Below are 68,597 nucleotides of genomic sequence, written 5' to 3' on the forward strand. Positions count from 1 at the left end.
CACAGATGAATAGATCAGGTATAGAGCAGTGCGTAAGTTTGTTGCCTAGATAAGGTTTGGTAATCAATATTTCTTACTTATACTCTGCCTTTCTCTCATAGGACTTTCCCTCGGGGGCCATATAAAGAAGAGGCAAAATCTTTAAGTGAAAGTTGTCATAAATTCTGCCCTTCCGCTACAATGTACCACGATTCAGAACATCTCAACATGAGCCAACATGTCCATTTCTAACACAGGTTTTCGCCTAACACCCATGACTATAAGATAAAGACACAAAAACTTATCTCTGGTTTATAGTGCCTTTGTGTCTTTGGTACACTCACATTTTTTTTTATATCCAGGGCAATGTATTATGATTTGGGATGGGTGAGAGATATGCATTTCTTTTATAAACTGAAAGAAGGGTATGTGGGAAGGAGTAGGTGGAAAAGGAGAACCTGATGGTCTTGTGATAGATGATTATTTATAATCAGTACTATCACAAAGTCAGTTGTCATGACATTCCAGCTGTTACTAACAAAATATTTAGAGCGACATTTTAAGAAACACAAATAATCATCAATTAGAAGGCTTTGATACGGTTGCTAAGGACAGCAAGTTTAGTCAAAGGTCACATCACGAAACTTCAAAATGAAATGAAATTCCAGACGCAGAGATGGAGTTTTTTCATATCTACACCTATACTTTCAGATGCTCCAGGTCCTATTCAAAGCTGGCAGCTTTCAATATTACCTGGTATGGGCCAAAGAAGGATCCTTAGACATGGAATATTCTGCTTACAGAATCTAAACAGGCCCACCAAGTGTGCTTTCTTTTAGGTAGAAGGTTCAGGACACAAAAATACAGTTTTGAGGTAAGGTCTTGACTACTGGACTTAAAACTTAGGGATGTGGCATCCCCTGACTCAGAGTTTATCTCCCACCTTCTGGAGCACCACTCCTCCAATGTGTCAGCCACATCTTGTTCATCTGGCCTAATTAACATAATGTCACCAATGTAATGGATTAATATGAAGTTCTGCAGGATGACAAAGGTGAGAATGAGTTAGCTCTGGGGCCAGACTGTATATTGTATGTTGTACATTCCATATGAATATAAATGTGTTTGTGATTCAGGTAGAAAACGCAAATCACTGGTCAAATACCTAATTTTCTCTAGTAAAGCTACCACACCTGGCATGGCAGCTTACGACTGTGGCTACTACTTAGTTGAGCTTGCAGTCATCTCCAGAATCCATCTAAGCTTCTGCAGGGACCAGGCTGCTTAACTGAATAGAGACATTATGGGGACCACTTCCATCCTTTAGATTTGTACCATCCAGTATGGTAGCCACTAGCCATATGTGGCTATTTAAATTCAAATAAAATTAAAAATTCAGCTCCTCAGTCATACTAGCCATATTTCAAGTGCTCAATAATCACATGTGGCTTGTATGTTTCCAGTACTGGATGGGATAAAAATAAAGAGGAGTGAACGCTTAAATATATAGGGACAAGTACCAGGGAGAGGGTACCCTGCCCCTGTAGGAAAATTTGAGGCCTGGACATCTATCTGGAGAAACTATGAGGTAGTGCCAGGCCTTGATCAGACCCAGCACTAAGACTTGGGAACAGGCAGATAGGTGTCAATTTGGGAGACCTCCAAGAACGTATTCCTGGCACAGTTATATGCCAGGAATAAGGGTAGACAAGTGCAAATTGTTCAATTAAATTAATTTAATCAAATCAATTAAGCAATAAAATATATATGAGGGGAAAAACACCTGTGACAAAGATTACAAGCGTAGGAAAATTGAGAGAAAGCATAAAAGGAAAGTGGGGGAGGAGGAAGCACTTCATGGTGCTTTAGCTTCAGCCCAGGTCATTAGTGCTCTGTCTATATCCATGTATCCCTCTGATCTTCTGTCCTAGGGGCCCCTTTCCCTAGAATTCTCCACCTTGTGAGGGTGGCAGAGCTCTCTCCTCTGAGTGTGTGTCACTTCCTGCTTTAATTCCCAGTTCCTCAGGCTAGAGACTTCTCTAGACAGACCTGTCCCTCTACACAGCGTCTTTGGGCATCTTTTCCTATGGGACTCATTCCCTGCAATTCTCATTTCTCTGGTCCACAAGACAAAACATTCTGTGCAATTAAGGAAACTTCTTTTATATATGACCATATCCTTTAATAAAAATGTTGGAGTTGTTGGACTTCTATTGAGATGATAATGATTGTACTTTTTTCTGAAGGTGAGGGGGAGAGGGCATTCTCATTGTCCACAGATCAGGAAAGCAGTGGGCTCAGGTGCTCTTCCATCTGCTTCAAGTCCCAAGTTCCTTGAAGGCACGTCCAGGTGGTGGGTATTAAAGGTGAGCCCTACCAAGTGGAGGCAGACCAGAAGCTAGGCAGGGATGTGTCCTTGTTTGGCAAAAAACTACATTTTTTTAAACCAAATAATCTAGAATTATGTTGCTACGTTTGTTAATACCCTTTTGGGGTTTTTCTAAGCTTTAGTAAAGTCATATTCATATATTTGTTTTATCTCAGCTGTGTTGTGGAGTAACAAGGAAACATTTTGTCTCCAAAATAGAGCCCAAGTGGGAGAGCAGTGTATCTTTTAATTTTATTATTGATTTGAGAGAGAGAGGAAGGGAGAGGGGAAAAAGTGAGAGAAACATCAAGGTAAGATCCATGGCCTCCGTACACACCCGACCCGGAGATTGAGCCCACAAGCTCTGTATGTGCCCTTACTGGGAACAGAACCATTCACCTTCCGGTGGCATAGGATGCCTCTCCAACCACCTGAGCCACACTGGCCAGAGTGAGAGCAGTGGGTTTTTTTTGTTTTTTTTGGCAAGAGAACATTTATTTGGTAAAATTACAGAGGTGGAAGAAGTAATTTCTAGAAGAAATGGGCTTAGGAAACAAGTTCTAGAGGCAAAGCAAGGGCTCTTGGGGCTTGAGAGTGAGGAAGCTAATGCTAACATGCCTGGGGCATGAAGGGGCGGAGAGAAGGGAAAGGCAAAGGCAAAGAAAAAGCGAGGGCAACTCCCGGGAGGGAGAGCCTGGATCCTCCATCCTAATGGTTTTAAGCATGGAGACCTTAGGGGAGGTCCCAGGGAAAGATCTCGTCGTAATGCAGCAGCTTTCCAGGTGCGTCCTTTCAGGGTCGTGGTCTCCGCTGACTGGTCGGCACCAGGGTGGGGGTCATTATCCACTGCAGCTGGTTCTGAAATCAGCCGAGGCTGGCTTTGCTGCTGTTCTGGGCCTGGAGCTGAAACACAACTGAGGCCTACATGCTCTCTTGAGGGAGGAAAGGTCAGGGGCTCCAAACCGCATGACCAACAATATGCTAGAGGAAGGTAGGCCGCCCTGGGGATGAGGTCCCACCCTACAATTGTCCTTTGCTAGGAATCCAGGGCTTTCCACCCTGGTGACCTTTTGTACCTGGTCCGTTGTCCTTGTTCTGCTCCTGTCTAACTGCCTATCACATCCCCCCTCCAGGATCTTGGCTCTGAATTCTTTCAGAGAAAAGGGGCACAGGGTCTCTTCCATAACTGCCTCCTGCTGAGAGGGGGTAACATATATCTTCAGAGCCAAGAGAGCAGTGTATCTTAAAGCTAGTTAGTACTCATCCAGAAAATCAGACCTGTCGAGTAAATCTGGAGATAAGAACCGGGGCTTACAAATACTTCTGACAGACTGAAAACGAGAGCTCACATCTCTGTCACTGCCCCTCCCCACCTGAAGCTTCTCCTTCGGGTCCCAAGCTTGGAGATCTGGATTTAACTTATTAGGAAAAGCGGCAGGCACCTCTGCTTTCCCATAGGGCAGGGAACAAGGACAGGCAAGGAAGAGCCCTGGTCATCTCTGCACTCAGGTTATGAGAAAGCCTCAAATGGAAAGGCAAAAACAACACCCCCATTTCTCACCGTGAGTTACCCCCTTGTCTCTGTAAGATACACGGGCGCATTCCCTGCCGGGGTATGTGTGCTAAAGGGGAAAAGCTGTGAGGCAGCCATCCTGAGGACCACAGATGCGAGCTCGCATTTTCAGTCTCTCGGAAGGATTTGTAAGCATGTTTCCTTCATTTCGGTCAATACTATTCCTGACTGTCTCCCACATATCCTCCCTCTGTTCTCTCATTCTATCTCTTGTACATATGCACACACTTACCTTTTCACCTGTCCCCAGAAATATCGCTCAAAATACCTAATAGGTTAATTAAGTTAGACTTCTAGTCTTTTTTTGGTCTTTTTTAAATATATCTTTATTGATTTCAGAGAGAGGAAAGAGAGGGAGAGAGGGAAGTAGAAACATCATCGAGCCCACAGCCTGGGCACGTGCCCTGACCGGGAATCGAACCCCGATCGCCTGGATCCTAGGTCGATGCTCAACTGCTGAGCCACGCCCGGCCGGGCAACTTCTAGTCTTTAAGGGTGGCTTTAGAGGAGGTCTCACATCATCCCTGATTATAAAGTTTCCAAGTTTATCTCCATTGAAGTCAGCTCATTTATTTGCTTTAGTTAAAAGTTAGTCTGATGCCATGGGACTCACAGTTCTACTGTCTTTCAACTTTTGGAGCTTCCTGCCCCGTTGGTCACACAGAGAGGAAGCGGTAGGGACTGTCTTGATTTATGGGCACCCACTGAGCTGCAGCTGCTGCCCCCCTCCTGGGGCTTCTGGAGTGCCCTTTCTTGCAGCTGTTCTTGTTCCTGCCATTTCGGTTCTTCTAAATGTCTATTTTCTTGAAGAAGTTACCTTCTTCCCATGACCAGAGTCCAAAGGAATTTCTAAAATCCACTTTTTATTTCTTTGCAGTTTCTTATGTATTATCACACAAAAAACAGTGTTCACCAAAAATATTATTCCCGTTGCCAGATGGAACAGAACATGAAGCCAGACAGAAGTTGATGACTGGGGGCCTGTAAAAGAAAATGACAAAGAGAAGAAATGCTATTCAGAAACCAGAGAGATCTGAGTTATGTTTGTAAGAGAAGGTTGCCTGAGACCTGCTATGCCTGTCCCCTGTGAAGACACCAGTAATGTCAGGGGACAGAAAGGAGCTGGAGGAGGCTCCAGCTGGGCTACAAGGGGTACAGACAAGGGGAAGGCTCTTCATAAGACCTTGACTGCCAGAGCCCTGTCAGCGGACTTACTCCCTAATTTCAGAGACAACCGCTATTTCTATGTAATGCTTGAAATAAATTTGGATTGAAGATAAACTTTTTTCCCCCACAGAGTTTGTGTTCTGGAGCTCACAAACCCTTCACCTCAGCCAGATATAGACATTTGGGCAGGTATTTATGTGCAGTCCACAAAGTCCCCATCTCCTCAATCCACCATGTGAGCCCCTTGAAGTAAGAACTGCAGCCTAGTGTCTTTATATCCCAATACCTATGACAATATTGTTGATTAGATTGTTGGTGAGAGAAGGGGGAGAGAGAGGAAGAAAGAGAAAAGGGAGGGAGAGAGAGAATAGAAAATACAGGAGAAAAAAGAAGGAAGGACAAAAGGAAGGAAATAGAGGAAAGGAAAATAAATGAAAAAGAAAAGAGAAAATTTAATGATGTTTATAAGGAGAATAGTAAAGTTTTGAATCAAGGGTGAAAAGGCCTGTTTATCGGTTTTTTCCTTTCCAGGCCATGAAATCCCCTGGGACAGACCTCAGTCCCACAGGAGACAAGGGAGCATCTTTTGTACCAGTCAGCTCCAATCATTCTCACTCACCAAGCACTTGAAGCTCCAACTCAGGGCTGTGCCTGGTGATGTTTCCATCTTCTGTGGCGGCCTCACACCAGTAGGGCCCGGAATCTTCTCTTTTAGCAGTCAGTATCTGGTAGTCAGAGGACGTGTTCCGGCTCAGCAGGGTCTTATTTGCCACGTAGAAGGAGAAGTAGAGCTGCACAGGAGGGCTGTGTGGGAGCACCCTTGTTTCACAGCTCAGGGTGACCGGGTTCCCCTCTAGGAGGGGGGATGAAGGGGATGCTCTCAGCACTGGAACTGGAAATAGCTCTAAAGAAAACATTGACAGTTACCTGATTCAGAGTCAAGGTTCTTTTTGCAGAAGATATACCCCCTCCTCCTCTGGGAACCTGTCCCTAGAGAGTGCATCCATAAAACGTAATTTTTCCCACTTCCAGCAGAGAGGCATTCTTGGGGTTTCCTCACAGATACAGTTACCAGCTTGCTCACACCCTACTGGGAGAGTACTTTACACAGCCCATGCTTCCCTTTGGTATGGGGAACCAGGAGTGGACACACCCACACACTAGCCAGTTCAGTGTCTCATTACTTGTGTTTCTGCCCCAAAAGATAATCTGAGACAATAATTTCTTTCCCATAGGAATTAACTTTTTCAGGCAGAAAAAAAGTGCTGGTGGTTATGAGTACTGAGATCAGAGGCCATTAAAGAGTCACAATAAAAGCCACATGCAACTGGAACAGAGGAAGCTGCTTAGTTAGCAGAGGTTCAAAAAGACGTGGATCCAGAGAGGCCACATTTTCCGAGATATAGATGGAAAGTATAAGCAAGTCCTAATGTCTTCCTGGCGTCTGTTTTTATGGAGTTTTCATGAGATTCCATGGCTTATTTTCCAATAACTCTCTCTCTACCTTGACTGAGTCTCTATTCCTTGCAACTAAAATTAAGTTGATGAAATGGATCCTCACTATGCCCTGGCCTTGACATTAGCTCCTGAGATTATTAAAGGGGTGCTGTGGTATGCTGGAAAGAGTCAAGGACTGGGACCCGGAAGACCTCAATTCTGGACCCCACCCAGCCACTGGTTATCTAGTGGCCTCCAGTAAGGCAGTTTACTTCCCTGGAGTTCAGTTTCTTCATTTGCAAATTAAAGCAATGATTTATGATGGTTTCACTGGTCCTTAAACTATAGCTCTGGGACTATTCAGATACAATACCTTTTACAGTGATAGATACTCTTGCTGACTCGAAGAGACGTTTTCCCTGGCCTGAGCAGTGATAGATGCCACTGTGATTCAGGTTGGTCTTCAGAATGGTGAATTCAGAATCCCAATAAGAAAACTTAATGCCCTTGTTATTGTGGTAGAAAGCCACATTGCGCACCAGCTTATTCTTCCATCCATGGCATCTCAAGGCCAGAGGCTTCCCTTCAGTGACGACTCTGCTAGAGACCTGGAGTAGTAGCAAATCTAGAAAATGTGAACCCAAAATGTATGCATACAGTGGCAGAGGTACAAAGAAGCCAAAGCTTGCTTTTTCTTCTTGAACATTCTAACCTAGAGCTCTGCTGAATCTGAGGCCTATCTCCCATTCCTGAAATATAGTTTAGCTTTGCTGGGAAGAAGAGTAATCTCTACCAGCAGCCCTGTACACCGCCCTTCTTATCTTCCCTTTCCAGATCTTAGACATTGGTTGGAAAAAAACAGTTTATCATACATGGTAGGCAGTATTCTAAGATGACCTCAATAAATCACACCCTTGTACAATCCCTTTGAGTGTGGGTTGGAAACTATAACTTGCTTCTAGCACCAGAATATGACAAAGATTATGGGATGTCACTCCCATGATGATGTTACATTATATAGGACTCTCTCTCAGCTGTCTGGACTGAGAGACTCTTCCAGCAGTTTTTCCAACCAAAAGGAACTGAATTCTGACAATGAATAGACTTAATTTCATGGACCTTAGAGAAAATTCACATACTTCCCAAACACACATGCCACAGTTATACAAACTGAGCACATACCAGACTACAAAGCAATTTTTAACAAATACCAGGGAACTGATATCATATTTAACACAAATTCTGACCAAAATGCCATAAAAGTAGAAATAAATAACAAAAAACCACCCTCTGAAAACACTTCTAAATAAGTCATGAGTAAAAGAAAGAGAGAAAGAAACTTATAAATGAAATTTAAAATATTTAGCCTTAAAAGATAACAAGAGTATTACATATCAAAAACTGAGGGATACAGCTTTTAGCACACATTAATTTTCTACTCAAAAACCTTTTTCCCCATGTTTATCACTTTGGAGTAGGATGGGGACACTCATTTTAAACTACATGATTATGACTCAGGTCCATGAACCAGTTGTTTTCTCTTGGAAATCCTTAGCTAAAACATATTTCCTCCAAAGGCAGTCTAGTCCACATAAATCTAATTCTGCCTTCAGCATGGATTCACTTTTTCATTATCAATTACACAAAAGTTTTAACTTAATGCTTTTGAATAACTAAATAACCCATCTGAGTGATTTGTCCTGAATAATGAAACATTTGTTCCTAGAGAGTATTGCAGTATCCATCTCTTGACAAGTAGAAACCTTACAAGTGTAAGTGGATGGTAGGGTTTTATCTGCTTCTATTCATCAAAGTTTCAAATGCTTACAGTAAAAAAATAAAATAAAATGCTTAAAGTCTAGCAGTAATTCCATGTCCAGGATATTATCTTACAGATACACTATGAAATGTTCCCCAGATGATATGTATAAAGACGTCTACTGCAGCATTGCTTGTAAAAGCAAATAATAGAAACACACTAAAAGCTTAGGGAGGAATGGTTAAATCAATTCTAGCACAGCAGTATGGCAACATTTGAAAAGATGAGGTGGATCTCTATTAATATAAACAGACCTTCACAGCATTTTAAGTGATAAAAGTAAGGTGTAGGATAGTAAATAGAGTATCCTCTATAATACTAGTATCCTTTAAAGTAAGTAATTTTAAACTTATTAAGTTTGGGTTTTTTTGTTTGTTTGTTTATTTGTTTGTTTAATATCTCCTTATTGACTTCAGAGAGAGGAAGGGAAAGGGAGAGAGAGAGAGAAACATCAATGATGAGAGTCATTGATCGGCTGCCTCCTGCACGCCCCCTGCTGGGGATCGAGCCCGCAAGCCAGGCATGTGTCCTGACCGGGAATCGAACCTCGATCTCCTGGGTCCTAGGTCGATGCTCAACCGCTGAGGCACACCCGGCCGGGCTATGTTATTAAGTTTTGTTTCTGTGGAAGCTGACTGAGAGACTAGGAGTTTGGGCTGGGAGGGAGACTTTACTGTTCATCATTGCACATTTTTCCAAATTAGTATTATCTACTATGGGCAGGTATAACTTTTTTTTAAGAAAACTAGATAATTTTGAATAATGACAAAAGCTTAGGGTCTGAGTTTTACTCTAGATACCCTACGCACACCTGTCCCAGTAGGGGTGCTTTGGGGGCACAGTTTAAGGACTCTAATGTGATCTTTTGATTATTTTGACTTTATCACACCTGCTTGGCATATAGAGCTGAGACTCATACTCAGATAAATCAACACTATCACACACACACACACATCTGACATCCAGAAAGGAGAAAACACAAAGGAAGACTTTGTGATTTCCAGCCCTCCTGCTCCATGCCATACTTACCACTGTGGACTTCCAGCTGTACTGGGTCACTTGGAATTGAGAGGCCTCTTTGACACTTGTATTCGCCAATGTCATTGGCACTGGCAGCAGTGATGTTGTAGCTCGCTGTCGAGGTCTGAATGGCTGTGCCATTGAGAAACCACTGTGTAGAGTTGTCCCAAGGCAGGTGGGGTCCCTCACACCATAAGGTTACACTTTCCATTGTGAACACACTGACCCATGGAGGCTGCAAGGTGATCACTGACTTTGCAAGGTTTGCTTGGGGGAAAACAAAAACAAGTGGAGTAAAAGGAAAGGCTCTGAACAACTGGTGAAGTTTTGTGGATAGCACAAGGAAAACACTGTACATTTTAGATTAGATTGAAAAACAGGCAAGTGAGAACCTGCAAGAGCTACCTATTAAGAATGTCCACACCCGACTGCAGAGAGCTCTGTTCATGTTATTAAATCTGGGTGTTGCAGATTTCGGGTTCTCGAGAATTAAATGACCAATTTAGTTCTCACTGTTGGTAAACAATGAAGCAGGGTTTTAAACTGGTGCCACTAGATTAAAGCCGATTTGCCATATCTCTGAGGGTTCATCTCAAGCCTTAATTAGCATCTGTATCGGAAATCAAGGTTCAAACTTCTCACTTGGAAGCCTCCATTGCCTGCTAACTTCAGCTTTCTTGTAAAAGTGACTAGTTTGAGGGATATTAGAAAACCCAGAATTACTTCTATATGTTTGCAATTCTGGCCCTTTCCTGCTATCTAGGCATTTAGTCCAGAGGTCAGAGCTCATTTAGAAAATCTTAGAGAGAGACCTTAAAAACCAGGATTTTATCAAAATCATACTCTACATATAAGAGGACTTCATATAACTTATAAATCTTTCTCCTTTCTATCTTCTCCCCCATACTCTCTTCTTTAGGAAAATGAAACCTATCTTTTGGGAACAGGGATGTGCCAGAGGAAGAGAAGTTGAGTTAGACATTACTCACATATTTGCCCATCAGCTGGAACTGCAAGAGACCAACAATAGAGACGTCATCAGTTCATCGGTGGAAAACGACAAGTAAGAAAGAATTAGGGAGACAGAATTAGGGAGACAGAGATTCTGCTGAGGGATCTGGAGCCAAGATTAGGAAAGAGGAAGGAAATTGTCTCTTCTGACCATTTTCATATGTTTGTTTTCTGGGAAATGCATCCAGAATTTTTGAAGCAGGCTCTCTCTTTTCTCCCCTAATTAGAAACTCTGGGTTTGAGGCTTATCTAAGAATAGACTCTAAGGGCCCAGCCTAGGTCTCTAGTTTTTCTTTACCTCCTTTCCCATTGGTACTGAACAGCCTACAGGGGTTACTGATGGGGCTTTATTTTGACATGATGCTTCCAGGCTTAATGTTACCTCAGAGTCACTCTTCCCATCTTTTGATATAATAAACACCAATAAACCACGAAAGCACAGATACAGTCATCTCCCTATTCATGAGTTCTAGCTAGGATACTAAAGTTAAAAAGATCCTGAGTTTCCTGAGCCAGTGCCTGCACCCTTCTAGTTACCCCCTCTAAGCCCAACTTACCCCAAAGGAGCAGAGCTGTTAAGAGCCACATGTTATCTCCAGCGCCACAGGAGCAGTGAACTCTGTAACGTGCAAGACATTGAAGAGATTCTGCTGAGGGATCTGGAGCCAAGATTAGAAAAGAGGAAGGAAATTGTCTCTTCTGACCATTTTCATATGTTTGTTTTCTGGGAAATGCATCCAGAATTTTTGAAGCAGGCTCTCTCTTTTCTCCCCTAGTTAGAAACTCTGGGTTTGGGGCTTATCTAAGAATTCAAGGGAGGGGCTAATGTTTTATTGACATTCTATTCTGATTATGTTCTCCCTCTACTAATTATGTTACTTGGGGCTAGAATATGGCAAATCCCCATTTTTAAAATTGGTTCAAAGCCTGGCTAATCCCTCCAAAACTTGATCAATTGAAAACAGATTATTCTGCATCAGCCTCTATGGGATATGTGAGGAGTTACTCATCTCTAAGAGCTCCTCTGATACAAACTAGCCTCTGTTCCTCTGGCAATGCATGCAAGATCAATTTCCCACTTTTGTTTAAAAAACAAAAAGCCATCTTCCTGAAAGACATTGTGAATTTGGGGTGTTTATCTCGGCTAAGCCCAAGGAAATTAAGTATTTAATGTAAATGCTGAAGAGAAGAAAAAATAGCTGATATATGTAAGTGGAAATATCTGTAAGAAGGGAGTTTCAGAGTATAGATGGGAAGCTCTATGGCACAAAAGTGAGTTGGTTCCTGACACAGAGTTGTTAAAACATAAAGAAATTTTTTAGGGATTTTGTTAAGAGAGAAAGAAAGTGAAACAGAAACCAGGATGAGTTCAGTGAGAGTAAAAGGGACTTAGGTAGCAATCTCACTGAGAGAATTAAAAATGACAACAAATAACGCTGTAGATTGAATTGATGGCCCCAATTTCTCACCCCACTTTGAATCTACACTATGTGCACAGCCTCACATAGGCTCAGGGTACTTCGTTTATTTCTCACATGAAAACTGCAGGACAGCCTGGGCGGCGGATGGCTCGGCCAGCTCTGCCTCACACGTAGCTGGCTAGCCAGTGTTCTTCTCATGACAACTGTGGAAGCACAAGGAGTGCAAGATAATGTGTAAGGCTTCCTAAGGTCTAGGTTGGACTCTGCAAAATGCTGTTTCCACCCATATTTTATTGGCCAATGAAAGTCACATGGATGAACCAAAGCCTAGGGTCAGGGAAGGTGTGTACCTTCCGCCTCTCAGGAGGCTGTGCACATAGCGTAGATTCAAGATAGTGTAGAGATGTTGGGGCCATCAATTCAATCTACAACATTATTTGTTGTCATTTTTAATTCTCTCAGTGAGATTGCTACCTAAGTCCCTTTTACTCTCACTGAACTCATCCTGGTTTCTGTTTCACTTTCTTTCTCTCTTAACAAAATCCCTAAAAAATTTCTTTATGTTTTAACAACTCTGTGTCAGGAACCAACTCACTTTTGTGCCATAGAGCTTCCCATCTATACTCTGAAACTCCCTTCTTACAGATATTTCCACTTACATATATCAGCTATTTTTTCTTCTCTTCAGCATTTATATTAAATACTTAATTTCCTTGGGCTTAGCCGAGATAAACACCCCAAATTCACAATGTCTTTCAGGAAGATGGCTTTTTGTTTTTTAAACAAAAGTGGGAAATTGATCTTGCATGCATTGCCAGAGGAACAGAGGCTAGTTTGTATCAGAGGAGCTCTTAGAGATGAGTAACTCCTCACATATCCCATAGAGGCTGATGCAGAATAATCTGTTTTCAATTGATCAAGTTTTGGAGGGATTAGCCAGGCTTTGAACCAATTTTAAAAATGGGGATTTGCCATATTCTAGCCCCAAGTAACATAATTAGTAGAGGGAGAACATAATCAGAATAGAATGTCAATAAAACATTAGCCCCTCCCTTGAATTCTTAGATTTTCATAAGCCTCAAACCCAGAGTTTCTAACTAGGGGAGAAAAGAGAGAGCCTGCTTCAAAAATTCTGGATGCATTTCAAAAATTCTGGATGCATTTCCCAGAAAACTAAACATGATGAAAATGGTCAGAAGAGACAATTTCCTTCCTCTTTTCTAACCTTGGCTCCAGATCCCTCAGCAGAATCTCTTCAATATCTTGCATGTTACAGAGTTCACACTGCTCCTGTGGCATTGGAGATAACATGTGACTCCTAACAGCTCTGCTCCTTTGGGGTAAGTTGGGCTTAGAGAGGGTAACTAGAAGGGTGCAGGCACTGGCTCAGGAAACTCAGGATCTTTTTAACTTTAGTATCCTAGCTAGAACTCATGAATAGGGAGATGACTGTATCTGTGCTTTCATGGTTTATTGGTGTTTTATTATATCAAAAGTCTTAAATCTATCTGTAAATAATATCAATGTGGTATGAGGCAGGTATCCAATTTCTTTTTTAACTTACATATAGCCAATTGTCCCAGCACCATTAAAAAGCGTAAATCATTCCTAACATGAACTGTCAATTCTATCATAAACTAAGTTTTCTTATATATGTGGTTCTCTTCCTAGTGTCTATGCTGTTTCACTTGCAATTTTCTTATCCTTGTGCCAATACCATACTGTCTTAATACTACAGCATGTTGACCCTAGAGAAAGAATATACCTGTCAAAAAGGACTTGTTAACTGGGCCCAAATTTATAATCAGAGGCTAGCAGCCCACTGTTTGCAGAGGTCCTCTTCAGGGAAAAGACAAAGACTGGACTGCCAAGCCTCATGCACTTTCTGCAGTCTGAGCAGAACTTTATCAAAGAGTCCCTGAAATCATAATTTAAACAAGGGGCTGAGACCTTCCCAGTCCAATCAGAGCTGCACATCTATATCCTTATTTGCACCGTTAGTGACCAATCAGAGTAGCTCCATAAGAACCACTCAGGACACCTGATTCTGACTAATCAGGACAGTGTTGTTTGAACCAATCAAATTATGGAAATTTGGATCCATTATTTGCATAAAAATGGAGCAATCTGGGACTAGGGTGGGCACTTTATATAACTGAGCCTCCTTGTTGTCTAAGGGGAGGTACTAAGTTTCCACCAGAGGCTACTGCCTCCTGGGTTTGCAAACTATTTACCTGAATAAAGTCTCTGCTTTTACTGCACCCTAAGTTGGGAAGTCCTGTTGGCATTGAGTTGGTGGCAGAGACCTTTTGTTGACAGGCTTTATAGGACATCTTAACATATGATAGTTGCATGTCTCCCTAACTTATCCTTCAATATTCTGAGGAATTGATAAATAACGGTGGCGATATTTTCTTGTAATAACCGATGACAAGAGGCATATGGAGCGCTGGTAAGGAAATGCTGCTGTAAGTAAAATGGACAGTTTGAAGAGCATTTTACAATGCAATACCAGTTCAGCTGGAAGCTTCCACTCCTGATTCAGCTAATGCTCCTGCCTACAGTTCCTCCAGCACAGTCCAGACAATAGGTAACCTTCACTCTGTGATCAAGGTTCGTGGGAATCAGACCAATTTTCCTGAACTTTGAAAAGCTCTCAGCTCACAGAACTACTAGGGGTGGGTAGCTGCGGATTGATGGACTCAGCAATACTTTGTCATGGGAGAAAGTTATTTGAATGAAAATCTTATGCTTCTGGAAATCATAAGCAGCACATAGTGGTCTTAATCCTTGAAAATGTCTGCACAACGACTTTGTTTTTTAGGGTTGTATCCAATCCACATGGGTAAGGCTGACTCTTACGAGGAGTGTACGCATTTCTTGCCACCACAACTTAGTTTCTCTTCCCCCACACTGCCTCTAGGTTAATTCTTAGCAGGAAGTGAAACAAAACTTACTGGAAAGGCAGAGCACAGGAACTTGAGTAGATTCACCCAGCTAAGCAAGGCTGGATCAAGTCAGCAGTTTACCAACAGAAGCAGCGCCCACAGCAGGAGCCCCGGGGGAGGTCCCTGCGGCCGGGGGACACCGGGAGGCGCTGAGACGAAGGCGCCTGCGCGGAAAGAGCGCCACAGAGCGGGCCGGGGGCGGAGCGGTTCCTACGGTTTCTGGGTCCGTTCGAGGCGCCTGTCGTTGGTGAAGAGCCGGAGCCCCGACCCCCGGCCCCGCAGGAAGGGCCCGCGCGGGCGGGTCCGCAGCCTGGGAGCGGCGGCGAGGGGCGCCTGGGGCTCAGACACGTTATTCGTAACCCCGCAATGACAGGCGCGGTTTAATTTGAAAAGCATAAGGAAAGTGTCCAAGAGATACTCTTCCAAACAAACGAGGATTTTTGGACTCCCGGGACCTGTTTTCGGTGATGATGGAGAGAGTTTGGGAAGAAAGAAGAACTGCAAAGGTTTGGTTTGGTTTTGGCTTTTTAAGAATAACAAAGGCGTCCCTGGGTGGGCTCGAACCACCAACCTTTCGGTTAACAGCCGAACGCGCTAACCGATTGCGCCACAGAGACTCACGGGAACCGGGCCCTCAAGGCGGCACAGAGCAGGCTCCCAGGCACCGCTAGGTGGAGCCACCCCTGTTGCTGGGCAGACGGCCCTGCAAACTCCCAAACCTCGGAAAATGTGAGCGCTGGAGGCCACGCTGCGGGTTGGTGGCCCGGCGTTGCTCCACTTCCGCCTCAGATGCCAGCGCCCCAGGGACGCCAGGGGGGCCGGAGCCCGAGCTGGAGCCGGAGCCGGAACCCGATTGGGGGGGGGGGGTTTGAAAGGCCAGTGGGCTCCCGCGACGGCTCTTTTGCCTCTGCATGAAAATGCTGAAAGTGAAGTTTAGTTTTCTGAAACAGGGACAACAGAATGGATGTGATTCCCAGTGGCCCAGAGTTGAATGCAGCTGCGCGAGACTCCCCAGCCCAGCCCTTCATTAATTAAAGGGCTTCATTAAATTAGAGTGCTTGGTTACATTAGAGTGCTTGGATAGATTATAGCTCTTGATTATCTTAAAGGGCGTGGTTAGCTTAAAGCGCTTGGTTAGATTAAAGCATTTGATTAATTAAAGTGGTTTTTTTTTAATCCAAACCCGAGGGTATTTTTTCCATTGCTTTTCAGAGAAAGTGGAAGGGGGGGAGAGACAGAGAAAAACATTGATGAGAGACACATCAATTAGTTGCCTTCCACAGGAAGGCCACAAGCGTGCAACCCAGGTGTGTGCCCTTGACCAGAATAGAACCCTTCAGTCCATAGGACTATGCTTGAACCACTGAGCCAAACCAGCTGGGGCTCCATTATTCTTTTAAAACTCATTGTAAAGAGTAAGTAAGTAAGTTTAGGATGTGGGTTCCCGGACAATCCTCAGAGAAGAATCCCACCAAGATGAGCCGTAGCAGGGCCTAAAGCAGAGGAGACCCTCCCAGAGAGACCGTGCCTCAGGTTCCTGAGCTCTCAGGGAGAGAGAGAAAAGCAGACAGCACAGACAGGGCAGGGGCAGGTCTCAGGGGGCCGGCAGGGACCAAGGGAGGACTTGGGTCGGTGAGTCACAAGTAGCCCTGAGTTGGAGTAACACCCACATCTATCATCATTTTTTATTAGTAAAACCAGACCCAACCCGTCTAACCTCCAGGAAGACTCCCCTAATTGACAGTCACCCAAGTTCCACTCAGGCTCTTCCCCATAACAGGCCGGATTGTTGGCTGTGCCCTTGCCCCCGACTCTGACTCGGCCTGCCCAAGACCCACCTCACAGTCAACCCTCCCAGCCTGGCCCTGACACCCGCCTCCCCAGCCAGTTACCAGCAGCATCTTCCCACCCTGTCCTGGCCCCTTCCCAGGCGCTCTGCCTTTGTGCACTGATTCCTTGGGGCTCTCCAGAGACAAGAGACCTTCGAAACCAGGGCTCGTGTCCAGTGTGCCTCTGCCCTCCCGTCCTGTCCCATCATGTAGGTGTAGTGAATGAGTGATGAAACATCACATGTCCGAGGGTCAGCTCCCCAAGAGAGAGGGCTCCTCTCTCGCAGAAGGCTGAGAGCAGGGGCTGTCTCTCCTCTCAGGTGCTCCTGGAGGCAGGGGCTCTGTCTCTCACCCAAAATAGATGATCCCCTATTGGGGGGATCCAAACCTCCCACCCCCAGACCCATTGCTGATGCTCTAACATGAACAGAGAGACACCAGAAGCTGCTGTGAAGTTGCTTTATTATCTTCCCTCCCAGGCGTCCTTCCTGCAGGCGTGCACATGTGTGTGCACACACATCGGGCACACACAGCCACCCGTGGCTGGTCACATGGCTCCTCGGGCAGGCCCAGTGGGCCTGTACCCCCCTAGTAGAGGCTCCGCTGGGCGCAGTAGTGGGCACACAGCTGCCGGTGGTACTGCAGGTGGTAGTCCCTCAGCAGCCGGCCCAGGATGTACAGGAACTCGTCGAAGCAGATCTGGCTGTCCTTGTCCTTGTCTGCTGCCCGGAAGAGCTCGGCAATGAAGTATGGCTCCTTCCGGCCCTGAGGAGGGGGCAGAGGGTCAGCCAGCCTCCCGCTGGGGAAGAGACGGGCAGGGAAACAGCGTGGCCCTGCCTGCCAGGGGCTCGCAGGAAACAGCTCCTCACCCACTCAGTGGCCAGGACACCGTGTGCAGCAGGATCAGGCAAAAGAGGCAGAGGGTTGCCAGGCACCTGGGCCACATGGGGCACATGATGGAGACGGCACTGCTTGCTGGCTGGCCACAGTGGGTGAGCAGCGCTGAGCGCCTGGCCCTCTGCTGGTGACTTTTTAAGTCTGTCCTCCCAGCTGAGCTATAAGTTCCCCCACAGGGACAGCCCAGACCAGGGGCTTCATCCAGGGAGTTGCCCAAGGCAGAACCCACCAGTCCCTCATGTCTGCATCTCTAGCACCATTACAGGGTTGGCACCCAGTGGTGTCATATTTCTGCATGAGGTGCCATTTGCCCAGGAACTGTTCATGACAGTTGGCCTGTGTCCTAAGGAAAGTGCAGAATGAGGGACAGGCCAATGCCATGGGCCCTGGAACTGTCCCGATGTCCAAGAGCAGGTGGCCCTGAGGGCTGAGGAGAGGAAAGGAGCATTTGAGGTGGAAGAGTCAGCAGGGAGGAAGCCAGGAGTCTGAGTGCATCCAGGAGACAGGATGGGTGAAGATGAGATGGCAGCCTGGGGCAGGGGCAGTGAAGCAGGTTTCAGCAGGATTGGGCTGGGGGTGGGGAATCCAGTGTGCAGCCCTCAGAAAGCCCCAGGGGAGGGAAGTTGTTGCATCTGTAAGCAGCTGTGGGCCTAGAAGGCAGCTCCCATCCCTGGGGGCAGATTGGCACCCTCTGTCTCCCCACCACCCACCACCAGCTACATATAATCTGTCTCCACAAAGCAGTCTGACCTGAGAATGTGAAGGCCTCTTTCTTGAGAAGGCTCTCCCAGGCTTCCCTCACTCAGCCTACCTGGCCCATGCTGCCATCTGCCTGCCCTGTGCCCAGGTGTCTGCCCCTGTGGGCCCCATACCCAGGTGAGTGGCAGGGCCTGGCAGTCCTTACACAGCCCAGTAATATGGAAGGGAAAAGGTTTCCCTAGAAACAGGGGACTAATGCCAGTCCCCCTCTGTGACCCTCGTGGCTGCCCTCCAATAAACTCAGGACAAGATTCTTGTGGATGAAAAGGAGCCACATACTAAACCTGAAAAGCTCAGGGCAGGCCTGCGTGGTGGCCTTGCAAGCTCAGAGACCTAAAATAACCGCAAAGGGTGGTCTGAAATTAAAATTTTTTAAACGTAAGTAGTTTATGGTTGGTAGCCACATCCGGAGGCAGTATTTTTCCATAACAAAGGTTAATTTTCACCCTAACTAAGCCTGTCAGTTGTCTTTTGCACCTAAGATAACATACCTGATTAACACAAGCCTTTGCAAAACAAAGTAATTTCCCCTTTTTCCTGGCCCTCAATGCACCAGGGCAGAGACCAGGAATCCTCTCGTTGTTATCTTGTTAACTGTTCCTGTACCCACCTATGTAAAAGAAGTATGTTCTATCTTTTTACTTTTTATCTAATCCCAGAGGTTCCTCCCCAACACACACACTTTGCTTTCTCCAGCCTCCCTAATTTATCACCAGTGAATTTCACATAACCCACTTGTGTCTTCTCCTTTGATTGTAATCTATAAAGCAGGGTGCAAAACTGCCATTCTCTGGAGCATTATTTCAATCCATTGAAATTTTGCTTCCCAGCAATTGTCCACAGTTTGGCTCAAATAAACTCACAAAAATTCTTCACAGGTTTGAATGTTTCTGACATTAACACCCTCTCCTCTGATGTTCCCCAAAGGTCGGCAAGGGGGGAGACATGCAGGGCCCCTAGGGGTGCTTTTCCTGGCATGCAGCAGCCTTGAGTCAGGGTAACTGTAGTCCCCTGGAGATGACTGTCCAGAGACCCCCGGGGCATGGCACGGAGGGCAGACACTCAGGTTGGCCTTGCAGTCCCCAGGGAGACTGGTAATCGCATGGCTGGGCCTGATGGCAGAGAAGATTTGCAGGCCTGAGCAGGGTGTCTGAGCAGCCTAGATTCAGGGCTGGGCCCCCAGGCTGGTCTGAGACAGCCTGGGGACAAGAGGGGAGGAGAAGCTCCATTTCTTACTTGCCCATGCCTACTCCCTCCTGGCTTCCCTTTAGCCCAACTGTCTTCCCCAAGCATGGGGGTGGGAGTAGGAGAAGGCTTGTGCCCCAGGAGAAGGGGCTGGATTCGAATTAAGGTTGGGGCAGGGGCAGTGACCAAAAGGCCTGTGGGCAGAGGGAAGGCTTAGGACCTGTTCTTGCGGGAAGCAAAACAAGCAGAGCAACAGACAGTTTGGGATTAGGATGGAGTTTCAGGGATTAGCGATGCTTGGGCTGCAGCGGGGCCAGGCAGGGAGTTTCAGGAGACAAAGCCAGCCAATGGCCTCCCTCTGGCCGCTGATCCTGCCCTCAGCACTCCCTCCCCTAAGTTCAAATGCTCCTGGGAGATGGCTCCCTGTCCCCAAATCCTCTCTTCAAACCCTACAGCCAATCCTCTACTCCATCCCCATCTGACCCAGGCCCCACGCACCAGGCTGTCCATGAAGCGGGGCACATTGTCCATGAGCAGGGCCTTCAGCTCCTCCAGGGACAGGGTCTCCACGTCCCCCTCCCGGGCTGCGTACTGGTGGTAGCTGTGGATGATTTGGAAGAGGGATTCCTCTACTGGCGTGTCCGTCATGGCAGCTGGGCCCCTCTGACGGCAGAGGGACAGGGCCGACTCTAGAGATGTGGAGGCGGAGCAGCTGAGGACAGTGCAGAATCTGGGGAGAGAGCAGCACCTCCTCTGGGCCAGCCCCCAGCAGGGGCCCTTCCTCCTGGCATCTTCTGCCCCTTCCTGCCTACCTTGTCCTAGGGCCCCTCCCTGCCCATCCTCTGTGCCTCCAATTATGGCAGGCAGTGTTTGACTCCTCACGGGTTCTTCAGCAGCACAGCTGAGCCTTAATTGCATTCCTGAGGTGACATCACGTGGCACTTGCTTCCTAAAATTAACTCGACCAGTTTCGGGGACCCACCTTCCCTCAGAGCCTGATCTGAAGCATCTCAGACCCACACACGATCACAAGGGTATCCATCTCCCTGCCTCCCAGCTCATCTTCCCAGCTCCAGGGCTTGGGTGAGTCAGACACACAACTTCAATACATCTTCCTTGAATGTCCTCACTCAACTAGTGAACCCCCAAACTCCACAGTCATGAAGCACATTCATTCATCTGACAAATATTTCTGTGTGCCAGGACTCTCCAGGCAATATGAGTAAGACATTCGGCCACCTCACAGGGCGGGAACAAGTGGAAGGGACAGTCACACACTGTGAACACTAACTTAGTGACACGAACAGGGTACCCTGGGCAACCAGGAAGGAACACCTTCTGCCTGGAGAGTTGAGAAAGCTTCCTTAGGAGGCAATGTTTTAGGTGGGACTTGAAGAAAAGATTTTGTTGCAAAGAGAAGCATGAAGGACCAGCACTGTAGACGGGAACAGCATGGTCAAAGGCTTAGTGGTATGAGAGTGGGTGGCTTGCTAGGGGACAGTGTCCACAGGGTTCACGAGGAGCAGTTAGGAGAAACAGAGCTGGAGGGAAAGATGGAGACAAGTGCGAAGAGCCTTGTGTGCCAAGCTACAGCTGCACAGGATTTTTAAATGGTTTAGGTGATAGGTGGGAGGTGAGAGACAAGTGGTAGGAGCTGCTGTATTATAGGGAAATAATCGCCTGCAATGTGGAAACGACCCCACTCTAAAAGAAGCCAGACGTGTGGGCTTGGCTCCACACAGGCACCACCTGGGCCTCTGGGTGGCAGGTGAACTGCCTTCCCCCATCTAAGCTGTCCTGTCAGCCAGCCCTTCTGCCTTTGCCTTAAATCCCCCCTGGGAATTTATCCCAAGGAAGTAATTAAACAGCAATAAACCTGGTTTAAAAGCAGTAAGTAGGTGTTTACCACAGCAATATCTATAGCCAAATAAAAATAAAAACCTAGAAACCACCTAATTAAGAAATTTGGAGGGGCCACACAGGCGGGTGAGTAAATCTCCCAGAAGGGGGCACCAAAGGACAGGTTATTGAACCAGAAATTAAGCTTCTGCATCCCTGAAAGTTTGAGAGAAATAGGTAAACACTGAAGCCAAACTTTTTCCAGTTTACAGGGTGAGCCTTTATCTACTCAACATAATGATTTCCTCAGCGAATAAGTGGTTCACCAATACACTAAAATTTTAAAAAGGTTCAAGTTTCTAAAAGGTAAAACAATTTGTCAATGCCAAGCTAGTCATAGAGAATTTATTGAATACCTTAGAGTCATTCCCCTGGGAATTTATCCCAAGAAAGTAATTAAACAGCAATAAATATGGTTAAAAAGCAATAAGTAGGTGTTTACCACAACAATATCTATAGCCAAATAAAAACCTTGAAACCACCTAATTAAGGAATTTGGTGTGCCAATATGACCTTGGACAATTGCTAGATAATAACCTGTCACTCAAAAAAAAATCCATTTTTGATGCAGAGCTTGTTGGGGGAGGGGGTTCATATTGCACCCCCCTTTACCCTGCCTTTTTCTTGATCTGGGACAAAAACAACCCCACACACACTGTCCCAATACACAGTGATGACCTCCTTCCATGACTGTGTTGTAACTGGACTTTTCATTAATACTATGCTGTGGACATCTGCGCACACACTAAATCAATGTTAGCCTGCTTTTTAATGAGTGCACAGTGTCATTTGCATATATCAAAATTTGTTCTTTAATCTATTACTAGTAGCCATTTAAATTACTTTAGGTTCATACAATTAGAGATCAACCCTTTTTAATACTGACATTTCTTCCAAATTTTGCCATGTGCACTATGTGCTGAGGAGAAGGATAGAAATGAACTTACACCAGCCCCCCTGCCTGAGCCACAGCTGTGCACTGCCGGCCCCCAACCCCCCAACCCCTGACCCCTCGCTAACTAAAGCTGCCAACACCTCCCACAACCACGGAAAGAGGTTCTGGAACTAGAGAGTAGTTGTGATGTGATGTGATGTGATGTGATGTGATGTGATGTGATGTGATGTGATTGTGAAAAACTGTGAATGTACTTAATGCCCCTGGAATGTACATTTTGAAAGATCATAGACTTAAATTATATATTATTAAATTAAATTTTATTTTTATTAACATTTTATTAGATTTTATTTAAAATACATTTTAATTGAATATTACAAAAGCTACAGTAAAAATTTAATATGTAAAATAAACACAAATACGTAAAAACTGCAATTAAAAGCAGTGAGCCCCCTCTGCCGTGGCAGCTGACACACTCTGAGGCTCAGGACCTGGGACCACAGGCCTCGCAGGAGCTGGGGTGAGTTGCTCACATGCTGCAGGTGGTTCTTCTGCCTCTTGAAGTTCAATGAAAGCTGAGCCTGGAGCCTGCTCTGGCTCTGGAGAGGCCACTAGAGTTGGTGTTGCCTCTTGAGGTCTTTCTTGATCTTGCTCTGGAGCTGGTTCTGTAGATCCAAGAACAGAACATATTATCACCATGACTGTATTTTATGTACCTTCTAAAGACAGAAAATCTCTCATATCCATCAATGAAGTCGCAGTTCAAAAAACCACCTCCAGGAAATCTTCCCAGATTGCAGGCCATGGGGATAGTGATCTGAGCCCACTCTTTACTCTTGGCCTACCCCCAGCTTCTAAAAGCTCTTCTCTGTATGGCCGAGCCCCACCTCCTCCCCACACACCCACATCACTCACCCGAATCCTCACCCTCCATCTCTGCCTCTGTGGGCTCAAGGTGCTCCAACTCTCGAAGGAGAAGCTGGGCCTGATGCTTCAGGTCCGAGCCTGGAAAGTTGAACTCTAGGTAGGCCAACAGCATCGTCAGGCAGGGAAATTCTGGGGGCTGGAAAAAATCTTCAGGATACAGTTCCAGCCACATGTCCAGGATGGAGGAGATGGCCCTGGAGAGAGACATGTAGGCAGCAGAGTCTGAGGCCCGGCCTTGCCTTCCACACTAAGCTCCAGGGTACTCCCGTGGGAGCCTGGGGTCCTGTGCCTCCTGCTCCTGCCCACCCAGAAGCCAGTCCTACTCCTTGCCCACCTTCAGCTGGCAGTCCTGGCAGAGATACTCCTGCCACCAAGGAGGGGCTGGCCGAAGCCTCCGTAACTGAGAGCTCTTGATCAATGAGATGACCACCTGTCCCCTTCTTCAGAAAAGCCTGACAGTGTCCCTGCCCCCTTCCCACCGGAATGTCAACTCCATGAGGGCAGGGAAGGGTGGTATCTGCTCTGTTCATTGCACTCCTTGGCACACAGTAGGTGCCAAATGAGTATCTGACTGATGAACAAACAAATGGACCCTGTCTCCAGTCCTGGCCCCGAGGGACGCCCTGGCACCTCACACTTTAGCTCCTGCACCTTTGTGCATGAATTCACCAGGTGCCCTGTGTGCCGCTGCTCCTCCCACTGACACTCAGCTCCGGCAGGGCGGGGAGCCCCAGCCCACACCCACTGTGGGGGTTCTGTCGAGTTAGGAGTTAGCGAGCAGCCTGGGGGAGCGGAGGCAGGGCGGGGGGGGGGGCTGACCGTCCACCAGCCTCCTGGCGCCCTCCCGCGCCACCCAAATCCACATCCAAAGCTCTCTGACCCCTTCCCTTTTTTCTAGGCAAAGTCCTCAGGCCTCGGCCCTCTTGCAGAAATGTGTGATGTGTGGGATGCGGGGTTCTGCCAGCACCTCCAATTCTCAGTCCCCCCCCACAGTCCTCGTCCACAGCCCACTCGCTTTTTCAGCTGGTCCTCAGGCCCACCGTCCTCTTCAGCATACGGGAAGATGCAGCCATACCTAGAGGAGACCAGGAGGACGTCATATCGGCTGTCCCGTGGACACCACCTGCCTGTGCAGCCTAGTGTGACTGTCGCATTCCCGACTAGAAGGAAGCCCTGGAAAGCAGGGCTGGGGCCTGCTCTGTGCCCTGGAGTACAGCCAGTGCTAGACCATGCCTATACCTGGTGGGGCTGCGATGCATTTGCTGAATGAACGAGCCCAGGCCAGCCCCATCACAGATATCTCAGTCAGCCTGCTGCTCACCCCTGGGATTTCTGCTCTGGCTTCACCCGGGACGAGACCCCTAATGAAACCTCCAATCTCCTTCCCAAATGAGAAAACAGCTCAGCCCCAGACCCCGAGGAAAATGATGGGTGAGGCAGAGGCTTTGTCATAAGGAAGAGAAATGACCAATTAGCACAACCACAGCCCCTCCCGCAGACCCCTCCACTGTCCAGGCACCCAGAGAGCACTTTCCAGAGAGGGCCCCACCGGGTTTCTACAATAATCCTATGAGGCTGGTCCTGGGTTTGCCCACTGTTCAGAGGAGCACACAAACTCAGGGAGGTGCAGTGACCTTCTGAAGACACAGCCAGCAGGTGGCCGAATGACCACTGGGCTGCGGAGGGGCAGGGCGCTCACCTGGTAAACAGTCGGTCCAACACCTCTTGGGTGGTGGCAAAAGTTCTGTAGGTCCAGAGAAAGGTGGGGACGAAGGCGGGGTCCCTGCCCAGGAAGGCGGGCACCAGGCGATCAACCAGCTTGTGCAGCCGGTGTGCCTGGGTGGTCTGCACCATGCAGATCTTGTTTGTGTTCCCAGTTGGTGTTTTTTGTCCCTGTGGTGGGACAGAGGAGGGACATGCAGTCAAAGGCAGCATCATGGACCACCAGAGGGGTTAGCAGCTGCATCTCAGACCAAAGCCCCAAGCCCTCAGTGACTGGTGGAAAGAAGGGGGACACCAGTGCTCGCAGGAGAGAAAATGTTCTTGGCACAAAAAGTAGAATTGGAGCCCTGGCCGGTGTGGCTCAGTTGGTTGAGCTTCGTCCCAGGCACTGAGAAGTTTCAATTCCTGGTCAGGGCACATGCCAAGGTTTTGTGTTTGATCCCCAGTAGGGGGCATGCAGGAGGCAGCCAATAGATGTATGTCTCTCATTAATGTTTCTCTCTCTCTCTTTCTTCCTCTCTCTCTAAAAATTAATAAAAACATAGTTTTTAAAAAGTAGAATAAAAGTGCAGAGCAATCAAACACATTAGTGTCTTAGGTCATATTTTGTCAGCTGGGGATGGCCAGCACCTCCCTGTATTAACAGTGTCATCCCTGTGGTTTCTGACAAAACATCCCATGTTAAGATGAGAACACAGAGGCTTTTTCTGGGGTAGGAGGGGTCAGGACATTAGGACATATGAGATTTCAGGACAGCACCACTGAAATGACAACAGGAGGGGATCACATCCAGGTCCGACAGGAGTGAAGGGCTGGACTGCCATGGTAACCGGTCCCCCTCAGGGCAGGATGTACAGCCCTGGGAGACCCCAGCTCCTGACCCAGGGGGGCCTCCGGGGATGTGGTCCTCCAGGGCAGAAAATGGCAGAGCAACAGGCATGGTACCAGGAGCCCCGTGTCTTTTTGGAGAAAGCATCCCTACTAATCATAGTGATGTGTAAGACTGGGAGAAGGCGGGCAAGAATTGTCAGGCCAACATGGGCACTTGGGGATGGGCATTAAAACAGGAAGATCTGTAGAAAAATACAAAAATACTCTTGACTGAACATGAGGTGAAATGGTACAAAAGTCTCCTTTGCGATATTACTACAAGTATGTGGACAGTGACTGCACCTGGCCAGGAAGGGGCTGCACAGTGAGGGCGGGTTGGGGAGAAGATAGAAACCCAATTCCTTTGGGAACAGGACTCTGGAAGGAGCTCGAGGGAGTAGCAGGGTGGCTTCTGGAACCCGGGCCCCTTTGACTCCCTGTGGTCCTGGAGGGCGGGTCACCTGGGCACCCGCACTCACCTTCAGCCTGAACTGCACTCTTTTGGCAGTGTGGGACACCTGTCCCCCCTGCAGGGGGGTGGAGTCGAGGACCCCATCAGTCAGCTCCTGTTTGTTCTGTGTGGAGCTCTGTAAAGACAGTGCCCAGTCGCCAGGCGGAAAACCCCAGAGCCCTGTCTGCTGCTTCTCAGACCCTGCGATTCTTTCCACTCCAAACACACCCACCCCACATTTACTCAGGCCTCCACCCAGGAGGGAAAAGACGTGACAGCCGGAGGGCCTAGGATTCTCACTGACACAAATTAAAGGCCCCTCGGGAAGCCCTGTCCACCCAGCCTGCCCTGTCCTGGGCTGTGATCAGGACGAGATCACTGGGATATTTCCCACCCAGCAACGTGTTCCTGCCCAGGGTCCTCCCTTCAGGTCCCTCTTCCCCCCACATGAAGAGGAGGGGATGGGGGCTGCCCAGGGATGGCTCACAGAGGTGGCCTGGCCTGAGGCGGCCTGATCGAGGCTGCCTTGGGTTTCCTGAGGGTGTCTCCTGGAGAATGACCAGAGACGTTGGGGGTGAGGGTTGAACCAACGTCTCCAGAGTTTGGAAAAACGCTCACTGAGGGGTTTCCGGAAGCAAGAGCCCCGGTAAGGGGGGACACAGCAAGAGAACATCTTAAACTGTCAAATGTCTCTTGCCAAGTGAGTTGGCTGTTGGGCTGTTTCAAGAACGTGGTTGCCTGGTTACGGGGGTTCCAAGTTCTTTAGGGAAGTGACCTCACTTCCTGGGATCCCCTTCCCTGAGCCCCCTCCTCTGATAACAGTTACACAGACAGTCCTGTGGGCCACCAACTGCTCACCCCCTTCTCCATGGAATGCCATACTGTACACAGTGACACCAACACGCCCCTCTCCACAGCCCCCTAGAAGGCCTGGGTGCAGCCAGGGCCCCAGATTTGAGGAGACAGACCTGGGCTCAGACTCAGCTCCTCAGTCTTTCCTCTTCTAGATCCTGGCTGAGCCACTGTGCCCGTCAGGGCCCGTCTCTCCTGCCCGCGCAGTGGATTATTGCGCAGGGACTTCTCAGGGATGCTCAGGCACATGTGGGGCAATAGCTGTAAAGCTGGAGGAGTGCTGTCACGTGGAGGCCGTGCCTCCAACCTGTGTTCGCTTTCTGTCGTCACCTCCTCTGTGTCTCCTCCTCTTAGTATCCCTCCCTTAGTCATTACATCGTGTGTGTGTGTGTGTGTGAGTGTGTGTGTGAGAGTGTGTGTGAGAGCAGGCACACATGCCGATGCTCATCTACTGGATCTGAGAAGAAATCGCCCCACATAAGCAGGAATCGGCAAGAGCTTGCAATCTGTCAGGATTTCTAATTCCCAAGCCAACCCCATGGGACAGGTTGGAGCCTTTGCCCGGAAGGTTGGAATACTCCTGACCTCTGCACTCTGACTGTCACATACCCTGGCCAGTCCCTGCCTCTCCCTCCAATTTAGAGCGAGATTCAAAACTGCATAAGCATGAGCTCTGCATAAAGGGGTCCCCAGCCCCCTCCACCCTGCGTGGCTGTGGGCAGGGGTGCCCTCCATGTTCTCTGACCTGGCCTCTCCTCAGACAAGGACTGGCCAAATGCCCGTCTAGGCTGCCAAATGCTCGCCCTCTCCCCTGTGCCATCTCCACGTCTCTACATGGTTACACTGGCGCAGCCTCTTCCAGAGCCCCTGAGAAAGCCTGGGTGCAGCTAGGACCCCAACTGCGAGCACACAGAGCTGGGTCATCCCTGGCTCCGTCCGCATTCTGACCACTGGGCGAAGCATGGGCCTCTCAGAACCTTCCTCTTCTCCCCCAGTGGCCCCCCATGATCCCCCTCCTGGTGGACACATCCTCGTGTAGTGTGGATGTGTGCCCCTCCCTTACGCGTGGACTCCATTAGTGACTCCATAGAAGACAGCAAAGTAATCCAAGGACACTTCCAAGACTTGGCCATGAAAAGTCAGTGCCTGCCCCCTGCTCTCTCTGACCTGCGCCCTCTCTGCCTTGTCTCTCTCAGCTCCCTCACTCCGGGGACTCGGCCTGTGTTATGCGTTGCTATCTGGAGAGACCCACGTGGCCTAGCACCGAGGGAGAGAAACAGAGGAAGTCAGGCCTTCAGGCCGAGCTGACTCCTGGCGAGACCCCGAGTGAGCCCGGATCCTGAGCGAAGCAGGGCGCGCCTCAGCTGAGACCGCAGCCCCAGCCTCCTGAGCGTCGCTGGCAGGACTCAGCTGGGCCAGGCTGGGTTCCTCGTCCAAGAACCTGTGCGGGAGTGTTTCTTGGTTGTCACTACTGTGAGGTAACACCACGCAGCAATAGATCACTAATAGGTGTCCCTCCAGCCACAGTCACCTCTTTCTAACCTCCTCTCTGTCCAGACACCTGCCTCCAAGTGTCCGCACAGTTATGCCAAGTGCCAGGAAAAATATACCTGAGTATTGGGGAGTGGAGGGAGGAGTCATCACATGGACAAATAACTCACCCGCCGAGTTTCCTACAGGTGGGACAGAAGGAGATTTTGGAGACAGTTGCCTAATTTCTCCCTAAAGAATGCTGGGTTAGAGGTAGGGAGTGGCACAGCCGGATGATGGGATTCTCAAGGAGGGGCTCTACTGAAGCAGCAGGGACAAGTCTAGAGGTGGCCTTGGATATACAGGCGAGTGCTGACCAGCCTCCTGGCATCATGGAGAGGCCCCTATCTGCAGGGAGAGCCGGCGCTTGCTCAGGCAGCCCCTGTGCCTTGCTTCTTTCTAAATGCTCGGCCCCTACCACCTTGTCTGGTCTCAAAGGTCCTGTGGGTAATGACATACCTCTTTCCATGGCTAATGGAGTGGACTGTCACTTATGACACTCAGCATGAGCTCTCCACTCATCCCTTAGAGCCCTCTCCTCCCTGCTCCGATAAGGGCTGTCTTCTCACTGGGAACCCAGAGGTTGTCTGGTCTCCAGGACTAACTTGAGCTCCTCATACCTGGAACACCCATCACCACATGGGCTTCCGCAGACACCCAGCTCCTGGCATTTAGCAAACTATTGTGAGCATCAGCTCAGAAGACAGGGTGGCTCTCTCATCTCCACAGGGACACCCACATAGGCTAAACACACACAGATGCACAAGGACAGGAAACAGCTCAGGAGCCCAAGACATAGGACGTGGGATCCAGTCCTCTGGGCACTGCTGAGTGTCCCATTCACAGTGACAAGTGCCACATGTCCCCAGTGCCCCCCAAGGAATGCCTATTTCAGTGTTGCCATCTCCCCCATGCTCTCGGGGTCATGCTGGGCAGGAGCAGGTAGGCATGAGGCCCTGTGTGAACACCTCGGCTCCTGCTCCCTGCAGATCCTTGATCCCCAGATGCGGATCCAGGCTTGAGAAGGAAAAGCATGGCTGGGCCCAGCAGAATGCTTCATATGCCCACCCCTGGGACCTGGCATATTGGCTGCACTAAGGAGCAGGGCTAGAGGACGACAGAGGTCCCGCTGAGAGAGGTGGTCAGTCATGCTGGAGGCCAGAGGGAGGGCACCCTCTTGGCACATTCCTGGCTAAATCCCCCCCATGGAGCATCCACAATTACATTCACCAAGAAGGGGCAGTTTTGACACCATAAGAAGCCAAAGAAAAGCAGGAAACAGGCCATATTGGTGAAGGAGACACTTTATTTTTCTTGGGGTTTCAGGTGGCCTTGGGCTGGATGGGCTCACTGCCTTCCCCCGGAGCAGGGTGGCGCTCCGTGGCTCTGCTCGTGGTAGTCGTTGGCAATGCCGCCCATCACGGACAGAAACTCAGAGAACTGGATCTTCTTATCTGCATTCTTGTCCGAGTCCTCAAAGATAGAGGACAAGTAATTTTTGCCCTTCTCTTCCTGTGGGAAAGACACAGAACAAGACAAATTCAGTCTTAAAAGTGTTGTGGGTGGAACAGGAAGAGGCAGAGGGGGAGAGAAGCCCCTGGGGCCCCACAGGAGCAGCCAGGGTAGGGCAATGGAGGGGCCGGGGGTGGTGGGGACATTTGCATTACCCTGCACTTCACTGAGGGACATTCCTTGGCCCAGTTGTTGGCATGAATGAGAGACCTGGCGAGCAGGCTCTGCCCGGAGCCCCACTGATCAAGGAGCCGGTGGGGTGGGGGGTCTCTAGACCCAGATGCGCTCCCTCCACCCACTTCAAGGACCCGACCTGCCTAAGTTCTACCCAGAAACTCAAAATGGACCCCACCCCTTGTCCTCTCCATTCCTAACCCTCCTCTCCTACCTTCTATTTGGCTTCCTGAATCTTCCATGCTCAGTGCCTTCTTTTGCTCACCTACTTCTGGGCCACCTAGTAACCTCTCTTTTTGTAACCAGTTCAGTACATTCTAATTGTCGGATTGAATCAGGTCTACAAATGAGCTTTTTCATTCTAAAGAAAGGTGTTAAATTTTATCAGCAATGGAATTTCTATCACCTTCCCTTGGATCTCAGAGGATCTAACAGGCTTTTAGAGGCAGGGCCTGAGCATATGGGCTTCAGTCTCCTGGATGGAGTGTGACAAGTGGGAGGGGACCCATCCTTTATTCTCCTGAGGGACCACCTAAGAACTACCCTTGATCTCCACAGGTCTTTATACTTTGCCACACAGATCATCTCTTACATCCTGATAACAAGCTAAGATATAAAGTCTGCTTAGGCTTTTTTGAAGATGAGAATATTGAGGATGAGGGAATGGCAGTGACTTGTCCAAGGTCCCACAGCAAAGTGTCCTCCTCCATCCCAGGGCCCAAGCAAACTTGAGAAGCCACCACAACTCACACAGGCCTTGAGGAAGTTGGGGAAATTCTCCTTCAGCATCTTCAGCAGGCCTGGCTTGTCAATCTTGTCATCAGGTTTGGTGTATTTGTGGAACAGGACGACCATGTCCATCAAGGACTTCTCAGCTGGAGTGTGGCTCATCTTGGTTTTCAAAGAAGCTGCCAGAGGGAAAGACAGTGACCTTTGTCATCCTTCCACCCAGGTGAGGGTCTCTAAGTCAGGACAATGGGGTGGGAACTGAGGATGCAGTGAAGTGAGGCTCAGGTGGAGCAGAAGGAACTCTAGGAGGTGGGATAAGATGCTTATAAAGAGGAGAGTATGACCAAGGCTGGGACCTGGGCCCATGCAGGTCAGGGTCCAGAGGAGATGGAGGGGAACACAGAAGCCCGCTGTGGACAGGACCACAGGAGGCAGAAGCAGAGGGGGTAGGGGTCAACCACAAGGAAATGACTAAAGTCTTAGTTGGGACCCAAGCCAAACAAAGCCATCTCCTCCAGTCAATGTCAGGGTTAGAGTCACAGAGACAAAATAGCTTCCTTGCTAACCTGGTCTGATCTGCCCTGGGCTCCTCTTGGAATTAACACTGCCCCCCAGGGGTCCAGCGTGAACATAAAGCAAGCTCTAAGTGAAATGGGCCATGGAAGCTCCCAGAAGTGAGTGTGATAGGGTGGTGAGTGTGAGCAGAGAAACACAGCCCTGTCCTGAGTTCCAGCAGAGGTTTTCCTGGACCATCTCCACCAGTGGGAAAGAGGGACTGGAGATCAGAGTTGGCATTACATTTGAAATAAACAGAAATACCTGCCCCAGTTTTAGGCTATTGGGTAGAATGTGGGGAGATAGGTTCCTTTGGATGACCTTTGTACCTCCTTGCTCTCTCGAACCCCAAGGCTAGACCATATTTAAATAAAGAGGTCTGACTTCCCAAAGCTGGTACCTCCACCAACAGTCTGGATCCCAAGCAGAGAAATGGGACAGTGCAGCCCTCACATCCCAGACTTTCCAAAGCTCCCAAGAAATGTGCATGGCTCACATGTGCGGACATCTAACACAAATTACCACTGCCTCCTGATCTGGAAGAAAGATCCTTGCTGTTATGTCAATAAGTGGAACCACCCAAGGCCTTCTGTCAACTTGACCAAGGCCTCTCAGAGCTGAGCACTGTGCACAGAAGGTCACCAGGGGAGGAGGTGTTAACCTTTGGTTGATGGGTCCTAAGCCTGGACTTAGGAGAACCTTCAAGACTTTGGTAGGGACACCCACTCTCCCCCAAGGTTGGGGTGCACAGTAGGTCAACAACCCAGGGCTAGACAGTCAGGTGAGTCCAGAGAGAAAAGAAAACAAGGAGAGGGAGGGTCGTGTCCTCAGCTCCCACCAAGGATATTCCCACAGAGTTGTCACAGAGGAGCCAACAGAGCAATGGGAGCATCGGTCCAGTCATCTTGTTGTAGATGAGGACCTGGGGACCCCAGTGGGATGAAGTCACACAGCCCCATTACAGGCAGAGCCCCATTACATCTGGACCCAGGCTCCTGAATCCTCTCCCATCGCTGCTTTCCCTACTCCTGCAGACGGCAGAACACTCTGGGCCCTGAGCAGTCCCCCTGGCAAAGAGTCAGGTACAGACTTACCTGAGCTGACGAGGTGTCACTGAGGAGAAGGTTGAGTGTGCTGTGCATCTGGGCAAAGATTGGTCCCTTTATAAGGCTCAGTCTGGCTCCTCCCAGGGACTGGGAGCCCTGGGGTCATGTTTTCTGTCTGCTTCCTGGACCATTGCTCCACTCAGGTGGGCGGGACACACCTAGGAGTGTGTGTTCAGCGTTTCCTGGTAAAATCCCAGGCAACTCCCAAAGGACTAGAGTCTTCTTCTGTCCCTCACTGGACCTGGGGCTGAGGTGGAGAAGACAGTGGGATGTGTCACAACAGGACAGGAAATTTGGTAGAGAAAACTAGGTTTCTGAACGTAAAGAGGGTGGGACTCTGAAAGGCAGCATGGTCCTTGTTCACTCATGACCCAGGCCGTCCACAAGTTTGTTCTGATATCTAACAAAAACTCACCATACCTGCCATATTGACATTCCTCCTAAACCTTCATAACCTTATGAGATGGTGCTGTTACCCGCATGTTGAGGACAGGGAACTGAGGGATTAAGAGGTAAGCAAAGTTCCCATGTGTACAAGGCTAATAGACAGGTCAAGATAGGACCCCAGAAAAGCCTGATCAAAACCTCACTCCTAACCCCACTGCTAAACATCTGGGGTCACTGCAGGGTCTGTGACCTCAAAGTCCAGGGGAGGGAAGCAGGGTCACCTCACTCCTATCTTCACGTTGGGTCCTCACTGGAGGGCCAGGAGGGAAAGAGGTTTCATAACCCACAGTGACAGACCAGGGGACACAGAGAGAGTAGTGGCTCAGCATGTCACCTGCAGGTGAAGGAAGACACGAGGTCAGAGCTCTGAGTCCTGATGTTAGCCTCGCACTCTTGAACTTCACTTTGCAGCTGTAGGGGCTGCCTGGGTCCACCAAGGAAGCCACTGTCCAGATTCAGGGATCTGAATTCAGTGACAGCCGTGAAGTGAGCCAGCAGGAGATTGGGCAAAGTTGCCTCCCATCCATGATGATGACTTGCTATAAATTTTTCGATGATGTTCCTGCTTCCCTTATGCAAAACAGTCTGCTTAAGAGTGAGTGGCCATGCCCTAGGGTCTGCTGTGTCCCAACCTGCTGTGGAAAATCTAGTTCAGGTGCAGGAAACAGGAGCTTGAAGGTCAGGATGAGGCCTGGGCACCTCTAGGTAACTGCCCTGCTGACTCACTGAGTTCTTGTTCCTGCTCCCTGCTCCCTTTAGTTCCTCCCATGGGGTGCGGGAGCTGCTCAGACACTGCGCACCCTGGGCCCAGGCCCCCCGCCGAGCCCAGGTCAGGGCCTCCCAATGCTTTGGGCCTGCACCCTGCAGCCTGGCCTTTCTGTCCCCAGTTACGTCTATGTTTGCACCAGCACCAGACCTCTCTGATTCACTCATTTAATTTATTCTCATCCTCAATAAAATCCTGCTGGAAAGGATACACAGGAAACCTGGACGGGGCGCCTTCCGGCAGGGGAGCAGAGACCTCATTCCCACTTAAGTCCTAGTGTAGCTTTTGAATTTTGAACAATGTCAAAGTTCTTAAAATTAGTTTTTAATTTTTATATTTAAGTTTTCCCTTGTTTAAGCTCAGCCTTAGTTTCAGAGTCTGAGCTGTTTAGAATCCTCAGCTTCAGGAGTCTAGGTATCATCACTCTGTTGCAAGGTCTCTCTCTTATTTTGTTTATCTCCTTTTCATCTCCATTACCGTTCAATTCCCCAAGAAAAGCAATATATTGTTTCTGTTTATTTTTATGCTCACCAATGTAAATAATTATTTTGGCCAATGTTCTATCTATGTTCTTTATTTAATATAGATCAACCATACAGAAAAGTACAACGAACAACAATGTACAGTCCAATGAATCACCTGTAACACCTGTGACTTCTTTCCCCCAGCTTCTTAAATGCTCTTTTCCATCCTCTCTCTTGCCCTTTCTAATCCCATTATTCATTCTGCAGTCAGTGTGACCTTTTTAAAACATAAATCTAATCAATCAAGTCCTTCCTAATTTCCTTGGGATTGAGGGGTTTCCAGGATACAGGGCTTTCATTGCTAAAACCTCAGTGTCCCCAGCAAATCAAGAATGAGTTGGTCACCCTAAGTAGATCCCCTACTGAAAAAGATATAGTACAGGCTTCCCATTTCTCTTTGAATAAACTAAAAACTCCCTGCCGTTCAAAGTCTTGGGTGATCTGCCCCTGCCCTCCAGGCTCGGGTCTCTCCCCTTGACACTCCCCACCTCCATCTGCTCTGGCCTCCTTCCAGATCCTTCATCACAGGCCATGTTCCTTCCCACCCCAGGGGCTTCCCTCACACTATTCCACATGCCCAGAACACTCTTCCACCCTTCATTCTACCTGTCTAACTTGTACTTTAGGCATCTGTCAAGAGGACCTTCCCTGGCCCCCTGATGGTCAAGTGTCCTATATTAAGGACTCCTGGGGAGGACAAGAGGACGAGATGCCTATAGGAAGGGTCTCGTTTGTTCATGGCTGTATCACCAGGAGTCAGCACAAGCCTGCCCCACAGTAAGGTCAGAGTCACTCTCTGCTAAGTGATCTAGGGTGAGGAAAGGTAGGAAGGGGTAAAGGGGGGATAAATGGTAATGGAAGGAAACTTGACTTGGGGTGGTGAGCAACCACAATACAATATTCAGATGATGATTATAGGATTGTACTCCTGAAGCCTATATAATTTTATTAACCAATGTCACCCCAATAAGTTCCATTTTTAAAAAATCATCAAAATGTAAATACTCCTTTATCATCTGTTGACATTTGGTGGTGATTAATTAGCATCCAGCTGAGAGCAAGGCCCTTGGAAAGACACGTGAGATTTGAAGAGGGGTTGGAGGGGGGACCTGAAGGGAGAGATGGAAGATACTCTGCCTCCTCCTCAGCTCTCCTGTAGGAAGGAGGACTCCAGAGAAACCACTACCAGTCATAAGCATTTCTTAAAATCCCTCCTCACTCTGGGAACCAGGAACCTCACCTTCCACACCCCTTCTCTCAGCCCAGGATCTTGGCTACACCTGCCATGCCATAGACACTGCCCTGCTTGGGAAGAGTTTCTGTGAAAGGTTACCACTTGGATGTTGGCACCAACCAATGCAGGTGAGCCCCATGATCTTACTGCCTAAATATGCCTTGGCACAATCTGCCGCTGTGCAGCCCAGCCTCAGCCCCTTCCTCCCCCCACATTCCTTCTCCCACCCAGGCCTTTCTCAAGCCTTTCCCCACCCGAAATTCTGCCCCCTCCAGGAGCTCTACCCTTGATGTGTCCCCCCAACACCACCCCCATCTCAGAGCCCTGCCACCCAGACCATCACCCTAGATCTGCTATCCAGACTGTCTGTCTCCTGCCTTCTCAGCAGAGGCTGTGTCTTTCTCCCTCAGACTCTATCGCCTTTGAGGGTGAGACCTCTCCTCCCTCCCTAGGTGGTGTGTACCTCCATGGTGGGCAGCTTATTCAGGTCAGGGCTCAGTCTTTCCACCCAGACTGGGGCTTCCTGAGGGCCTCTCCTGCCTCTGACTCTCTCTAGACCCTGGTTCAGACCTCTAGGCACAGAAGGCAGAGGAAGGGAGACATGCCCTCATCCTAGCTCCTTAGGGATCAAATGATGGGGAGGATCCCATCAAGTCAACAAAGAAAGGAGGTGAGCAGGGCCAGCTTTCATGTGCTGCCAAGAGCTGATGTGATGTGATCACTCAATTGGCAATTATTGGTAAGCTACTCAGAGCCAGGTCTAATCCCTAATACTGACTCTTCCCACCACTTTACCTCAGCAATTTAGCTGGATTTGCACGTAGCTACAGTCAAAATCTGACTACAGTAGCAGCTATAGCTCTTCTTAAGGGCTCAATCTAGGGATTTAATCACACTACTATAAAGAAATCTCCAGAAATTTTTACCAGAAGCCATTTTCTCTCTCCCAAATCTCACTATCTGGACACAAAAAAATCTCTCCAGCTCTCTCATCCAGTTCCCTCACTACCACATCACTCTCCCCACCCCTTTGTCCTCCATCACAAAGGACACCCCTGTGTCCTTCATTCCCAGCCACAGGTAGCCTCAAGGACTTCTGTTACTCCAGCCATTGTCAGCCCCCCTTGGAGAGCAGAGGCACCTTGAAACTCCATGACCTGCCTCCCTCACTCTGCAGGTACAAGTGCAGCACACCATGCCAGGTGTAGGCCTATGCAAAAGTCAGTTGTGTTCCTAAAGACTAGGAGTTGTTGGAAAAAAGTTAATAATGCCATTCATTATAGAACAAATAATTTAAGTATTTAGAAATCAACCTAATATACCAATTCTGAATTGTATATGGAAGGGCCCAGATAATTTTGAAGAAGATGGACAATATAGTAGAGACTTCTCTACCAGATAGAAGACTTCTTATAACCAGCAATCATTAAGACATTGAAGTAATGATACAGAGATGGAGAAACAAAACAAAACGGAGATCCCAGAAATGGACACCCACATAAATGGAAACCTGATTCTGAGACAGGAGGGCGTTGAGTGGGACATTGCAAATCAGCAGGAAGTGACAGACTAGTCCATGAGTGATGCTGAGATAATTAATTATCCGTGTGGAGAAAAAAATAGAACTGGATTCCATTCTACATCACATAATATACAAAAATAAATTACACCTGGGTTAAAAACTTAAATGTAGAAGGGAAAACTTTAAAATTTTTAGGAGAAAATATAGAAAAAGATTTTTATGGCTTTGGGGTAGTGAAGTTTTGTTAAGCAAAGAGAAAAAGAGCATAACTCAGAAAAGACATCATCACTACATTTAAATTTAAATTTTAGCCCTGGCCAGGTGGCTCAGTTGGTTAAAGTATCGTCCCCATCCGTCAAGGTTGCGGGTTTGATCCCTGATCGGGGTGCATACAAGACACAACCAATGATGCATAAATAAGTGGAACAGCAAATCAATGGGTTTTTTTCTCTCTCTAAAATTTTTTTTTTAATTTAAAGAAGACATCATTTTAAATAAATGAATAAATTTAAAATTTGTGTTCATCAAAAGACACATTGAAAAAATACAAGCCATATAAGGACTAGGAGAAAATATTTATTACACAGATGACTAATGAAGGTACAATATCCAATATATAGAAATAATTCCTACAAATTAACATGAAAAGACAAGTAATTTCACTAGAAAGGATGTTTAAAGGCTAAGAACAAGCAGTTCACGGAAGAGGAATGATGGAAGTGCAGTTTCGAGCCTATCACTGAGATATCAGAGTAGGAAAAAAATATTTAATCTGACAATTAGGATTTTGAGCCACAGAAATTTTTACACTGCTGGTGGGAGTATAAATTTGTATAATCTCTTCGGAAAATTACCAGCAATATCAAATATATGTACAATATCAAAAAATGCACATTCCCTATGGCTCAGCGATTTCATATTTAGGCTTATTCCCTCTAGAATCCTGGGCACAAAGAAATATGTATAAAAATATTTATGGGAGCCCAGCCGGGCGTGGCTCAGCGGCTGAGCGTCGACCTGGGATCCAGGCAATCAGGGTTCGATTCCCGGTCAGGGCACATGCCCGGGTTGCGGGCTCCATCAATGAGTCTCTCATCATTGATGTTTCTAGCTCTCTCTCTCCCTCTCTCTGAAATCAATAAAGATATATTTTTTAAAAAATAAATAAATATTTATGGGATTATTGTTTGTAAAAGCAAAAAAAAAGTAGTCTATCTGCCAGGAGCTATGAATCAACACTTGCTATTTGCTGTTACAGAATCATATGGTTATTATATGTTTAACACTTTGACATATTGTTTTCCACAGCAGTTATACCATTTTACATTCTTACCAACAGAGCACAAAAGTTCCAATTTCTTCATATCCTTATCAACACTTATTTTTTCTGGGTTTGTTGGGGTTTTTTCATATTAGCCATCTTAATGGTATGAGGTGATATCTCCTTGTGGTTTTTATTTGCATTTGCATTTCCCTAAATATTAGTGATGTGGGGCATCTTTTCATGTATTTATTGGCCATTTGTGTATCTTCTTTAAAGAATTGTCTATTCAAGTCCTTTGCCTATTTTTAAATTGAGTTGTTTATTTTGTTGTTGTTAAATTATAGGAGTTTTTTATATACTGTGCATGTTAACCCTTTATCAGATACATAATTTGCAAATATTTTCTCCTGTTTCATAGGTTGCCTTTTCACTCTCTCAATTATGGCCCATGATGCACAGTTTTATTTTAATGTAGTCCAATTTATTTATTTCTTTTGTTGCATGAGCTTTTGGTGTCATCTGCAAAAAAATCATTGCCAAATCCAATCTCATGAAGATTTCCCCCATGTTTTCTTACAAGTTTTATAGATTCAGCTCTTGCATTTAGGTTTTTGGTAGTTGTTAATAACTTAAGCTGGGTAATTGGGCCTTTCTTGTGTTACTTGTTATGTTGTGTGGGGTGTGTGTGCGCATAGGTCTTCCTTTGTTCCTCCTGCTTTTCTAAGACCATATGAGATGAGGTCTGCTACCTAGAATCAACTTATGTATATCTTACTGAAGATATTGCCTTCTTCTCTGTCTCTGAGGTAAAAACAAGTGGTAAGTAAATCTCATCTAAAAAATAGATTATTTGCCCCATCCAAGTGCTAATCACCCGGAACACCAAGAGCACTGAGCTAGAAGCCCTTCCCAAATGACTGTAACAGAGGCCAACGATACATCTGTGTGGGTAGAATGACACTCCCTTCCACCACCCTCCTTCCCTGAGTCTCCTGTACTACTACTTGCCCTGGGAGTCACCAGGAAAGAAAAACCCGAGTCGGGCACCTTATGCAAGGGCTTGAACAATATAGAAATTATAATTAGAAAATTCAGGAAAACAGGCACACCCTGGAAGGAAGCTCAGATGTGCCAATGTTTTCACTGTATTAAAATCACATGTGCCAAGTGCCAGGCTCACAAAGCGAGGCTTTTGTGTGAAGGGAAGACATGGGAGACACTGTCCCTATGCTAAAGAATGGACCCAGTGAAGGAGGTCGATGTATATGATCTCATGGTGAACAACACTAGCCTGGGGGCCAAACACGGATTAGAATTCTGTTCCTTTACTTCCCAGCTATGTGACCTTGCCAAGCTACTTCTCTGAACCTCAGTCCCTCGCCTTTAAAAATAGAGATAACAATATTCACTTCGCAGAGTTCTTAAAGATTAACAAGACAATACTTGTAAAGCGGTTAGTAAACAGTTTGATAGCAACAATAGCAAGCAGAGCCATGTGATGCCATCAGGCTTACATTCAACTCCATCTACATCTAAGCAGCAGAGGAAAAGCCAATTAAAACAGTGCTAGAAATTCTGCCTGGGTGTGAAATGGGAGATGGGAAACCCCAGCTCCCTGGGCCATCTTGGCTCCCATGGGGAATCGTCATTAATGATAAAGAAACATCCCCGTCATACAACATAGCACCTCACCCCAAGCCAAGTGCTTCCTCAGAGGAAAGAGCCACCCTTCCCAACAACTGAAAATCTTGTCTGTGTTAGACTTATTTACAAACAGTACGTGACTCTCCAATGGAACCATATCCTGAAGGACTTTCAAGGATACAAATAGTTAACACTTATCTAGGGTTTACTTGGTGCCAGGCACTGTTCTAAGGGCTTTCTGCATATGAATCCATTTAACCCTCACAACAAATTAAAGAGGTAGGAACTATTATTGTCACCCCCACTTTATAGATGTGAACACTGAGGCACAGAGGGGTTAAGTAATTTGCCCAAGATCACATAGGTAGTAAATGGCAGAGCCTGGATTTGGACTCAGACAGTCCAGCTCTTGAGTCAGTGCTCATAATTGCTAGATTCTGCTACCTATTTTAAATATGCTTATTTTTATGTCTCATGCTACCCTCTTTGTGAGTCATGACTCTACAGTAGCAGAAGTGGCAGTGGGTGGCAGTGGTATTAGCAGTCGGAGGATGGTGGCAAGAGTGTCAATCGTAATCAGAGTTCAAGGGCATGAATGGGGACATTCAACCACTAGAGTGAAACTGCAAAACCTAAGGGCTCTAAAATCAAACCTTGAAATTCATTCAAGTTCTCCCTTGATCCTAAAAGTTGAGCTGTCCTCCTTCTGGACCCAGGTGCGAGCAGGTGCAGAACTGCTAAAAGAGGAACAGAGACTGTTCCCCCATTTCTCACCCACTCGGCTTTCCTCCTGTATCTCAGGCGGGCAGAGGAACAGATCAAACCTGTCAGAGTGTCTGAAAGGCCACCAGGTGGGCTTCCTTTCTGGAGATTAATTCTCACCTCAGTCCTGGTAGCTCTTCTCAGATTATAAACCCTCTTAATCCCATCTAGTCTCAGGACAATAGTCATCTTGATCTGACTCCACTTCTGAGCCATCCCCACAGTCAAATACTAATCCCTCTTAATGACTCAATGAGATGTCTCCTTTTGTTTTGTTTTTTCACAGCTGCTGCTGCTAACTCTGCACCTGTCAAAAGTTAGCACAATAGCATGTGCAGAATTCAGCCAGAAAAAGGGGGAATTAACATTCACAGAGTGCCAACTAGGTGCCAGGCGCTGCTTTAACTCTCTAAACAATCCAGTGCCCATTTCTGGGTGAGGACACCAAAGACTGAAAGAGGTTAATCTTTCTGAAGTCATGCAGAGGCTGAGCTGTGGCTCCAGCTGTCGTCGGTCTCCCCACAGCCTGGGAATGCTGCTGGTTTACAGGTGGTGAGAGCCAGGTCGAGAGAGATCAAGTGACACCCAAGGCTGCACTGCTGGTGAGGGGCAGAACCAAGTCTTAACAGAGTCCTGAACCCTAACCCTGGCACTCGTGCCCTTTTGACAATGTGGGGGCCTTATTTACTCCTGAGAGAGGCAATACTTATGCAATTTGCTGACCATTTAGTTGACAAGCAAGGAGTTTCCTGACCCACAAGATTGGATAAGGGGGCACTGAGGTGGGGCTTTGGGGTGGGACATCCGAGGGGGTTCTGCAGGAAAATGCACCCTCACCCCCAAGCATGTTTAAAGGCCCCATCTCAAGCCTAAGGTGAGTCACCTCACCTCCATCCAGCTCCGTGCTCAGTCCAGGCCCTGGGGTACAGCCCTGCCCAGGACAGTGTTCCAGGTATAGAGGGAGGGAAAGGTCCCCACTCAGGCCCACTGGCCCCACAGGGGTTCTGGGAACTCCTGAGGTGACAAAATGGGTTGACTTTAGGAGACTTGCTATTTTGCTCCTAAACTCTCCTCTTTTGGGTCCATTCCTTGAATCCTCCTGTTAGACCTTTTCCCTGCTGAGTACACCTGGCCCCTCCGTCCATCTAGCACCCCCATCCAGATTCACGGTCCCCACAAAGGCTCCCCACAGTGAGGCCCTTGACTTTCAGCTCTGGCCTTATCAGACAGAGCCCTGGGTCCCCATGTCCCCTCAAAGAAGGGAACTGCCTGAGGGCGGGGCTCCTTCTTCCCCATCAGACAGGTTTCTGCTATTTGCTCCACTGCGCTGCTCTCCTCCTGCTGCTAAGGACAAGATGTTCCGATCTGGAAATTCAGGAAAGAGAAATGTGTTCTGGTCCCAGTTCTTCATTTCCACCCATGTCCAGGAGTGTCTGGCCTCCAGGGGCTTTTCCCCACAGAGCAGGACACAACAATACAATGCCAGCCTCCACCCTGTGGGTTCAAGGTGGGTCCTTGAGGTTGAAACTGGCAAAAGGAAAAAGAGAGACTGAGGTGGCTTTGATCTCGGATTTAAGTAAACCCCAGTACCGGTGCCATGCGGTGGGGTGGGGTGTTCCTCACACCCAATACACAGCCCAGTTATGCTTTGGAGCCCAACCTATAGGCCATTTCTAACCCCAAGAGCTCTCCTCTTCCTCCGGCAAGCCCCAAGGACTTGGTCTTCGCCCTCTTCTCTGTAGCAACTCCGAGGCCCCTTCACCCTTGGGGTTCGCAGCAGTGGCCAACCATCCACCAGTCCCCTCCCCCTTCCATGACAAAAGCTGAAATACCAAAAACATTTCAAAGCTCCCTTTGCATCTGGAAGGGGCCTGTGGTCTGGCCAGTGATCCTAAGGAGTCTTCTGGAGAGTTTATGAGAAAGATTCCCTGCTTTCGTAAGAAAAAGATATTGGAAGAATGTGTCCCCTGCCCTCCCTTCTTACTTTAGCTATTGCCTTTGGAGGAGCTATGCTTGTTGCCGCTGGAGCATCTTGAGGGGAGCAAAAAGAATTGCAGAGTAATTGGCACAGGTGAGCAGCAGAATTAACCAAAACAGGAACCTCTGACATCTAGATGTTTTGTGATATAAGATAATAACCCTCTATTCATAGTTCACTTTAAATTGGTTATTCTGTGTCCTTGCATTCAAGGCCTTCCACAGCCCCTCCAGTTCACTTTGGCTGTGGTGTGACAGGTCTCACAGTCCCACCCCACGTCCTCCTCCGAGCTCTGCCCCCCCCCCCCGGATGCCTCCCTCTTTCTTTCTCCCACCCAGGACCTCCACCTTCCCAGCCCAGAGCAAGTCCCGCTCGTTCTGCAAAGCTTCCCTAACCACAGCAAGACTTTTTCCACCACAGCTTGAGATGTTACTTCCTCCCACATTATTGGCCCCATAATGACAGTCATCACCATTTAACTGCCATGAACGCTTATTGACTGTCAGAAAAACCAGGACCCTACTCCCTGAGTCATGGCCCCAGAGGAAACTGGCTTAAAGATTCTCCAGCACGTGCGAGTAAGTCTCTGCCTGTTTCAATCCTGACCCAAAGGACAGGTTCACAACAATTTTATTTGTGAGCAGCATGATTTCCAGTGCCTTCCCAATGCAGATCCAATCTGCCATCACCCAAAGAAGCACATCCCAGAAATAGCAACTGAGGCCTTTAACAAACCCGGGCAGCATCTGGTATTTGCTGTTCACAGGTCTTGGAGCAGCAATTTTCAACCGGCGGGCCATGTGGATTTTTGAAACATGCAATACCTGACTATTTAGTCAGGGGCGCTGACCTCTTTTCCCTTAGATTGTCAAATAAAAAAATGACAACAGCCAACACAAGCATAGCGATCTGGCATGAACGAATCAAAATTATACCTATTTTTGCCCTCACCAGTTTGGCGCTGGTCGGGGCACATGTGTGCTGTGTGGGAGGCAACCAGTTAATCCGTCTCTCTCTCTCTCTCTCTTCCACTCTCTCTGAAAAGCAATGGAAAAAATATCCTCAGGTGAAGGCTAAAAAAAAAAAAAAAAAAATTATACCTTCTTTTTTTGGTCAGATTGGCAAAAAATATAATACATTTTTTGGTGGAGGAATTTTAGCAGTTTATGTGTACCATGAGATGAAAAATGTTGAAAGTCGCTTAGAGCATCATCCATCCATAATACCACAAACACCATCTCCAGCCATTTCAAACTTTTCCAGCACGTACTTCCAAAATATTTTAAGTTTATATGTTTTTCTCAACCAGAATCTATACATTAAAATTTCTAAATTGCATTTGTTAACTAAATGTCAACGGGGTCTTCCTGTCTGTTGCCACCACCACTTCTGTGCAGATTCCATCCACATATGCCCAAAGCCCTTCCCAAGACTTCTACAAATTCGGGAGACATAACACTCTCTTGTTCATCTTGGCCTCTGGAGGCTGTTTTCGTGCATGAAATATCTGTCCTATACCTTGAGTTACATGGAAATTCAATCTTTTTCCTCAATTTTCATCCAAAACAAAACACAAGTGAAAAACATGCAGTGTACTCATGAATGTCAATGATGTTGCTAAATATTTGTAAGGGAGAGTCTCAGGGAAGACTCTCAGAAGTCAAGAAAGAAAGCCAGCAAACTTTCCTGAGATCAAAGGCAGAATGCACTAGAAGAGTATATTCTTCATCAAAAGCAGGTGTTACTAGGAGCAAGGTGGAGATGGAGGAAAAGTCAACCTGGCCTACTCAGGATCCAGTCAAACAGAAGCTACAAATTTCTAGTGAGCAGAGCCCTGCGTGGGGCAGCCGGGAAACCATGCAACCCTCCCCTCCCAATTCCAGATGTGAAGCAGGGTGGGAACCTTGCTAGCTCCCCTCACCTTTGCGTCCACCAGCTTCCACCAAGCCACTCTCCACCTTCTTTCTGAGAGCCTCCTAAATCTGAACCATGTCCCCTCCTGGTTCCCTCCCTCCTCCACCAGCCCTCTCTCCTACAGAAGGAATGCCACTGCCCCCTCCTGGCCTATCTTGGCAATGGCCCTGGACTGCTCTGCAGCCGGCTGCCTTTGTCCTGCCTGCTTTTCTGCCCCACCCTCCAACTACTGCCCCCAGGAGGCCAAGGACACATCATTATCTTCTTGGCATCAGACTGGGAGGGCAAAGGAGGGATCCATTTTGGGCTCTCTCTGACCCACCTGGAGAGAAGCCCTATCTTATCATTAGACCAACAACTCCAGTGGGTAGGGGCTGTCTCCCTCTCAGAGCAGGACTGGGTCCTCACCCCTTGAACTGGGAGCTTCCTGCAGGTCACTCTATGGTTAGGGCCATAGCCACTCCTCCTGGGTTCCTCAGGCCAGCTAACGGGTTAGTGGAACAGAGTGGCTGCAGGTTAACTGTCCAGTAACAAGGGAGGATGAACATCATACTCAAAGGGCACATTCAAGTACACCATACAGTATTATTAGCTCTAACCACCATGGCACACTTTAGACCTCCAAACTTGTTAATATTATAACTGGAAGTTTGTAGCCTTTGACCAACATCTCCCCACTTCCCCAACCCTCTAAGCCCTGGTAACCACCACTCTGATCTTTTCTCTGAGTATGACTTTTTTAGATTCCACATATAAGTGAGATATACAGTACTTGTCTTTCTCTGCCTGACATCTTACTTAGCAAAATGTGCTCAAGGAGGTTCATCTACATTGTTGCAAATGACAATTTCCTTCTCCCTCATGGTTGAATAACATTCATCTATATATTTATATGTGTGTGTGTGTGTGTATACACATATATATATACACACACACATCTCTATTCATCCATGATGGACAATTAGATTGTTTCCATATCTTGGATATTGTGAGTAATGCTGCAAATGAACATGGGAGTTCAAGATCTTAACTTCAATGCCTCAAAGAGCTGTTAAAAAAAAAAAAAAAGACAGAGACTAGGCAATTTTTTAAGAAAATACTCTGTATGTTGAGTTCTGGCCTCCAGGTGGTGACATCCATCCCACAGGAGGCACTGTGGGAAGGAAGGATCTCAAAAATGTTTTCATTTCTTTTAAGAGCACACAAAAATTTTAATATAATAATAAATATAGAATAATTAATCCATCTTGGTTTGCATTTATCTTTATACCAACACAGTCATAAAATATAATGTTTAATATTTTTCTTTGGAGGAAAGAGTCCCCAGAGCAAAAGGACCAAGGGCTGGTGGAAGCGCTTCCAGGTAATTCGCGAGGAAATCAGTCAGAGCCTGGAGAGAAAGAATGGGTCAGAGCACACATCGACATCCCCATCCTGGGAACCCTCCAGAGCTGGCAAAGCCTGGCTCAGGAAAGCTCTATTAGCTTTCTAAAGTGCCAAGGGACTAAAGACTGGGATGTCCTTATATAAGAAGAGTGGTGGCCTGGCTGGTGTGGCTCAGCGGTTGAGCGTCAACCCATACACCAGGAGGTCACCGGTTGATTCCTGGTCAGGGCACATGTATGGGTTACAGGCTTGATCCCCAGTAGGGGGCATGCAGGAGGCAGCCAATCAATGTTTCTCTCTCAGTGATGTTTCTATCTCTCTCCCCCTCCCTTCCTCTCTCTGAAATCAATAAAAATAAAAATTTTAAAAAAGAGTGGTGGAGTGTACCAAAGGATAAGTTAGGAGACTCAGTACCCTGGCTGGGTAATCAGTTGCTTAGAGCATTTTCCTAATACACCAAGGATGCACATTCAGTCCCCCGTAAGGGCACATACAAAAATCAACCAGTGAATGCATAAATAATAACTGGAACAATAAATCAATGTTTCTCTCTCTCTCCCCTCCATTCCTCTCTCTCTAAAATCAATCAATAAATTTATTTATTTTTAAAGTTAGGAGACTCAAAGAATTGTGAGAGGAGGGAAGAGATGTTCACTGAAGGAGCATCAGGAACTGCCCTGGGATTTGCCCCATCTGAAACCCCCAAACTGAGCCTGGAGGCAGGAGGGTCTGGTTATGCTGAGACTGGTCTTCCTGAGGAGTGGGGCAAGGGCCCTCCCTACCTTCCCTTCCCGCACCCAGCTTCTCTTTGGCTCCTCTGGGTGTGTCCCTGCACTCCAGGACTAGGTTCCTAGGTAAGCCCCAAGATGCCAGGAGGACTGAGGTGCTATCTCTGGGAGCGCCATCACAGGCCTCCTGGCCAGCTGGTGCCAGCCAGGGGTATCCTAGACTCTACACCTCCACCCAACCTCCCTCACATCCAATGGATCCTAGATGTTCGTCTTTGCACACCTGCCTGCCCTCTTCCTGCGGCGGCACTGCGCTCCAGGTCACGCGTCTCTACCCCACCTGCGTGGTCCACCGGCTTCCTCGTGGGGCGGCCTGCCCCCACTCCAAGTGCCCCTTCCCAAGCTCCAGATCTCTTTGAAGTCCAGGCTTTCACCACCATATTCAAAATCTTCAATACCCACCCCACACACATAGCTCAGACACAGGGTTTTCAAACGTTCCTTTAGAACCATTTATTAAAATAAAGCCTCAGGGGGGCTGATATATGAAAACATATGGAGCTCTGGCTGAAATGGGGTAAGGGGCCAGGAGACTCCCCATTGAGCCAGCACCCCACCATGGGGAAACCCCTGTGGGGATTCACTAGAGCTTTTGTAGTTCCTATCAAACTGGCTGACAGTTTTTAAAGTCATACCGCCTAAGGCTGTCCATGCTCGGAAAGGCTGCTCTCATTTCCTACTAATGGGAAGTGTAAATTGTTAATGCCTTGGTGGAAAGTAATATAGCAATAGCTATTTAAATTAAATATGCATATATCCTTCAACTGAGCAGTTTCACTCCTGGGATTCTGTACTAAAGAAATAAAAGCATCAGTCCTTAAGAATGTGTCTACAGCGCGCTCTCCCTCTCAGGAGCGTACCCAGGCCTTTCCCTTCTCCCTTCTCTCTCCTAAGCTGCAAGGGCCCTGAGCCTACACAGCCCAGCTGACTCAATTCTATTACCTCCATAACTTTCTAAATAAACTTTCTCTTATAATTTGAAAAAAAAAAAAAAAAAGAACTTGTATACAAAGATGTTTATTCAGTGATATTATTATTGTTTTTAGTGAAAAAATGGGGGTAGGAAATGCCATGATTGGGGGCATAGGAAATGATCAGAAAAATTGTGGTGCTTACATGCTGTGGAATAATATACAGCCATTAAAAAGAATTTAGCTCTCTACCAGTTGACTTGAAGAAATTTTCTTTTTTTTAATTTTTATTGATTTTTATCTTATTTTATTTTTATTTTTTAACCCTCACCTGAGGATATTTTTCCATTGCTTTTCAGAGAGAGTGGAAGGGAGAGAGAGAGACAAACCGACCTGAGAGAGACACATCGATTGGTTGCCTCCCGCTCACGCCCCGATTGGGGCAGAGCTTGCAACTGAGGTACGTGCCCTTGGCCAGAATCAAACCCAGGACCCTTCAGTCTGCAGGCCGACACTCCAACCACTGACCCAAACCAGCCAGGGCTATTTATTGATTTTTAGAGAGAGAATCATCTATTTGTTGTTCCACTTATTTATGCATTCACTGGTTGATTCTTGTATGTGCCCTGACCATTAATGACCATTAATGATTCCCATTAACACAAAGATGGCTGAAATGAGGATCCTTTAATACTTCTAAATAAATTTTTACACAAATAATTTTTTCAATTTACTATAAAATTAGGTAGAATGAATGGAAAACATATTTAATTGGTCTCTTAAACTTCAAAAAGAGGATTTAGATAAATAGATCAAACTATAATGTTATTTAGGTGTCAACCCAATTTTTTGAGGCATTAAAAATAGCTGTCTTTTTTTTTAAACATTGATTTGAGAGAGAGAGAAAGAGAGAGACATTGATTTGTCCACTTATTTATGCATTCATTGGTTGATTCTTGTATGTGCCCTGACTGGGGATCAAACCCATGACCTTAAAGTATCAGGACAATACTTTAACCAACTGAGCACCCAACCAGGGTTGGCTGACCTTATTTTAAAAGGGGGAAGGTTGCCCTGGCCAGTTTGGATCAGTGGTTAGAGCTTCGGCCCGCGGACTGAAGGGTCTCAGGTTCAATTTCCATCAAGGGGCATGTACCTCGGTTGCACACTCAATCTTTATGTGCCCTGATTTGAATTGAACCCACAACCTTGGCATATCAGGGCGACACTCTAACCAACTGAGCTATCTGGCCAGGTACACCTTAATTTAAAATACTTTATTGATTCATTTTCATAGATGTGCCTGTTTACAAACTCTAGATGAGTCTATCCAAAGCAGACAGAGCCTCATGTCACGTGTTGACAGGCCCACTTGGAACAGGTGAAAAAAGCTAAGTAAAGGACACCAAATATACGGGTTTCTTCTGTCCACATTGTTGCCCTGTCTGTCCACATTAAAGACCAGTAAGAAGTTACAAAATGCAATTATTTCTTCTCTTCAAAAAAGATTCAGTGGAATTTTAAAATAAATTTCCTGGGCTTTCAAGTCCTGTCTTCCTCTTCACAGGAAGGTCTCCCCGATGGCCAGGGCTGTGGTGCCACCACCACGGACCTCTCCCCAGGGGTTCAAGAAAACTAACCCAATCTGCCCACCCTGTCCTGCTTTCTGCCCACACGAGGGCGCTCGCTCCACGCCCCAAATAACCGGCCACCACAGGCCAGGAGGTTTTTCCAAAGGGAGCTGAATAGAGCCAAGGCGTGGATGTGACTGGGCAAACCAGGACTCAGGCCCCGGGTCCCTTCCAGTTGTCCAGCCATCAAGTTTCTACTCCCTGAGGGGCAGAGGAGACAACTCCAAAGGGTGGAGCTTCCAGCCTTCTCAGGACTGTTCACTCACCCCACCCCGTGGAGGAAGAAGACCTACTTCCACTAAGCTGGGCCCCCAGGAAAATGGGGAGGTAGGTAAGAGGGGAAGGAGGACATGGTCTTCCTCTGAGGTCCCCAGAACATACAGAGGAACTCGCCTGGTTCAGACTAGGCCTGGAGAGGACAGAACTGTGACAAAGGCTGCACACCCTGACACACAGTTTATCCATTTGCCCCGCCTCCACGCCCTGCCTGAAAACACTAATGCAAACAATGGGCTCCGACAATTAGTCATCCTCCCTGATGGGGGCCGAGAGTCAGTCTTGGCTCCAGGGAATAACCCAGTTGACTCCTTCTGCTGAGTCTGCAGGGATGGGCAGGTCTCGATATTGGCAGAAAGGCTTAAAGCTGCAGTTTGCGCAGTCCCGGGGACCCCGCCCCAGCCCATGGGTGTGAGTGCTCCGTGATCACGTGTTCGTGCAGCTGCCAGCTCCTCAGACCACCACCCCAACGTAAAAGACCCTCTCCCTGAACGCAGGGCCCCTGAAGCTTGCCTCCCCCTTAGGCCAGGGCATGGGCAGCTGCAGGGAGCTTAGCATCATCTTACGGGCCTTCCCATCAGTTCCCCTGACTCGTGAGTCACTGAGTCACCCCCAGAGGTGACTGAACAAACCCTCTGCCAGCTGGTACAGCACCAAGCAGAGGAGGAAGGAGAAGTCATTGGGAAGCCAGGACACAGGAGTAGATTTGACAAATATATATGCGTTTATTGTACAATTATCCACCACTGAATTTGACTTGGTGCCACCACTTGTCCGATTTCTTTTTGGCCACTGAGAACCTCATGGTAGAGCATAGCCAAGGCCCCCAGGAAAGTGACATATTCCTGGAAGTTCACCACCTGGTCCTTATTCTGGTCCAGGTTGGCCATTAGTGTTCCGGTTTCGGAATCTGCAGCTTCTAGTGTGTTAGGATGAGAAAACCAGAGTCAGTGGTTATGAGAACCTGGGTGCTCTCCCTTTCCCCCTCCCAGTCAGCTCTCACTCATATCAGTGGCTCAGGGGGGTGCTCACTTGTCACCAAAGACGTAAGTCCACCTCGGGTTCACTTGGCTTTACCTCTCCTCTGCTCCTGCCCCTCACTCAGTGGGAGTGAGTACCAGGCTGAGAGTACCCCCACCCCCTCAGGGGAGTGGACCAATGGGCTCAGTAAAGCATGTGAACTAGGAGCCCAGAATGTGATAAATGTGAGTCGGATGCACTTGGCACCTCCCCCTCTCCTAATCCTGATTCTAAAGGACAAGAGATAGGAAGAGGAGGTCTAGGGGGCCACTCACAAACCTCACCAATGAACAGTTCATTCTGGATCAAACCCTTCAGCTCCCTTTTGCTCAGGGAGTTCTTGTCACCGTCCCTGCCAGGCTACTTGTGGAAGATGGACACGAGGAGGCTAATGACCTGATCCAAGGAGGCTGCTGTGGCTGAGGACTGGACTCAGAGTTGGAGCAGAGGGGCTGGTCAGTGCCATGAGCTGCAGGGCCATCTAACTCACCCACACACCCCAAGAGCTCTGTCCCCACCACCCTCCATTCCCTTTGACTAGCCCGCTTGAACCACCCAGCCTCAGGCACACACCCGGGACATTCGGAGACCACCCAGGGCTTGAAGGGGGGGAAGGGGGCAGATTCTAGGGCCAAGAGATCAGTGGCCTGAGGGGGACCAGAGCTGAGGAGGAGGGGTTGCTGCACCAGCCCCTGGCCGCAGAGGGACTGCTGACAAGGCCACAACTCACCCTGTAGCTGCAGCCAAGCCGACGGGAGCGGTGGAGGGGATGCACTGAGTAGCACCAGCCAGGTTCGTGCCACACCCCAACCCTCGGTTTGCACAACACCCACCGGCCCACTAAAGTTTTCATGCCTCCTGCCCCGGGGCTGTCCTGGGTGGGGGTGGCTAGCGGGAAGATGGGGGACCCAGTGGAGACTTCTGCTCAGTGTGACACAGAGGGAAGGAGGTGGAGAGCCAGAGCAGTGTGTGTCTATGTGTAGGGAGAAGAGGGTGGAAAAGGGTGCTCCCCAGAGGGTGCTCAGCTCAAACCTAGATACGGGAGTGGGGAGAGTAGCCAGTGGTGTACAGGATATGACTTAACGGATTTCTACAACACCTATCTGCCAGCAAAAATCAATTTCTGCCACGATCCAACTCCCTTCCCCGCCTACCTGGCATTCCACCTGGAGATTTTCCAGGTTAATGAGCCAGTCTGTAAGCATCATTAGTTATTTACCCCCCACTGAAAGGTAATGATTGAGGTGGGACTCGCTGCCAAAGAGGGGGAAATGGGGGAGAGACAAGGGTGCTGCCAAGTTTGCCCCCCCCCTTTTTTAACCCTCACCCAAGGAGTGAGGATATTTTTTCCATTGATTTTTAGAGACTGGAAAGGGTGCGGGGAGAGAAACAGATGGAACCTGCAACCCAGGTACATGCCCTTGACTGAGAATCGAACCCAAGACCCTCTGTTGCGCAGGCACTGAGCCACTCTAGCCAGGGCTAGTTTGCCCTTCTTATTAGTGTTGTCAGGGTGACCTCCTGTGAGCTGGTGACAAGCCAGACTGGCTTGTCCACCACTGCCTTCAGAAACCACCCCCCAGTGACTCCCAGTGTCCTCACTCTCAAAGCACTTTCCCCCTTAGCTTTCTGTGGATCTTAGCATCGATGGAAGGCAAGCAAAAACCTGGCCCCACCTCCCCACTTTCCAGAAGGGCAAAACTAAGCCCCGATAAGCTCGGTGACGTCCACAGTGAAGAAGACCAGGGAGTGGAGTGGCAGCCCAGGAACCTAACACCCAGAGGCTCTCAACCCACTCAGGGAGAAGCTCTGTTTGCCCCACCCCACCCCCAGCCAAGGTGGACAAAACATCTTCAAACCAGCCTCCAGACACCTGGCATGGAAAATCTTTATTTCTTGTGCTGGAAGGGAAAGCTGGAACAAGGTCCACCTGGGAGGGAGAGAGGGCACAAGGCTACAAATCACCTGTGAGGGGAGCTATAGAGGCTGGGGCAGGGGCTTGAGCCAGGTCATTTGCGGTCCTCCAGGAAGAAGTCATTGTAGGCCATGCACAGTGTGGTCAGGAACACCGAGTACTCCTTAAAGTCGATCTCCTGGTCGCTGTTTTTGTCCAGGCTCTTCATCAGGTCATCAATGCTGCTCTCCTGCATCTTCTTGGAGGGCCCAGGTAGAGGGAAAGGTCAGCACCCCTCTTGGCCCTTCCCCACCACTGCACGGTGCCTCCCATCCCCTGGGAAGGCAGCCTCAGGGTGATCCTCATCTGGGTCAGCAACACTCTGAGCATCTCGACCCCCAGTCTCCCCCAGCTCACAACCCAACAGGGCCTGGCACCAAGCAGGGGCGTGGGCACCTGACATCTGAACTTCAATTACAATAGGAAGGCAAGGCATCCCTCGCTTTCCCTCACCACTTTCGAGCATCCAAACAAATAATAATCTAGATTTTATACAACACCTGATAGTAACAGCTTGGTGACAATATGGCATTGAGCATGATCCTAGTCCCTGACTTATTCTGTCCCTATAGGGGATAGTTGAGGATTGACCCAGACTGCACATCTCTATTACAGTGGTGTGTTGGAGCTGAAAAGCCATGGTGTCCTTTCACTGCTAGGAGAATTTGCAGGACAGCTGTATGGAGATGAGTGCCTGGCGCCCAACTGTAATCTCTGTCTGATCCCCTGCCCTCCCAGCACAGCTCCAAATAGAGAATGGAGACAGGGCCCTTGATTGGTACAGAAAAAAAACACGGACATCCTGCCCTCCCCTCTTCACTGCCCCCAGCTCCAGCTTTTCCATGGGACACAGGACGTTGGGACATACAGAGATGGAAACAGCTCTCTGTGATGCAATCCTTGTCCCCAGTCTGGGCTCCAGTTATAGCCAGTCCCTCCCCAGGGCTTCTGTCCTCCTGTAATTAGCCCCTACTGGACCTGCGGCCCCTCCCTCTGCCCTCATTAACTCCAGGATGCAGAGAACCTGGCAGGAAGGCCAGAGAGCAGGCCCGGTGACACCCACATCTGCTTCAGTCCCCTGCCCATAGCAGCACGCTCGGGGAGCTTCCCTCTGCAGAGGCCCACCAGGGTTCAGGATATGACAGGAGATGCACCCAGGCTGCATTTTAAAGGAAACGGGGAGAGAGATCCACAGGCCTGGCCTGGAATCCCAGCTCAGGCTCACAAGCTGGATATTCCTAGACAAGTCATATAATGTACCTGAGCTTCGGTCTTTATTTTATTTTTTTTTACTGTAAAATAATATTATAACTACCTCTTAGGCCTTCCGCTCCATCAGTCGCCTCCCTCCCACCATCTGCATCTGGTAAGAATCAGTTCCTTCTCGTTCCAACCCTGTGTGCACAGACTAGCAGCACGATCCTTTTGGTTCCTGTGTCAGCACCAGCTGGGAGCTCTGCGTGTGGGGGCCCTGCCCTTGAGCTCTGCACAGCTCCACCTAGACTCCCCGGTCCCCTCGTCCCCTACAGTGCCTCACGCAGGCTCTGTCACCGCCGTGCGGGCCTGGCCACATCAAAGTTTCCTTGATTTTGTTCTCTAAACCCTCACACAAACTTCCTTCTTCCCAGTGAAACCTGACTCATCCCTCAGCGCAGAGGTCTAGAGTTCTGTTGGCCCAAGATGCCCACCCTCTTCCTTTGGTTTCTGTCCCTTTTGTCCACCCTGCTCCTGGCTGAGACTAGAGTACCCTGAGTGTAGGTGTGTGTCCCCTCACTCTGGGTCTCTATGGAGGCAGGGCCAGTCTCCCAACTCCACTGGGACCCCCTGACAGTGACATCAGTGCTTCCTCTTTTTCACCTCCCCTCCTATGGTGCCCACTGGGAGCACTGGAACTTTGGAAAGGGGGGCAGGGGTTAGGGGGGACAACCACCTACCTCGCCAAGACACAGCTCCTTCTTGATCAGCTCCTTTAGTTCCCTCCTACTCAGGGTCAGTTTGCTGCCCTCTTTCCCCGAATATTTGTGGAAAGTGGTGACCATAGTGGTCAGGGCCTTCTCAAGAGGGGTCTCCATGATGGTGTGCAACTCTGGAGGGGAAAGGAAGGGGGCAGATCACATTTCCAGGGAAGGCAGACCTTCTGCTGCCTCCTATTACTAGCCTAGTTCCCAGACCCCTCCCTCAAGGACCAGAGACTGGAATCCATGATGAGACCAAAATCCACCAACAAACAGGTGGAACCAAATGTGTCAAGGCAGGTTCGAGTGAGACCCAAGGCTCATTTGGAACAGTCAGAGTGGTGAGACTGACCAGCCCCCGAAGACCACACATTGCCCTGCTTGGAGAATGTTGAAAAGGGTTCTAGGGACAGAAGAATGACAAGATGAACTCCCTAAAAGAACTGATGATAGATGGTGGAGCAGGTAAGGGGTCAGGATCCAGCCTGGGCATTCATTTTCAGAGGCAGCCCTCACCCTAGTCACCCTCCTTTGCCTGGCTGCCCAAATCTCCTGATATTGGGAAGTGTTCCATTATAGGAGTGGGAAACAGGTCAAGGAGAGAGTCTGGAGGTTGGAGGGGGCTAGGGCTGGAACTGGGAGATAAAGTCTCAACAGGAATGGAACAGAAGTGATTGGACTTGTCCAGCTGGTCTCCAGTCTGTAGCCCAGAGAGCTGCACGTGCAGACTGGCCACAGGCAGCAGGGGGGATGGGCTTGTTAAAATGTCCAGGATCATATAAGAGCTAGCTAGATCCAGAGGTTGCGTTGGATGGGGCCCTCTAGTTCATGAGCACAGCCACACCCACCCAAGGAAAGAGGCAGCTGGAGCTCCCGTGACTCAGACTTGAAAACCACTTCCCCGTTCCGGAGGAAGGAGGCAACACCCAAGGAACTTGGAGGCTGCAGGTAAATCTCTGCAGAGTCTGGAGCAAACAGGAAGAAGCTGCTGGCTCTCACCTGCAGCCCAAAGACCACCAGTGATTCTTGAACTGGACCTCATTCACCTCCCACCTCCCAAAAACCTCTGCTTCTCCCCATCTCCAGGAGACTCAGCCAGGACTACAGTGGAGGCCAGGGCCTCTGGGCAACGGCAGCAATGTCCTAGCTGGTTCCAATCCCCACCTCCACCCCCAGAGCCCTTCTCAGGAAATGCTGAAAGCCACAGTTCAAATGCCCTGAACGCATTCTCACTCATTGGGCTGGGCCTTCCTTGGTGGAGGTCAGCATGGCTTGTCACTGTCTGGCCTCATTGCCCAGCTTGCTCCACAATATCGATGAGCAGGGAGATCAGAAGGTAGGACTCACCAAGGAAGGAGGAGCAATCCAGAGAATCCACACGGCAGAAACAGGCTCCCTCCCACTGCTCTCTGCCTTTATTCCCTCTCTCCAGTCCCCAGGAAATCAGGGGAGGGGCAGGGCCAATGAGAAGGGGCCAGGGACATGAGGAGACCCAGACCAGAGCCTCCTGAGACAGGCCAGGAGGAAATTCCCTCTACCAATCTCACTTTCCTATTTCCAAACAGAGGGGACAGGGCACACTGATCCCACCGTGGCATATACATCTTCAGCCCCAGAAACTGTTTTCCCAACCAAAAACCAGAATTCACAATCTAGTGGGTCAGCAGGGCAAAAGAGGAGAAGACAGGCTGTCCTAGAAAGAAGACCCAAGCGGTGTGGGCCAAACACAGGGTATCTCCTATGCCCTTAGGCCGCTGTCCACTTGGGAGCTCCCACCCTCACCAAGAAAAGAGCAGACACACCTGGATACGGGAATTAGTGGGGGAAGGTGTTTCTTGCCAAAGGCATGATCCAGGACATTAGCTAGTGTGGAGCCTAAGGTTTTTAAAGGGCTTTCAAATGAATGATTTCTTCTGTCACTCAACTTCATGGGAAAGAATTGTCAGAGACTCTTGGAATTGAGGACTGAGAATCAGGGATTGGGGAGGGGATCCAGGGAAGGGTAGGTCCTGGTAATCTGGTAAAGGTTTCAATTGTGGGAAGCAGGTTCCAGGTGCAGTAATGAATGGGTCAGGGGTCAGGGAGAGTTACCTTACCCCAGGAGAGATTCACTGTTCTACCACCAATCAGTCCAAGTCTGAAAACAGAACCAAGTTAGGGGCTCAGCCCCTATGGCTGCTGCAGCCCCACCGTAGGTTGCCTGGGTCCTCGCTGCTGGCCCCACTCCACTCCCACCCCCGCTGGCAAGGCTCGAGAGGCAGCAGGGACTGGTCGGTCGCCTGGCAACAGGAGCTTCGAGGGTGGCGAGGGAAGCAGGAGGAGGCTCAGGGGAGGGCACCCCCAGGATGATGGGCAGACTTGGGCAGGGCAGAGAGAGAAGGGGGGAGAGAAAAACTTTTTTTGGCCAGAGTTCTACCAAAGTCTCTGTAGTCACACTCACGGAATATCTGAGTCATCTACCCCATTCTCCTGAAACTTGAGAGAAAAACACAATGTAATGAGAAGAAAAGGGGAAAGCTTGAAAGGTCCAGGGACCAAACCCTCCCCGCCTCTGGACCTGCCCTCTACTCAGCTCTTCCTTACAGGTCCCCACACTGCCCAGGTGTGGCCTGGAAAGCTAACCTCAATCCCGCCCACCGGAGGCTATAGCCACCGGCCTTTAACCTAAGGAAAAGCAACACCATGCCTGATATTTTCAGGGATGGGGGATAAAGCTCAATTTTATATATCAGATCATATGTCTGCAATTTTGTTTTCAAAAGTATGGTCACTTCTCACCATCTCCCTCTTTCCCACCCCAGACACTGTCATCCACTCATCCCTTCCAAGGTCCTTTGCCCTTCTCTGAAGGAACATGATTGCTAACTAATAACGGAGCTCACTCATCCCAGGACCTTTGGGACAGAGACAGGGGTTCAAGAAGGACGATATTCTCAGGCTGTTGCCAACAGCTGGTCTCCCTCCACATCGCCTCTCTGATTCAACCATGTCCAGGAAGGACTCATCCGTCCCTGAGGGTTTAAGCCACGCGCTGGAAGGTAGTGGCAGGACAGGGCCTGGGCTGTGATTGTCAGGACTCAGCCCTCCTCCAAATCCCACACTGGCCTCCACCGGCCTCCCCGTGACTCAGCCCATTCCCCCAGGACGCACAAACTCCATTGCAAACACCAGCCAGGAACAGATGTGACCTTCAACCCATCCCAGCCTCAGTTACAGGTCCTGCCAGAGACAGCACTGCAGAGGCGGGAGGGGTGAGTGCCCTCGCTAAGACATTCCAAGCCCCTGGGGGCCCCCTTCATCAGCCTTTGGTCCCATCAGAGTCAACTGTGCCACACACACACACACACACACACACACACACACACACACACACACAGAGTTGCACCACATCCCTCCCCCACCTCCACTAATCTTTTCTCCACAAAATTGCAGCTCAAATCCCAGCACTCCCCACCCCCATGCCCCTCAGCCCCCACCCCATGCCCCCAGCATCTTTCAGACCAGCAGTCTTAGAGTTTCCAAGAATCTTTATTGAACTTTCTCAGCATCCTACACATGTCTGGAGGAGCCAGGGTGAGGCTTTGTGCCCACTGCCCACAGGGAAGGCCCAGGCTGGCAGGCCCCCACCACATCTGAGGAGCCCTCATTTTTTCCGGGGTTGCTTGTCCGCGAAGCCCTCAAAGAACTCGTTGCACATCATGGCGATGCAGGACAGGAAGACGCAGTACTCCTGGAAGTCCACCTCGTTGTCTTTGTTGTTATCCAGGTTGCTCATCAGCTTCTGGAATGCTGCTTCATCTGTCCTTTTCTGCGGGGGAAGGGGCTACATGTAGACACCAGAGGTCCAGGGGACAAAGCCAAGGCCAGACCAGGTTCCCACCTGCAGATGGGGCTCAGGGAGGCGCGGCCACCCTGGGGCCAGCTTTAGAACTCCAAGCCTCAGGGCTAAGCTAGGCCGGGAGGTGGGTTACCCCCAGGTGAGGAGACCTGAAAGCCAGGATGCAACTGGAAAAGGGGAGCACATCTCCCCCCAAGGTCTTTCTAAGAATCCAATGACACAACGGTCATGAAAGCAATATATAAACTGCAGTGAGTCGGATACAGATGGAAATTGTGACTGATCAGGGGAAACAGGCGTGTGAGTGTCTCCATAACTGTGTCTTCACATTTCACATCTAAAAACCTAATAGAAACTCAAAAATTGTTTTTTGCTGGAGTGATGGTGGACTGTCTGGCTCGAAGGTCTCAGCTTAGCACACTAATTACCTTGGGAAGTTACTTAGCCTCTCTGAGCTTTAGTTGCCCTTCAGTTAAGTTGTACAAAGCCCCTGGCCAATTGTCTGGCCTGTAACCTACCTGTTCATTCTCAGCCACCTTTCTGCTGGGCGCCAGGATGTGAGAGGTAGGGGTACTCACTCTATTTCCAACCCAGGCAATCAGAGCAAGCTCTCTGCCTCGACTTCCCCAACTAGGTGATAGATGTCGGCTGTAGCCACTGCTCTGCAGAAAGACTGGTGCCTCCCAAGGCCTAACCCCTCCTCTGTGGTGACCACCCAAGAGGAGGACTCATTCCCAGGCAGTAGTCACTCACCCCCAAGAAGCTGGGCAGCTCCCGGGTCAGCAGTTCCTTTAGCTCAGACTTGTTGAGCTTGAACTTGTCACCTTCCTTGCCCGAGTACTTGTGGAAAGTAGACACCATCGCATCCAGGGCTTTTTCCAGGGGGGACGTCATGGTGGCAGTCGAGATCTGGGGGTGGGAGTCACAGAGGCACCCTTATCTTCCCCACCCCACCCCAGCTATGTAATTAGAATGCCCCACCCCACTCCCATCACTCAAGGAGCACTTGGTGACATTCTGCTGGCACCACAAGGGGAAGCCTAGAAAGGTGGGGCTCAGCTCCTGGAGGGGAGGGTGTGCACAGTGGGAAATGTGAGCTTCAGCAGCAAACACTTGCAGGGCCCGCTGCACAGGCTCTGAATTTCAGGCAGCAAGCAGCTCCCAGGGCCTCACTCCGTCCATTCAGTCCCACAGCTCAGCCCACAGCAGCCCGCCCAGCTCATTCTCCTCCCTCCCAGCGCAGGGCGAGGCTGCTGGAGGCCTGCCCAGGAGTTTGTAGCGGAAAACACCAGCAGTATAGCGTAGGGAGGGGCAGGGTGAGGTGGCAGAGGCAGGGATGCAGGGGAGGCTGAGCTCCCTTGGGCTGGGCTGCTGGGTGCCGGACAGACGCTCACGGGACACTACCAGACGAAAGCCCACAGTTGCCTTCTGCCTTCACTTTGCTTCCCACACCGGAGTATGCACGCACAGGTTTATGCAAGCCAGCAAACACAAGCCAACGTACTCACCCACAGGTCACATACACACCAAACATACTATAGCAAAAACATTCTATAGCTCAAATCCAGCCAGTGCATGCATCTTTCTCTTTGTTCTCTCTCTCGCACATGCACAGGCGTGCACGCATACATTCCGCCCCAGAGCCTCCACATTGGAATCTCACATCTGGACCCATTTAGCACATCTGGCCCCCACCAGCCTCCCCGTTTCCTGTCCCAAGTCTCAGCCTGATACCCCTTGCATTCCGGTCAGGTGACCACAACTCACCAGTTCAAAAGAGAAGAAGCACTGAAGAGAGAAGGTTGGGGAGACAGGAAGAGTGGGGAAAGCCCAGCGGTCTGACCTATTTATACCCCGGCCAGGCCCTGCCCATGGCAGGACGGGGGAGAGCGGGAGACAGCCCTCCCTCCTGGGCCAATGTGGTGCGTGCCAGGGCCCCCTCCACCAACCCAGCCTGGAAACACAGCTCCCTGCCCTGAGGAGTCAAAGACAGACAATGGACAATGAGGAAGTCCCAGTGGGCACAGGCAAGGGGCCTCAATGAGGTGGGCACCCCTAATGTACACAGCGCAGCCTGAGTTTTAGGGACCTGGAAGAAGGGGCAGTCTATGCCTGGGGCATGGGGGACAGGGAACGAGTGGTTCCACCCAGCAGCTAGGAAAGGTGATGGCTGGGAAGTTGCCCTGAAAATGTGACTGCCCAGGAACTAATGGAGGGGACCCCAGGCTCAGAGCTTGGGATATATCATGCTATCTTTCTCTCCTCCCCAAAGTCTTACTCTGCCATGCTGAGTAAGACCCAGGGCAGGAGCTGGAGGTCTGGGAGAAGGGACAGGCTAACACCCAAAGGAGGCTCTGGGACCACCCAAGCTTCTCAGTGGAGAAGAGTCCTGGGTGAGGAAGTGATGAAGCAGGGAGTGGGAGTCAGGCATGGGAGCTCAGGGGTGCACTGACGGTACCAGGAGCAGGTGGGCAGGGAGGGCATCAGGGGGGTGGGTGTCAGGTGGAAAGTTAGAGATGAAATGGCACCAGATGGAAGGAGTTAGGGATCATGGTTAGCCCCTCAGGGTGGGGTGTGAATTCAGGGATTGAGTGAGGGTCACAAGTGGGGGGTTAAGGCCCTCAGGTGGCTGTGGATTCAGGGATGGGGTCTGTCTCAAGGTCTCCCTTTCCTCCTCCTTGGCTGGGGCAACACCCTAATCAGACCTCTGGCATCCTAATCCTATTAGTGCTGTGCTCTGGGCTCCCACAGCCCGGGGCAAGAAACAAACCGGCCCCACCCCCACAGCTCCACCCTCACTCAGAACATCCTGTCCTGAGGACTGAGTTCCATCCCCCGGGAACTTCAGGCTGTCCTCTCTCCCTCTTAGACAACCCAAAGGAGCTTCTCCCTCAAAGACCCCAGAGAGAGAGAGAGACCCCCAGCCTCCCCTGAACATCAACCTTGTGTAGATCCCACCCCTCCTGCTGGGTGGTGGGGACCATTTTGTTTCTGCAGGGTCTGAAACTTCCCCCCGCCCCCTTTGTCAGTGGAAAAAGCCAGAGGGGAGAAAGAACATCAGCAGACTGTGCCCCAAGGCCCTAGCTGTCCTCTTAGAATAACCAAACCAAGCCAAATGACAGCAGTTCTTTATTAGGAGTTAGGAGGTCTGTTCCTGTCGTGGTTTCATTCACTCTCCCAGGCCTGGACAGCCTCAAAGCAGATCCCCACCTCGGCTCATCTCAGGCCACTGTAGGGAGACAGCGAGTGGCTGCTCTACATGCCACTAGCTGTGATCCTGGGAACAGGTCCCCTCGCCATGGGCAAAATGGGTTAAGATATCAGGGGCAAACCTGGGAGACCCCCAATGGAAAGGGTGCAGGAAAGAGGGGAAAGGGTGTGGGTGACATGCCCAGGTCTGCCTCAGGGCAGAGATGGAGCAGATTTGAGCAGACCCCTGCAGGCAGCGCCGGAGAAGAAGCTACTGGGAGCAGGGAGGCTCGGGGGCACAGTCCTTGAAGTAATCGTGGCAGTAGGTGCAGAGGCAGGCAAGCGAGCGCACGTACTCCACGAAGTCCACCTCACAGTCCTTGTTGGTGTCCAGAACACTCATGAACTTATTGTAGTCACACTCCCGAAACTCCGTCTGTTGGGGGGGATGAGTGGGGTTTATGGGGGGCAGGTTGAAGAGGGCAAGACGCCGCACACACAGACTGCTTCCCTCCCCCCCACTCCTGGGTGATCCCACCCATCCCAACCCACACCCCTTCTGGGGGCAACCTCAGCCTACCTGCCCTGATAACTCACCATGCCAATCCCCTCCCAAACCCCCCTTCCATTTGCTGAGCACCCACTCCTGCTGCCGCCTCTAGGTTAGGCATTCTTCACAGTGCTCCCACTGCACCCCCCCGCAGCAGGGTGATGAGGAAACAGATTCCCGCCGCGTCAGTTCCCTTCCTAGAGCCCCTTCCCCATGGTCTAGCCCCCCCCCCCCCCCCCCGCTCTTGCTCAGAGCTTGTCCAAGCAAAGCTTCCCCCAAGGGTGGGCATCCCATGAGCTCACCGGGGTCCAGGTGGGCAGCTCCTTCTGCAGCAGCTCCTTGAGCTCTGCCTGGCAGAGCTTGTGCTTGTCCCCGCAGCGCCCCGCATACTCCCGGAAGGTGCACACAATGGCAGCCACCGCCTGCTCCAGAGGCCTAGCCATCCTCACTGTCACAGAGCAAGGGGGTGAGCCGCAGCAGAAGCCCAGGTCACTGCCCTGCACCTCTGCCTTCCGTGTTTCTGGGACTGCTCCCAGGCCTGTCTTAATTTCCACCAGACTTCTGGCCTCATCAGCCCCTCCTCCTCTGAGCAGCCCTCCCTGATCACACCAGTGCCACCTAATCTATTTCCCTACCACCAATCCCTGCTGTTCTTATTTTCCTGGACAGAGGTCTCATTTCTCCAACATCTCTGCAAACCCCACAGGGACTCCCTGAGAAGTCCTTGATTCTCTCTAGCTTTTCTCATCCCAGACACCCAGGAAGGACTCAATCTTACTCTGCACCACCCCAGGACATACAGCCCTTGGCCCTGGAAGCCTCCTCCCCTTCAAGACCCCAGAGTTTCTGTAGGAATTTGCTCAAAGAGACCCTTGCCCCATGCTCTCTGTCCTCAGGCCATTAGAGAAGCTGGGCATTCTCAGGAAGGGTCAGGTCTGAGAGGGACCCCTCACCACCACCACCCATCACCATCCCTCCTCCCCTGACTCAGGGAAGCTACATCCAAAGGAAATGCTTCTGAGATCTTCTCTGCCTCTCACTAACTATGCAACCCTGGATGAGCTGTTGACCCTGCCTGGGTCTCAGGTGCCATATCTATAAAGTGAAGTCAATCTTACCTCACAGGCCTAGACAGGAAGTCAGCTCAGGTATATACCTCTCTAATCTGCCCCATCTGAGATTATCCCACTGACCCCTAATGGTCTTGAGACAGAAGGCTCTACATAGGGGTACCTTGTTCTGAGGAAATTTTTTCCATTGATTTTTAAACAAAGTGGGAGGGAGGGTGGGAGGGAGAGAGAGGGAGAGAGAGAGAGAGAGAGAGAAACACCTATTTGAGAGACACATAGATTGGTTGCCCCCAACCAAACCTGCAACAGAGGTACTGTGCCCTTGATGGAATCAAATCCATGGACCGAGAACCAGTGACCCTTCGGTCTGAGGGTTGGTGCTCTAACCACTGAGCCAGGGCAGGGTACCTTGTTCTGTTAGAGGGGAAGCCCTTCTTGGAACTTCCCCACGCCATTCCACTGGCTCCTTTTACCGCCCTTTTGGGAGGACACCTCCAGCCTGGTGAAACCATAAGGCAGCTAGGAAGGCAAGTGTTGTTTTCATGTGAGCCCAATGACTCACTCCTGGTTCCCCAGGGGACAGGAGTCTTTCAACACAAGAGAGCCAGGGCCAAGCCTCGCCCCCTGATGATTCCCCCTCTGCTGGGCCCTATGGTGCATGTGGCCAGCAAATGATTGTGGCTGTGTGGGAAGAGGAGGAACAGGGTAATGGGTCCAAGCACTCCCAGGGGTCTAACTCTTTGTGACAGCCCGGGATTGAAGCAGGGTGTCCGGGTTCCCAGGAGAGGAAAGGGCTATGGTCCCAGGGAATCAGGAACCTCAGAGGTGCTCGGCTGCCCTTCTGGGCTCTTGCCAGCCTGCCTGGCGCCACCACTGTTGTTTTTCCAGAAGCTTGGTGCCTGGAAACTGGAGGGAATCCTCTCTTCCCTGTGCAGCCTGGCCTGTCTCAATCCATTGGCAGGGAAGAAAGAAGGAGGCAAGGGGGAGGAGGAGGGAGCTAACTGAGGGCAGCACCAGTGCTTTGAGCCCATTGCCTCCACCCCAGGGCCAAACCTCAGCTCTGCACACCCCCTAACCCAAACTTCCCAACGACCCCTCACTATACAAGGGAAACCCTGAGTCCACTATATATGACTTCCCTCACCTCATCAGACCCTGCTGTGGTTATCCCTCCAGCCCCATGCCAAGACCCTGGGCTGCCCGACACCCAATCCAGAGCACAACCCAAGCAGCAGGCACTTACCACTGGTGTTGGCGTTTCAACTGTAGGAGCCTATAGGCAGCACACCCCTATTTGTAGTCTGCCAAGGAAGGAAGGGGGCAATTATAGGGGAGCCCAAGTAGGTCAAGCTGAGGGTGCCCCCAGGGGCTCCCCTGCCTCCTTCCCTGGCAGCCCCTATTACAGGCCCACCCACTCACCTATCCATACACACATCAAAGGCCCAGTCTGGGCCTCAGACACCACCTCCCTTCACTCCCCTTCTACCCTCCCCCAGAGCTGGGAACTGGGGACAGCCTCCAGCTCATCTTCCTCTGTCGCTGCAGGAGACAGGCTGGGCTAGTTCATCACATCCATCCCCTATACTTCACTCAGAACAGGCGCCACAGAATACAAAGTGGGAACACACTCTAGCCTGGAGTAAGTTTTTATCCCCAGAGAGCCCCTGTGCCTGAGGGGATCTTGGAGCATTTACAGATGAGAAGATGGAAGCATGGGACACCCCCTGCCTAAGCTCCAGATCCTTTTGCATTTGGGGAGATCATCTGGAGGGTGTGTCAGGGAGGAAAAGTTTTTATTTTACCCTTCCAGGCTCTTTGACTGGTCTAATAATAAAATTAGCATAAAACAGATTAACAGGAGAGAGAAATTTAATTTTGTACATACAGGGTGATCCATAAGAATATGGAGCCCACAGGTGGTCAGGCAAGTGAGGCTTATGTGCTATTCTGAACTAAGGACAAGGGGTTAGGCTCTGGGACTTCAAAGGAGAGAAAGGCAATACATATGGAGATGAAAAAACAAATATTTGCTGGGTCAGAAAGAGACAATGGGACAAAGAGAGGATTGTCTCCAAGCCCCGCTGAGTCTCCTCTCCCACACTTAGCCCACATCCTTTGCAGATCCTTCTGATGATAGTGCTCTTCCTGGCCAGTGCTCTTCCTTTATCTAAATTCTTTTAGGCAGCTAAGGGGTCCGTAAAAGCTCTCCCTGAGACTTTTGGAACTCAATTGTCTTCAGCTCAAATAATCCACATGCCAGGGTGGTACATTCTGGGAATGCTCATTCCAAACCCCTGCAGATGTCTTTGAGGCACAGGGGGAAGGTGCCTTGCTCACAGGGGCACTTGCAGCAGTCTAGGCTGAGTTGGAGAGAACGCACGCCCCCCCCACGGTGCTGTGAGTGACCGTGGACTGCAGGCTCCGCGTGGGCTGCCTGTGGCTAGAGGTCTTTAAGCCCATTTCCTGCCTTCCCCAGCTCCGTTTAGTGCCACCCTTTCTTGAAGACCCATGAGGTGAGGTGGGTTTCCCCTGGCTTTTAGCTTAAATGTGTAACCCTTTAGGGTCCCAGAATGATGGAGAGGTGTCCCCCTTGTTCCCCCCCCCCCCCCCCCCCCCCCCGTCAAGTGAGCCGGGGCTTTATCTCTGTCTTCATCACTTCACTAACCATCAAAACCAAAGGTCGTTTTGGCAGTTTGATCAATGCCTTCAGGGCACAAGGGGCCCTGGTGCCCTGCTGGCCTCCTGGAGTCTGCTTTCACTTAAATCTTGATTTCTACATTCCTTACTGCCTTGTCAGCACTTGCATACTTGAAAAAGATTTTTATTTAATTCTGTGCAGCATATTTTGTTGTTTTAGGTTGGAGCAGGCACAGATTACCATATTACCCCTTCTGAAGGGGTTCGGAACAGACCTCTCCAAGATGTGCCACTTGGGCATGTGAATTATTTTGACCTGAAGGCAACTGAGACCCTGTGGGTTCATGAGAAACTTTTACCTCTCCCTTAAAGAACTTTAATTAGGGATCTTGTCCATAATAAGAGTTATCGCTAGAAATAACTTTTTGCCTTATCCGTATGGCAGTGCAAACATGTAATTATTGAACACCTGCTTTTCTTATCGTCCAGTGAATGACCCTCCTCCCCTCTGAAGCCCCAGCTCCAGACCTCATCCTTAGCTCAGAATGTCCCATACACCTCATTTTAACTTTCTTTCTCTGAACCTTTCAGGTATGTAGGGCCTCTGACTTTTTCGTGTATGTGGGGTTTCCATGCATATATATGTAATTAAATTTGGCTTTTTTGTTTTCGTTGCTGTTAATATGTCTCATGTTGATTTCATTATTGCACCATCTGGAAGAGCCTAGAAGGGGAGAGGAAAGTTCCTTCCTGGCCACACTTCATATTCCTTCTCCATTCCCTCCCTCATCCCTGAGCCTGAGAGACCCCTTCCCATTTCACAGAAAGAGAACCCAAGACCCAGAAGAGTGTGGGAGGGGGAGGAGAGGTCATCTCCCAGGCCTCTGAAGAAGCCCTAGTGCTCCTGGAGGTAGCCAGAGAAATATCTTGAGCTCACTCCAGGCCCCCAGCAGCCAAGCCCTGCTTGTGCCATGAGCTCCTTGAAGACCATCCCTGTGGGTGAAGGGAGTGAGTGACAGGGAGGGAAGAGTGGGCTTCGATTAGCCTTGTTGTTTGGGTGTGTTTTTAATCCTCACCTGAGGATATGTTTTATTGATTTTAGAGAGACAGGAAGGGAGAGGAAGAGAGAAAGAGAGGAACTTCGATGTGAGAGAGAAACATCGATTAGTTGCCTCCCATATGTGCCCTGACCGGGAATCGAACCCTTCAGTGCATGGGACAACACTCCAACCAACTGAGCCACACCAGCCAGGACAACCCTGTTTTATAGGCAAGGAATTATGGGGAACAGGGCATAGAGGTGGGGCCAGAGTGGGCCAGCAATTAACTCATTTCTAGGTCAAGCACTTATTCTCACCTATGATATCCTAGCCTCGCCACCAGCCACCTCCCAGAAGCAGGTCACCCCCTCACCCCACTCCACCACCCCCCAACCTCATTTTCCTCATCTGTCAGTGACTGAGGATAATAATGGTAACCACTTCATAGGGTTGCTGTGGGCTTAAAGGAGTTAATACATATATACAAAGCTCATGAATAAGTAGTGCTTGGCACATGGTAAGGGCATAGACGTGAGAGGTAGGTAACTTGCCCAAGGTCACATAACTAATCAGTGGCAGGGCTCAGAGCCATTTGTTATTCATACAAATATTTAGAAACACCTGTCCAAGGCGTTGAGGATATAGCTATAAACAAAGCAAAAGAAGTCCCTGCTCTGTGAAGATGACATCTGAATGGAGAAAACAGGCAATAACGAATACATGAACAACCAGACTATACTAATGCCACCGCCAGCAAGTGGGCCTGGTTCTCCATTGATCCAGAGCATTTGGACTCCGCTCACCCAGGGTTCCCTTCACCTGACACAAAGCCAAGGCTTTGGAGATGGCTGGGGGGAAGGGGAGGAAGACCTGAACTGCAACCCCCATGTTGCATAGGAGTGAGACCTTTTCTTAGAGACCTAGTTCAAATTCCAGCACTGTTCCTTAATTAACCTCTCCCAGCCCTTATTTCCTTCCTCTGTGAAGTGCAGAAACGAAGGGCACATCTTTCATCCAATTGCTGAGGAGTCAATGAGATGGTGCTGGAGCAGGCCCAGCACAGAGCCTGGCCAGGAGGGGTGCTCCTTGAGTTGCAGGTGCTTTTCCCTCTAAAAGGGCCTAATAATAGCTCCTCCCCACATTACCATGAGGCTGGAATGACAATGTACACCAACAGAGCTTTGAGAACTGCTGTGGAAATGTTAATTACCATTATCAGGATTCCCTGACCTATAGTCACTGGTTCCCTTTCCTACAGGATATTAGGAAAGTGGGCTTCTCATTTTTTATTGCCAGAGCCTGCCTGGCCTTACCTCCCCAGCCCCAGACACGCAGTTGAGGCAGAACAGTGAGAACAAATAAGTTGTCCCAGCACCTCCTCACTCAGCTCCTCTCCATCTCTGGGGAGCGCTAGTCTGAGCTACTCTGTTAGTGGTTCCCAAGCATCAGAGTTTCCCAGGGAAGTAATAAAAGTAAAAAAACAATTCAGGAAAATGTTGTCTATTGCTTGTCTACTATTCATCCCCTCTTTCCTTATTACTAACATTCTTTTTTTTTACCAAAGTGTCAACATGTCGAGCTAAAAATACTTGGTTGCAGCTAAGGCTAGTCATATTGCCAAAGAGATGTAGGTGGAAATACCTGGGGAGAGTACTTCTTGCA

The 68,597-nt window shown here is 49.2% G+C and overlaps 7 protein-coding genes, 1 long non-coding RNA gene and 1 other non-coding gene across 11 annotated transcripts; 1 reads left to right on the top strand and 8 right to left on the bottom strand.

The window, feature by feature from the left end:
- Positions 1-4,651: 4,651 nt before the first annotated feature.
- FCGR1A (Fc gamma receptor Ia) lies at positions 4,652-11,046 on the bottom strand. Its single transcript, XM_016223479.2, has 6 exons — positions 10,932-11,046; positions 10,353-10,373; positions 9,373-9,630; positions 6,898-7,149; positions 5,707-5,991; positions 4,652-4,901 (listed from the first exon to the last, which is right to left on the bottom strand). Exons 1-6 carry the CDS (start codon positions 10,960-10,962, stop codon positions 4,717-4,719), a joined length of 1,032 nt encoding a protein of 343 aa, XP_016078965.2. The 5' UTR covers positions 10,963-11,046; the 3' UTR covers positions 4,652-4,716.
- A 4,072-nt stretch (positions 11,047-15,118) lies between these two features.
- On the top strand, positions 15,119-30,968 carry LOC148090886 (uncharacterized). Its single transcript, XR_015716100.1, has 3 exons — positions 15,119-15,249; positions 28,226-28,507; positions 30,804-30,968. It is a non-coding gene; the product is annotated as an uncharacterized LOC148090886 (long non-coding RNA).
- Positions 15,287-15,360, bottom strand: TRNAN-GUU (transfer RNA asparagine (anticodon GUU)). The gene has a single exon. It is a non-coding gene; the product is annotated as a tRNA-Asn (tRNA).
- On the bottom strand, positions 17,094-20,061 carry LOC107545387 (protein S100-A15A). The gene is made up of 2 exons (XM_087827979.1): positions 19,912-20,061; positions 17,094-17,337 (listed from the first exon to the last, which is right to left on the bottom strand). Exons 1-2 carry the CDS (start codon positions 20,059-20,061, stop codon positions 17,161-17,163), a joined length of 327 nt encoding a protein of 108 aa, XP_087684105.1. The 3' UTR covers positions 17,094-17,160.
- LOC107543919 (protein S100-A7-like) lies at positions 29,907-31,136 on the bottom strand. Its single transcript, XM_016221659.2, has 2 exons — positions 30,996-31,136; positions 29,907-30,071 (listed from the first exon to the last, which is right to left on the bottom strand). Exons 1-2 carry the CDS (start codon positions 31,134-31,136, stop codon positions 29,907-29,909), a joined length of 306 nt encoding a protein of 101 aa, XP_016077145.1.
- A 19,271-nt stretch (positions 31,137-50,407) lies between these two features.
- Positions 50,408-51,907, bottom strand: LOC107543718 (protein S100-A6-like). Its single transcript, XM_087828171.1, is given in 3 exon segments — positions 50,408-50,598; positions 50,978-51,128; positions 51,857-51,907. Coding segments are annotated over 3 exon segments (393 nt in total).
- An 804-nt stretch (positions 51,908-52,711) lies between these two features.
- On the bottom strand, positions 52,712-54,728 carry S100A5 (S100 calcium binding protein A5). 2 transcript variants are annotated; one of them, XM_016221398.2, is made up of 2 exons: positions 54,591-54,728; positions 52,712-52,852 (listed from the first exon to the last, which is right to left on the bottom strand). In XM_016221398.2, exons 1-2 carry the CDS (start codon positions 54,726-54,728, stop codon positions 52,712-52,714), a joined length of 279 nt encoding a protein of 92 aa, XP_016076884.2. The 2 variants fall into 2 exon arrangements, with proteins under 2 accessions (XP_016076884.2, XP_087683942.1); XM_087827816.1 differs by having other exon boundaries at positions 52,712-52,855.
- Positions 54,729-58,120: 3,392 nt separating this feature from the next.
- S100A4 (S100 calcium binding protein A4) lies at positions 58,121-60,280 on the bottom strand. 2 transcript variants are annotated; one of them, XM_016221368.2, is made up of 3 exons: positions 60,217-60,280; positions 59,203-59,358; positions 58,121-58,419 (listed from the first exon to the last, which is right to left on the bottom strand). In XM_016221368.2, the coding sequence occupies exons 2-3, from the start codon at positions 59,341-59,343 to the stop codon at positions 58,255-58,257; spliced, it is 306 nt and encodes a 101-aa protein (XP_016076854.1). In that variant the 5' UTR covers positions 59,344-59,358; positions 60,217-60,280; the 3' UTR covers positions 58,121-58,254. The 2 variants fall into 2 exon arrangements, with proteins under 2 accessions (XP_016076854.1, XP_016076855.1); XM_016221369.2 differs by lacking the exon at positions 60,217-60,280 and adding an exon at positions 59,958-60,040.
- Positions 60,281-61,589: 1,309 nt separating this feature from the next.
- Positions 61,590-62,631, bottom strand: S100A3 (S100 calcium binding protein A3). Its single transcript, XM_016221394.2, has 2 exons — positions 62,491-62,631; positions 61,590-62,074 (listed from the first exon to the last, which is right to left on the bottom strand). Exons 1-2 carry the CDS (start codon positions 62,629-62,631, stop codon positions 61,910-61,912), a joined length of 306 nt encoding a protein of 101 aa, XP_016076880.1. The 3' UTR covers positions 61,590-61,909.
- Positions 62,632-68,597: the final 5,966 nt, after the last annotated feature.

Source organism: Miniopterus natalensis, chromosome 19 (genome assembly GCF_054644295.1).
Source record: "Miniopterus natalensis isolate mMinNat1 chromosome 19, mMinNat1.hap1, whole genome shotgun sequence".
NCBI classification, from domain to species: domain Eukaryota; kingdom Metazoa; phylum Chordata; class Mammalia; order Chiroptera; family Miniopteridae; genus Miniopterus; species Miniopterus natalensis.

Coding starts and splice junctions, on each gene's coding strand:
- LOC107545387 (XM_087827979.1), bottom strand. CDS start 20,061: ATGACGGACACGCCAGTAGAGGAATCCCTCTTCCAAATCATCCACAGC. Junction 17,338..19,911: donor CCCGCTTCATGGACAGCCTG/GTGCGTGGGGCC, acceptor CCCCCTCCTCAG/GGCCGGAAGGAGCCATACTT.
- S100A3 (XM_016221394.2), bottom strand. CDS start 62,631: ATGGCTAGGCCTCTGGAGCAGGCGGTGGCTGCCATTGTGTGCACCTTC. Junction 62,075..62,490: donor AGCTGCCCACCTGGACCCCG/GTGAGCTCATGG, acceptor CCCCCCCAACAG/ACGGAGTTTCGGGAGTGTGA.
- LOC107543919 (XM_016221659.2), bottom strand. CDS start 31,136: ATGAGCCACACTCCAGCTGAGAAGTCCTTGATGGACATGGTCGTCCTG. Junction 30,072..30,995: donor CCAACTTCCTCAAGGCCTGT/GTGAGTTGTGGT, acceptor TCTTTCCCACAG/GAAGAGAAGGGCAAAAATTA.
- S100A5 (XM_087827816.1), bottom strand. CDS start 54,728: ATGGAGACCCCTCTTGAGAAGGCCCTGACCACTATGGTCACCACTTTC. Junction 52,856..54,590: donor AGGAGCTGTGTCTTGGCGAG/GTAGGTGGTTGT, acceptor GGGCCCTCCAAG/AAGATGCAGGAGAGCAGCAT.
- S100A4 (XM_016221368.2), bottom strand. CDS start 59,343: ATGACGTCCCCCCTGGAAAAAGCCCTGGATGCGATGGTGTCTACTTTC. Junction 58,420..59,202: donor AGCTGCCCAGCTTCTTGGGG/GTGAGTGACTAC, acceptor CTTCCCCCGCAG/AAAAGGACAGATGAAGCAGC.
- FCGR1A (XM_016223479.2), bottom strand. CDS start 10,962: ATGTGGCTCTTAACAGCTCTGCTCCTTTGGG. Junction 9,631..10,352: donor TCCAGCTGATGGGCAAATAT/GTGAGTAATGTC, acceptor TTTTCCCCCAAG/CAAACCTTGCAAAGTCAGTG. Junction 7,150..9,372: donor ACAGCTGGAAGTCCACAGTG/GTAAGTATGGCA, acceptor CACATTTTCTAG/ATTTGCTACTACTCCAGGTC.